This window comes from Lepidochelys kempii, chromosome 7, assembly GCF_965140285.1.
Source record: "Lepidochelys kempii isolate rLepKem1 chromosome 7, rLepKem1.hap1, whole genome shotgun sequence".
Taxonomy (NCBI): Eukaryota; Metazoa; Chordata; order Testudines; family Cheloniidae; genus Lepidochelys; species Lepidochelys kempii.
The window spans coordinates 29,368,921-29,441,009 of NC_136386.1; the positions used below are offsets into that span (position 1 = coordinate 29,368,921).

At 42.3% G+C, this 72,089-nt stretch overlaps 1 protein-coding gene across 1 annotated transcript; it reads right to left on the reverse strand.

Annotated features, from left to right (window-relative positions):
• Positions 1 to 14,202: 14,202 nt before the first annotated feature.
• On the reverse strand, positions 14,203 to 48,887 carry NINJ1 (ninjurin 1). Its single transcript, XM_073351577.2, has 4 exons — positions 48,427 to 48,887; positions 29,393 to 29,627; positions 22,789 to 22,954; positions 14,203 to 16,382 (listed from the first exon to the last, which is right to left on the reverse strand). Exons 1-3 carry the CDS (start codon positions 48,511 to 48,513, stop codon positions 22,800 to 22,802), a joined length of 477 nt encoding a protein of 158 aa, XP_073207678.1. The 5' UTR covers positions 48,514 to 48,887; the 3' UTR covers positions 14,203 to 16,382; positions 22,789 to 22,799.
• Positions 48,888 to 72,089: the final 23,202 nt, after the last annotated feature.

Below are 72,089 nucleotides of genomic sequence, written 5' to 3' on the forward strand. Positions count from 1 at the left end.
CGTGTTTCTGACTAGATCTCTGGAAATACCCAGCGGTCCTGAACTGCACCTTCGGGCTATTCCAGCACTGTGACCCTGGGAAGAGACCTGTAATTGTGCCCATTTGTGTGTCAGTGTCATGAGATGGATAAATGAACATTACTAGACTGAAATCGTTAAATCATTTCTGTTATGAAAATAATCCAGAGCTGAAAGTCAGCTCTCCTCACTGCTTAGACAAACAGAGGATACAGAAGAGGAAAAAAGTTTGTGTTATTTTATGTTGTCTCCAGGAGTGACTGAAGGTGGGGTTCTGTCATTTCTGGACATGGGGGGAGGAACTGGTTAATAATTGGCTGTGTATTTTTCTATAATAATATTTTATTTTCTGCCTTCCATTATTTACTTCAGTATATTTTGTGAATGAATACGTAGGTTGCACTTTATCTATACCCACACAGTCCTGGCCCTTTGAAATTCTAGGATATGGCCCTCCTGCATGACTGAAACCTATGGCTAGTCAGAAAAGGAGCAGCAATCCTACATGTGCCCATTTGATAAAGAGACTCAAATACCAAGGTTTATATTCAGCTTTATTCAGAAACAGCTTCCACAGAGCCCCCATTGGGAGTTGGGCCTGCGTCAGATGAGTCAGAACCTAAACATGGAGCCCAGAGGTTGGTGCAGTTTGTAGCGTGTTGGGAAATCTCCTCCTCCTTTGAAAGAGCAGGTTTTAAACTGTAACACTGGTTGTTAAAAACTCTTCCCTTCTGCTGCACATGCCACACTGCTCAGGCCATTTGCACACCACTGGATGACACACCAGTAAACGTCCAGTAAAGAACCAATCCTGTAGTGGAACAGAGCCTGGACCAGGCCAGCCTCCCTACTTTGGGGGGAGGATCACTTATGAAGATGGCCCCTGATAATATTTGCATCAGCCCCAGGCCTAATTCTAACACTGGTGCAGTGATCCATTTGATTCCATGTTATCAACAATGGCAAGTGCTCCATGAAATAGGCTAGCAAATGCCACATTCTCTCTCTTTCATATACATAAGGCTCAGATCATCCTCCCACTGAAGAGAAAATCCACAGAAAAGAAAATGGACCTGGAAAATCCATGGGGTTTATTTTGCTCCATCTTATTCATACCCTTCCCTTAGCTTCACAGGGATGATGGCCTTGCACAAGAGTCAGGTGAAAGGGTCCTGGGAAATGTACGGTCAAAAAACCATGTAAAGCCATGCCTCACTGGCTCTCCACTTACAGCTGCAGGCTCTGTTCTCCCATCTGCAAGAGCTGAATGTCCTGATGGTGCTATTAACACCTATCTGATCAGCATAGCAATTTGCTGCTGAGTTTAACAAACTTTGCCTGAAGTGCTGCCACACTGAGCGGCAGGTAAGCCAAGTGGGAAGTAGTCCTAAATGGGGAGAGACAGAAGGAGATTCCAGTGTGTGATGGAAGAGGGGACAGCTGTGTGGCTGGAGCCTGTGATGGAAGGAAAGCACAGGCTCCCCTACCTGTTACTCCTCAGCTGTTGCACCTGGAGGTGGTGAGCTGCTACCTTGCAACCAAGGGTCATATTGTCTATGGACAACAAGAGGGTCAAAACCCTGATACAGGGGGAGATGGCTGAGGTTACACAGACTCTGGAGAAAGGGGTGTGGCCCAAGCTGGGAAATGGACCTAATGGGGCGGTCCCACAGTGTTGAGAGGCAAATATTGATGTTGTGCTTTTGTTTGGACGTTCATTTACCCTGAGGAGTGGGAACTTCTAGTTTGCCCGAAGAGCAAAACTACCCAAGACCAGTGGGAAACTGAGGCACACATCTCCTAACAGTGAGACGGAGAGTACTGACCAGGGGGAGAAACTAAGGCATAGCTGTACCTGCCATTGAGAGGTAAGCAGACCCCCTCACGAGGACAAAGACAATGCAATGCTGGGAGGGAGCAGTGGACATGGGAGGTAGCACACTTTTCAGTTTTGTTAACTGTAATCCAAAATAACCATCATGCCAGCTCTGCACTGTCTCTCCCTATGGGGGCAGTGAAGCAGCCTGGGGCTCCCAGCCTAACAATCACCAAGCTGATACCAGAGCCACTTCCTAGTTACATAGTCTGCCCTCTGTGTAGTCTTTGAAATGACACCCAAGCAGAACTGAGAAACAGTGTTTGGTAGAAAGGGCTGAGGTATCTGGATGTGTGTGGGGAAACTCCCCCTCTGCTCCTACATTGACATTTCTCTCCACCACCTACCCTCTCTGTGGAATAGCACTATACTGTATACCTAGAAAATAAAGCATTAAGGCAGGTCTCTTAGCAATGCTAATAAGAAAGCTTCATAATCCTAGGGAGACAAAGTTTGTCATCTATTGTCCTTAAACTGCAAAGGCCCTGGTCAGTATCTGAGTGCCCTGGAGTAATTCCTGATTACCTGCTCCTTTTCTGTGATTAAAGCTACCTGTGTAACAAGAGCAATTAACTGGCTATCAGGGAGTTATCATGCCACACATTTATTTAAATAGGAATAAAACAATTTTCTCTTGCTGTAGCAAACCAAGAGCTCTAGGTAACAGAGGCCACTCAGCAGAGGGGTGTCAGTTAGAACAGTTTATGAAGTCTTGTCAGATATAAAATTTCACTCCGAAGTGTTGCATTATGTAAGAAACTACCCTTTAAGGCTGGTACTTTGAAAGGTGTCTAGACAGAGATTTTCAAAAGAAATAAATCCCCTAAAGGTGATAACAAGATCTGGTCAACCTCTTTGAAATTTAAAAACTTGATTAAATTTTGTCAAAACTTAGAAATTGCCTTCTTCGCCCCCCACCCAAAAAAAAACAAACAAACACAACCTGAAAAAAATAATATTTTCTCTTCCTATGTTTTGATGCGCTCTCATGCTAATTAGGGGAAGGAGCAAAATGCTGTTAAACCCAAGCATTCTTTATTGCAAATGTATAATGTTTAGCTTCTACATGTTAATTTTGAATTAATAAAACCTTGAAATGTATGACTAGTGCTTCCAGAACTTAATTATGTTTAATATGATGATAGTGTAAAAGTGTTCACAGTGTAAAGTAAATATTTCTGAAACTGTTATACAGAGGATGGAAACTCAGTGCTGGTAGGGGGTGGATATACTTTTGGATATTCCAGAGCTGGCATGTCCAAGTTCAAGATAAGAAATGTCTATGCTATGGATTTATGCGCCTTCTGCAGAGGTCATTGCATTTTACAAATCTCCACTTACTAAGCTTTACAAAAATCCTGTAAGGTAGGTTTTGTCTCCATTATTCAGATAAAGAAACTGAGGGACAAAGCTTTCCCATCTGACTTCAAGTCCCTCGGAGTCAGATTTAAAGGTATTTAGGCACTAAAAGATGCGGATAGTCGTGTAGTGCTTTTGGAAATCCCAGTAGGTGCCTCAGTACCTTCAAAAATCTGGCTCCAAGTAACTTGCTCAAAGTCACACGGGAAGTCTGTGGTGGAGCTAGGAATAGAGCCTAGGCCGCCCACGACACAATCATCGTCCTCTCCTTTCCAGAAACGATACTTTCTCCCCAAAGTGAAATGACACTTCACTTTAATAATAGAGGCAAGTCACTGCATCATTTTTTCCAAGAAATGTAGTCTCATTTCATTACTTGTTAAAGGAAGATGGAGCAGGGGCCACTGGGCTTTCCTTCCCCTTCTACCCCCCCCCCCCCCCACACACACACACACCACCCCCTGGCTTAGTTTTGCCATAGGTACTGCAGTTTAATAGAGATGAACAATGTGACCTAATGCATCCCTGGACAACATAGCGCAATGGGCTTTTAAATGATACATTTGTGGGTCAGGGTTTGGTGCAGCCTTTGGACTAGCAAAAGACACCGGTTGCACCCATAAAAATAGGTCCTTGTACCTGCAAAAATGTTACTTTGTGCCCGTGTATTGGATGATTGCATGTCACCTCGTGTCCTATGCTAAATATTGCAAGTGCATGTACAAATGGCTCTTCCTCTACTGAACAAAGGGTTGTGAGACAGGTCTGGGGGCTCCAGTAATCCACTCTGATCTATGAGTAAATCCATGCAGTGAATAGCAGAACTGGGCAACTAGTGGATTTTTTTCAGGTTGAACAAAGTGTTTTATTTGATCTGACGCAAATATTTTATTTAGTTTTGGGGCATTTTAATAAAAGCAAAAGAGAATTAGATTAACACAACGGGGAGGGGGAGGTGATCTCCTTACAACTTTTTCCCCCATGATTAGAGCACTCACCTGGGAAGTGGTAGACTAGGGTTTAATTCACCTCTCTGCCTGATGTGAACCAACTTGTCTCTCCCACATTGTAGCAGAGTGCCCTCGCCACTGAGATGGGATACTGTGGCATAGGTCTTTCTCAGTCTGTCCTGTTTAAGGCTGTCCCACTGTGTATAACTAATTAGTCATTGGAGCAAGGATTTGCACTTAGGTTTTCTCAAATCCTAAGTCAGTTCCTTAACCACCAGACTATAGAGTCATTCTCACACTTTGCCTGGCCCAATGACTCTTCATAGCCATTAATAATGGGCTAAAAGCTATTAGACAACCAACCGCTATGTCTCCACCTGTTTTGTGACTCCAGTTGGAAACTTGGAATGTTTTGGCAATGTGCCTGGATATTATTGAAACACTTTGATTTTTCAGTTTGGTTGAAATTTTTTGACAAATTTGCAAATAGTGAACAAAACTGCATTTTGAGCAAATAAACTATTAGCCAAAATAAATTTGCTCAACAGTAATAAATAGCAGAATAACAGTTTGTATAATCTCCAGATAAGAATAAATTTTAAAGATAATTTACCAAATAAATATTCTTATAAATACCTTCAAAGGAAGATTGTGATGATGAAGAAATCCAAAGGAATTAAAAGGTTTATAAGGGATGATGATTTAGGTAGCTAATAAGCAATAATTGTAATGGAAGAAACTCTTGGTCCAAGTAGCAACTGTAGACTTATGAAGGAAAAGATGGGAAAGTGAGATTAGGGAGGCAATGTCTAGAAGATGGGAGGGAACAAGCCAAAAATAACCCCACCAATTGATGCAATATTTAGGGTAATTATTATGTTCATTAAGGGGCCAAATCCTGGCTTCTCACTAACTTCTGGTTTACTGAAGGAAGCTCCCAGCATGGTCGATAGGAGCCTGTCTGAGTGAGAACAGAATAGACCTCAGTAATTGTCCCCAAGTCAGTGACTATCCAAAGTAGTTATTTAGCTTTGGTTTATTATCAGACATGTACAATTCACAGTTTGGAGTTCAGTTTTGTTGGTTTTTGTTATACAGCCAGTGACACATTACATTACCAGAAACAGAGACTTTTAGCCTTTAATTATGAATTTTTCTACATGAAATGTTACATTACAATGTATTCTTCCCTATGCAGTCACCTAGTTGTAGACAAAACCTAAGGCCAAATTCTGCCCTCAGATTTGGATGCTCAGTTCCTCCAAGGGCAGAATTTAGCTCTTAATATATTGACATTGTATTGCTAGTTACCCAATGATGCACGATTTTCCCGTGGAAGAAAGAAGATCAGATAATAGCTCCATGGCTGAAAGTAATAACAAATGCAATCCCAGCTCAGAAAGCTGTTTGTTATTCCAGAGACAGGATTGTGGAAATTCTAGTTTGTATGGGAAACATTAAAATATATATTTAAATCCCTGGAGATGTAATGAGCACAGTCATGGCCTGAAACTAGAGAAGTGCTTGACGTCAGTGAGAATTGTGTTTGTTCAGCATCTCTTGGGATGAGGTCCAAAATGAAGAATGTTAGTGACTAAATTGATTATAACTGAGTGTCTAGTCACATACAAATCCACACACACATTTTGCTGGACTCCCTGACAACATTTCAGTGCCCAGAACCCTACCCGGCTTTTCCTCTGATACCAGTGCAATGCAAAGTATTGCATTTTTAAGGCAGAGGGCGGGTAGATGACTTGAAGCTGTTTAATAGGGAAAAACCACCAGTGGAGAAAGTCCAACTAATATGTGTGTCCCCAAAAGTGATCTAAACTACAGTTGCTTCTATTATAAATTCATTTGCATACAATTACCATGTGGTAGTATCTCAGATACTAGTTTTTTCCTGCTCTAACTATTAAGGAAATGTGGTGGCTCAGATATCTCTCTGTGGTAACTGTTCACAGATATTGGTTTAATGGTGATAACTATGTGGTTCCTATAGAGTAGAAAGAACATTCAAAGAGTTACTATATGACCTGTTAAACAAATTCCCTGCCCGTTGATTGGCAAATACTGTAACAAAGTAGTGTAAGAGTACTCCTAATTAATCATATTGCTTTCTTTAATCATCCCTTGTAGGTAGAACAGGGAGTTCATGGCTTTGGTTACGGAACATGGAGCCTTCCATCTCTGTGTCACGCCTTTGAATACAGCTGTGTTTTTCCTTGCTGCCTCACAAAATCTGACAAGGACTAAATGGGCACAGAAATACTGGATTATTCTCTCAGCCCGAGTGGTGGTCCTTGCCAATCAGGGTTGAGGCATATTGGTGGGGCAGTACAGGGAAGACAGTACTGTCACTGGCCATGAAATATCTGTTATGTGAATAAATAGGATTGTAGGCCTATCAAAAACCCTTCTATAATAGGAGTAAACATATATAGAAAGTAGTCTTCAGACTTATCAAACACAACTATTTTTACAGATTTACTAAAGCAGCCTATAGAATGAACAGGAATATTCCTTATTACTGTAGCATAATTATATTAGAGGACTTGAAAGTACTACAGAAAAAAGAAAAGGAGGACTTGTGGCACCTTAGAGACTAACAAATTTATTAGAGCATAAGCTTTCGTGAGCTACAGCTCACTTCATCGGATGCATACAGTGGAAAATATAGTGGGGAGATTTTATATACACAGAGAACATGAAACAATGGGTGTTACCATACACACTGTAACAAGAGTGACCAGGAAAGGTGAAAAGAAAAGGAGTACTTGTGGCACCTTAGAGACTAACCAATTTATTTGAGCATGAGCTTTCGTGAGCTACAGCTCACTTCATCGGCTCACGAAAGCTTATGCTCAAATAAATTGGTTGGTCTCTAAGGTGCCACAAGTCCTCCTTTTCTTTTTGCGAATACAGACTAACATGGCTGCTACTGTGAAACCAGGAAAGGTGAGCTATTACAAGCAGGAGAGCGGGGGGCTGGGGTGGGAGGGAGCCTTTTGTAGTGATAATCAAGGTGGGCCATTTCCAGGAGCTGACAAGAACAGTAGGGGGGGAAATAAACAAGGGGAAATAGTTTTACTTTGTGCAATGACCCATCCACTCCCAGTCTTTATTCAAGCCTAAATTAATTGTATCCAGTTTGCAAATTAATTCCAATTCAGCAGTCTCTCCTTGGAGTCTGTTTTTGAAGTTTTTTTGTTGAAGAATTGCCACTTTTAGGTCTGTAATCGAGTGACCAAAGATATTGAAGTGTTCTCCAACTGGTTTTTGAATGTTATAATTCTTGACGTCTGATTTGTGTCCATTTATTCTTTTACGTAGAGACTGTCCAGTTTGGCCAATGTACGTGGCAGAGGGCATATATCACATTGGTAGATGCGCAGGTGAACGAGCCTCTGATCGTGTGGTTGATGTGATTAGGCCCTATGATGGTGTCCCCTGAATAGATATGTGGACACAGTTAGCAATGGGCTTTGTTGCAAGGATAGGTTCCTGGGTTAGTGTTTTTTGTTGTGTGGCGTGTGGTTGCTGGTGAGTATTTGCTTCAGGTTGGGGGCTGTCATGTGCCAGCAATGCCCCTCTGCCATGTACGTTGGCCAAACTGGACAGTCTCTACGTAAAAGAATAAATGGACACAAATCAGACAGCCCACCTTGATTATCACTACAAAAGGTCTCTTCCCCCCCCACCCCGGCTCTCCTGCTGGTAATAGCTCACCTTTCCTGATTACTCTCGTTACAGTGTGTATGGTAACACCCATTGTTTCATGTTCTCTGTGTATATAAAATCTCCCCACTATATTTTCCACTGTATACATCCGATGAAGTGAGCTGTAGCTCACAAAAGCTTATGCTCTAATAAATGTTAGTCTCTAAGGTGCCACAAGTACTCCTTTTCTTTTTGCAAATACAGACTAACACGGTTGCTACTCTACTACAGAAAATGAATATATGAATTAAATTCTATAGACCCTTTTCTACAAGGGGAATGCCAAGGTGAAGAATAAACTACTTGAAATTTGGATCTCCAGGCTAGGATGCGGTGGGTGGGAGAGCGCACAGAGGCAGCTAGGAGTCATTCCCTACCATAGGATGCACTCCAGAAGCAGCTAATGCCAAACTGTGAAGCAACCTTTTTGCTGCCCAGCTTCCTACAGTCTTAGCAGAGCAATGAGGGTCCCTAACTGATGCATCCCACTCTCAGCCACAGGAAGCAAAAGACTAGGCTGGAAAAGAAACCCGATTCCTTTGATTGGTAATACAGAGCATGATCACTAGGCCAGGGAAATCTCTCCTCTAATTCCCATCTCACTTTTATGGGTTTTTAATATTCGGTCTAGACCTTTGTTTTTTCCTGATACTCAGATGACCTGTTGTGAAAGCGGCATTTCCACAGTGCAAGTTCTGCTTGCATGACTGTTCTTCATCTTTAACTTCCTCACTGTCACAGCATCTGTCCTTTTTTAAAAAAAACAAACAAAAAACCCAAACCCCTCCCCTCCCCATCTGACACTAGTGCAACAGGAGTTTTTCATATGTGCAGTATAGTCCATACAGCTTCTTGGGCAGGAAAAAAAGGCATGAAATCCTTCTTGCCTGTGTTGTCACTAAGGGTTTGTCTACACTTCAGTCAAAGCCCAGAGTCATAGAATCATAGAATCATAGAATATCAGGGTTGGAAGGGACCCCAGAAGGTCATCTAGTCCAACCCCCTGCTCAAAGCAGGACCAATTCCCAGTTAAATCATCCCAGCCAGGGCTTTGTCAAGCCTGACCTTAAAAACCTCCAAGGAAGGAGATTCTACCACCTCCCTAGGTAACGCATTCCAGTGTTTCACCACCCTCTTAGTGAAAAAGTTTTTCCTAATATCCAATCTAAACCTCCCCCACTGCAACTTGAGACCATTACTCCTCGTTCTGTCATCTGCTACCATTGAGAACAGTCTAGAGCCATCCTCTTTGGAACCCCCTTTCAGGTAGTTGAAAGCAGCTATCAAATCCCCCCTCATTCTTCTCTTCTGCAGGCTAAACAATCCCAGCTCCCTCAGCCTCTCCTCATAACTCATGTGTTCCAGTCCCCTAATCATTTTTGTTGCCCTTCGCTGGACTCTCTCCAATTTATCCACATCCTTCTTGAAGTGTGGGGCCCAAAACTGGACACAGTACTCCAGATGAGGCCTCACCAATGTCGAATAGAGGGGAACGATCACATCCCTCGATCTGCTCGCTATGCCCCTACTTATACATCCCAAAATGCCATTGGCCTTCTTGGCAACAAGGGCACACTGCTGACTCATATCCAGCTTCTCGTCCACTGTCACCCCTAGGTCCTTTTCCGCAGAACTGCTGCCTAGCCATTCGGTCCCTAGTCTGTAGCTGTGCATTGGGTTCTTCCGTCCTAAGTGCAGGACCCTGCACTTATCCTTACTGAACCTCATCAGATTCCTTTTGGCCCAATCTTCCAATTGGTCTAGGTCCTTCTGTATCCTATCCCTCCCCTCCAGCGTATCTACCACTCCTCCCAGTTTAGTCAATAGAACTCAAGTTAGCAGACCCTGAGTTTGTTAACCTGGAGCTTGTGTCGACGCTCATTTGTAACTCCAGGTTAGGAGTTGTTGAACGCTGGATTCCAACTTGGAGCTCCAGCGTCTATGCTGCATTATGCAGGCCTGAGTCCAACCACCCTATTCTAGACTTCCTAGCACCCTCCCAAAATATGGCAGCTCTAGTCCTTTGTTCATGGTGCAGTGTGGGAAAACTGGACTGTCCACCAAACTTGACCATCTGAGGACAAAGATAGTCAGCCTGTGCGATTGTGGGTACTTTTGGTGGACTGCCAGAGCACTAGTTCAGTGGGGCTGCATCTGCACTCCAAAGGACTAGAGCTTGACTCCTGGGTCCTGGCTTGACCCAGCCTTGGACCTTCCATTCCCATGGGGTCCAAGCGCTGGGTTAGCGTGACTTGTGTGCAGATGGAAATTAGGTTGGGGGGTAGGCTTGAGCCTGAGTTCAAACCCTGGGCTTACAATGCAGTGCAGACATACCCTGAGTAGCTGTCTCCCTACTGCATGCACATGAGAAATCTGGAGCAAAACTGTAGCATTTCAGAAACTTCACAGGAGGAACTGCGGAGTCATAAACCAACAAATGGATTCTTCACCAGCGTATAACATTTGTATTGGAGCCAGGTGTAATATAGGTAATCCAGTCAATATCAGTCACTGAATTATGGTATTAGCTGTTCACTAGTAATTGCTCCCACTGGCCTGCAGTAAACCAGCCTATTCTGTCAGGCTTGTCACTATAATGTATCAGAATTACTTGCTTGATATGCCTTTATTTTACTGAGAGACTTGTTTTAAAATGGTGCAGTACTTCTATAATAAGATTCCAGGACTGTTACTCTGAAGCCTAGACTGTCTGTGGAGTCAGTGTGAAGTGATGAAAGCAGCTTGAAGCATGGCTGTGAGCTCTTTTGGTTCAGAATATCACCAGGTTCGATCATCACTAGGATTTGCTGTTTATCTCACTTTTAAGTTCTCTACCATATTACATGCCTTCCTGTTGTATCTATGCCTTGCCAAGAGGCCTACACCATTGTGATATCAGAGGTAACTCAACCAATCACCTCCCTTACCCTACAGGTAATTTACATGCAACAATTTAATTGGTAGTATCATGGAGACTGCACAGATGGTGGATTACTGGGCCCAATTGCCACATCCATGTGGCAGCAGGGGCTTTCAGCTACTAATATAATGTTACTGGGCTAGACGTAACTTGTGACAACAGCAGCCATGGATGAAATGGGGGCCAGACTTTCCACACAGTTTCCTGGTAAAGTGAGTCAGATAATCTGCCTGGAATCTGCAATTCCACCTGACAATGATTTCCCAAATAATCTCAATTATTATTCAGATTACAGTACTGTATATTACCAACTGTATGAAATCACTTAGTTTTCTGGATTTGACATGCCTGAAGTGCCCTCCCATGACAGACCACAGCACAACACATGTGCCTCTACACTGGGCTCTTGATTAAATAACACCCAGCCTTGGGGCCAGTTTATTACAAAACATAAATGCAAATAGTCTGTAACAGAAGTCCCAAAACATAGTCCATATCTCCCCCAGTCCCCAGGAATCTAGTTCTTAAGACTGCTCTTCCCAGCACGAACGCCCCCAGCCTCTCTGCTGGGAGTGCATCCATACCATTCTCCAGTGTCTTCCACCACACGTAGGCTCCTATTAGCCCTCTTCTCTCCCTCTGCCAGGACAGCTACCCCAGCCTTCCAGCTGGATTGCAACACCACACTTCCCAGTAGGAACCCCAACACACACTACTGGGAGATCATCCTTGCCCAGGGACCATCCCTCTCTCCCCCAGCTCCTCTCGCTGTTCCCCTAGATCCAGCTCTCCACTGTGGAGACATCGGTGGGTATTCTGCTCTGCTGCTCCCTTGCCTTCAGTCTTGTCTGGCCCCTTGACTCTAGCTTGGGGAAGTCAGCCAGCAAACCCCTCTTGCTGCGCTCCCTGCCTTCAACCTTCCCCCAGGAAACACCTTCCACAGTCCTGTGGTAGCTCTTGCCTGCCCTGACTCCCACTCATCCAGCTCTGATTCACCAAGCCTGTCTCCTTTCTGATTTGTCCATGATCCCTTAGCCCCAGGTGCTGCTTGACCCTATTATCTGGCCAAACTCGGAGCACCTGTTCTGGCAGAGTGGCTCTGGGCCTCCCTCATTTACAGGATCCAGTCACCCTGTGACACAGCCATCACAAGGCAAAGAGACCAAGAAAAGGATGTCCAATGGAGAACTTTTCCTAGGCACAGAACAGTGGCCATGTGTGAAAGAACTGAGTTCCAAAGCAAATCTACACACACACCTATCAAAACAACCGAGTACAGGTCTGGCATACACTAAGCTGTGCAGCTCTTAGCAGCGTGCAGGGGTAGAGTTTTAGGGGGGTTTTATTATTATTATTCTCTTTCTGAGTAAAGGTTGAAATAAACCAGAGATACATTTACCACTTCAGTCCACTTTATAGCAACATTCTGCTGGAGAACAATTTCCATCTGTTTACGAGTTTTTGGGCATACACCCTAGAATAACTTTGCAGACCAGTACATTTGGTCATTGTAACTTGCTGAAGTGAATTAAAATGAAACCAAGAGAGCTGCAACATTAAACAGCCCTAGAGCTGGAGGTACTGATAAACATAACCTAAACAGGTTTCAGAGGAACAGCCGTGTTAGTCTGTATTCGCAAAAAGAAAAGGAGTACTTGTGGCACCTTAGAGACTAACCAATTTATTTGAGCATGAGCTTTCGTGATGAAGTGAGCTGTAGCTCACGAAAGCTCATGCTCAAATAAATTGGTTAGTCTCTAAGGTGCCACAAGTACTCCTTTTCTTATAACCTAAACAGCATGTGTAACTCTTGCCCTACTTCCAATTTGCTGAATACAGAGCAAGATGAACTGATATGAGCCAAGACGGCCAGTAAAAGCTCATCTTGCTTCATTATTGATTATTTGTTTTTAACTGAAACTTTTGCCTAGAAACAAGCAGTTTTTGACCATGGGGACAGCTTAATAGACCAAGAAGCTGTAGAAAATGACGCATTTATCTGATACCGCTAAGAGAAGTTCATCTAGGATTTTAAATAGGTGCCCAATAAGAATTTTTTTAATGTGACTAAATTATTTACAGGTGAAACCAACTTGGAGAAGCTTTTGCCTGATGATAAATACATGATCTTTAAAGGCCTCAGTGTCTTAAAAACATAGATTGCATGACTGAAGACGTTTTGCAATTCTCATTTAATTGCAGTAAAAACATGGCAATAAAACATCCGGCCCTTTCATCTGGCAAAAGTTATTCAAATCTAAGGAACACGGTGAGGGTGTTTGGTATCTTTTGAAAATCAGGCTTTTTACTCAGGGTCTGAATTTTTTTTTCTTCTTCTTTTCATGTGCTCATAACCCATAGTTGAGGCCAACTTTTCAGAGTTCAGTAGCAGCAGCAGCTCCCATTGTGACACTTGGTGTCCAGATTTTCAAGATTTCAAGCATGCTGAGTAAATGGGAGCTGAACGCTCTAGAAAATCTGTCTGCTGTGGTAGGTCCTCAGCTGTCTTGAAAATCTGGCTCTTAATTTCTGGATACACATGCCTAGCTCTCAATAGCCAAGAGAGAACGTTTTTTAGCTAGGGTACATTTTCCCCAGAATCCATTGGGAACAGACTGTATCCAGCCATAATTTCACCACTTGGTGTTTTGGATCCAGTAGATTCTCTCCCCCCGATATAACATAAGCAGCTGGAGGATGGGATATCTTTCTGGTGGAAAATACTATGAGAACAGCTGTTCCTATGATGTTTTCAAGGAAAAACCATGGAAACAGCTGGTTCCCTTGCATGACAGTGAGAATGAAGCTCAAGTAGCAAAAAGAAACTAAAAAGGAATGGAAAGCCAATATACAAAAATTGGAGACTGAGAAAAGGAAAGAGAGACAGACGGAATGGAGGAGACAAATGAAGCAAACACAGAAATCTAGAAAACGCTTTGAGAATTTAGAATAAATAAAGGGAAGGGAAACTGATTTCATCAAGTCATATAGAAGCCCCAAGGATTGCTCTAGAGATAAGTGTTCTGTGTTGGTGAGTAAAAAACCCAGGTCCCCAGAGGCTGCTTAATGCAGCAGATGAGTCTGCAGGTAGTAAGCAATTGAGTCTCTTGTACTTCTCAACCACAACTGTTAGCCAGTGAAAGGTATTTAAGTGTGAAATGAGCCCTGTTTGGCTTTCTGTGTCTGTAAGGATGGGGAGGAAGGAGGAAGGAATTAGAAATAGACTGAGCCAAATTCCAACCGGGTGAAAGCAGCAGAAACTCCAGTGAGGTCAATGGAGTCATTTACATCAGGTGTGCACTGTGGGGTAATAAAATGTCTGAAGGTGGAGAGTAAATGAGAACCAGAAACAAAAGTAAGAAAAATGATTTATTTATCAATAAAAAGAGGAAAGTTGTACTTAGAAAAATTCATGCTATTCTGCAATCAGAAATACTTAGGATCCCAACCTGAGTTAAAGGGTCAGAATCATTTGTCTTCCCACTGCAATGGCTATTTAGTTAGGGTTACACCATGAGGATGTACTATATTGCATAGTACTATATTTTGCTACCTTTACACATGCGGTACACTCAAAGTGTGTATATCAAAGCCGCTTGCTGATATTTATTTATGGTAACGACATGTTCAGAAGGGTTTCACCTGCAGTTTTACTGTTGTTGGATTTTTTTGTTTTTTGCTTTTTTTTAAATGGAAGAAAATCTTTATTTTAAGCAGTCAAGCAATGATGTTTTACCAGTCAACACACTGCAATACAACATTGAGAATATTCTATAATACAGGTACATTCTGATATTCCTTCATTAATTTTAATAGAAGACAAATTAAATGTTGGGGAAACTTGTGCTAAGTGCCTCATCTCACAGCTGCTCCAAGCTACATTTAAATATATACAACATGTCATTAGAAGCAGTATTTGCCAGAAATCTTGCAGAAAAATTTTTGACCAGAAACAAATCAGGAAAAGATTAATATTCTTCTATGTTGCTTGTATGTATATATTTTGCTACTAGCAATATAGAAAAACAGTAACTTTGTTGCTTTGTCTCTGGTTAAAGGATAATTCTTATGTAACCTACAGTACACAAGATGAATCTCTAAACCCAGTTATTCATAACTAGAAGAGAGGATTATCAATTTAAAACTGTAAATGAGCGCTGCTGTTAACTCTCCTACAAGCTTACCCTTTGGGCTACAAATGTATAAAATAAAGTGATAACACAAGAAATATATTAGTATAAATTTATATGTACAAGAAAGTTAAAATGCAAGAACACTAAAATCCTTCTACTTGCAAGTAAGATCAATTAGAAGTAAAAGGTTTAAAATACTTTCAGTGGCAAAACTCGCAATATACACCATTGCCAGCAACAGTATGCCCTCCGAAAAACTTTTGCTTCCTGTGCCAGCAGGGAACATGAGCCCTTGAGGATCTTTTTCTTGCTATCTCTTTAAATTTATTACTTAAAAAAAATGTTAATCAGTCACAAACTCACAAAATCAAATAAGTGCAGAGATCCGGCTTTTTCTCAGAGGGAAATTTGCCCCTCTGTATCGTAATTTGATGGATTAGGTGTGACTTAATACCTTACAGGCCTTGCCCTGCCCTCTGTGCAGGGATAAATGTCACCCTCTGTCCTTAAGTTACTCAGTGGTGCCTAACTATGGCAGCATTTTTACAAGCCTTTTCAAGGGGTGCTAGAGCTGCGGATAATAATCATCCTGTATGGATTGGAGGAGAGCAGCGACTGAGAGTGAGAAACTATGCAAAGGGACTACTTGTGGGACCCTGTGCCAAGGGGAGGGAACGTTTATGCAGGCCCTTGTGATCCAACCGACAGAGAAACTGGGCCAATAAGTACTTGAGAGAAAAATTGGGCAAAGGAAAGCTTGTTAACTTTTGTTCCTACTGGATTCCTGTCACCTTGGAAGAGGTGGAGTTTTTGGTTTAGCTGAAGAGACGAACAGCTCCCTAGGAAGAGTGGGAAAATTAGGGCTGGCCATCTTCAGACAACATAAAGGCATTCCACTACAGCAATATGGAATATAAATACCTAGCTACAACTGAGAGAGGTTAGGACAGTATGACTGTGCCAGAATGTAAGACCCTTGGTTTCCATAGTGGAAATGACAGCAATTTTTGTTGTGTAACTTCTCATCCATCAAGAAAACAGGAGGCACAAAAAGTGAGGAGTCCAAGACGCCTTTGGAGCTCATGCCATCGCTTTATGTTCCCTGTTGAATGCATTCACATTGCATATTTCTCTGAAGAACTCCTCCAGTTTCTATAGAAAGTGAGATGCCAGACTCTTCGAAGGTAGAGTCAGTGAACTAGCAGTTAAAACACTCAACCTTTCCACTAGAAACTGAACAAATTACATATTTAATAGGATGAAAATCCCAGGCACAGAAAACAAGTCATTTGAAGGAAACAGAAAAATGCTGGCTTGAAGAACTTCAGCTTCTCCTTTCTGTGTCCAAGTTTAACTGGCTCACGTGCAGAAGTACTTAGAGGAGGGGTCAATGGTTCAGATCTCTGAAATAAAATGAAAAGCAAAAAATTAAGGTCAATTATGTAAGAATTACAGTGACTCACAAGTTCCCTCGACAATGGAATAAAAATCTTCTGCCATGTTGGCTTATAGTACGGCAAAGCTGGAAAGTGCCCACTTCCACCCAGCATGGTCCTTCACAGGTAACATGCCAACATAGTCCTTCATGAGCAGACCAGTGCCTGTTACAGATTCTGGGAGATGTCCAATGAGGGCCTCACTTCTAGCTGCCACTCTGTGTTTGGCTACCAGGGGCTGTATTTTTGCCAAAATCCCAGTGAGAAAAGAGAGAGTTATTTTCAAAGATCTATAAAGACTGTACATGAGTGAATGGGCCGATTTTTTTTTTTATTTTTAGTAAAGGCTGCATGTGCCAGTGGGCAAATAATTAACAGATTCTGATGGCAGAAGGGACCACCATGATCATCCAGTCTGATACAACAGGCCATAGAATTTCCCAAAAATAATTCCTAGAGCAGACCTCTTAGAAAATCATCCAATCTTGATTTTAAAATGATCAGTGATAGACTGATCGCACAACCTTTGCTAAACTGTTCCAATGGTCAATTACTCTCACCCTTAAAAAAAACTTGCACCTTATTTCCAGTCTGAATTTGTCTAGATTCAACTTCCAGCCACTGGATCATGTTAGATTTTTCTCAACTAGATTGAAGAGATTATTATTAAATATCAGTTCCCCATGTAGACACTTACAGACTATATTCAAGTCACCCCTTAATCTTCTCTTTGCTAAATTAAAATCTGAACAGATCCAAAGTACCTTTTTCAGAAACCCCAAACCTATACCAAGTAAGGATTAAAAAGGTAAAGGACCCAGGCACAACTCTGAGTTCGCCATTCAAGTTGAGAAGTATGTGTGTGCCCGCACATACAGTTTATAGGTCGAACCACAGCGACAGAGTCTTGTGCAGGTGATAGGACATACTTCTCTACCTGACCTCTTACCACCAAGGTAAATTAGTTGCGGTTTTGCCCTCATCGCAAACTGGGAAATTGAAATCTCTATTACAATTTCAGTCAGACAGCCTCTGTGGTAGATACATAACCCTGTGTGCGTACAAATGTTGTGGATGACTAATGAAACATATACCTATGTACGCTCTGCTTATAAAGAGAGGCACCCACTGGGCAGAATGCAAGGTTTTAAAGGTTCCCATTGGGATCACAGAGAAAAGGAACATTCAGACTCTGACTTTTCAGAAAGATGGTTACTGTGAGCTAGACACTCCCAAACATAATGTAAAGGGGGGAAAAAAACCCCAAACCTTTGGGCCATGTGTTTTTTCTAGCATGTTCACTGCCCAGGGCAATGAAACAAAGAAACTCCTACATAAATGCTCCATAGAATCCTCTATGCCCAATGGAGACAGCTAAATAACATGATATTTCACAAAACCACAGCAACTGAAAAACAACGGTCTCCACAAAATGCCTATAGCTCCGCCACGTATGGGGCGGAGGAGTGGTGGGGGAGAGAAGCAAAGTCAATGGGCAGGTGGTAGAAATCTGCAGGAGGAAGCACTTGTGCATGTTTTAGAGGGATGATGTACAACGGACACAGAAACCAGCATGGCATGTTAATTCTGCCCAAAGCACGATTGGCTTGTGAAGCCCGGAAACAGATGACTTGTGGATCGCATGTAACAGCTGCAAGTCCCATTAAGATGTTCACTGCTGAGTCCTGTAGCTGTGGAGGATCTCACTGTTGGAGAGAGAACGTGAAACCAATTCTCCCAAGTGCCAATGATAAGTCTAAAATCCGTTCAGGAACTAGTGCAGGAGATATGCACTGCCTACCGAGTGAGTGGCTCTTTACAGAGGACACTTGTGCTCCAGAATTGGTTACTAGCTAGCATCTGCATAGACTTTAAGGTGTTGGTTATAATCTATGAAGCACTAAACGGTTTGGTTTGGGACCAGCCTATTTGTGAGACTGCCTCCCTCCTTGTGCCGTGAGAGGGTCACACCAGCGGTGAGTCAACTCTGCTATACCGTTGTATTACTATCAGTAGGTTGTTATTACAGGTAGAGCTGGTAGCAATACCTGTAGTTAGGGCTGGCTAATATTTCCTCTTATAAGCCTCTGTTTTCTGTATCCACTTAAACTAAAGTGTTCTATGCCAGGTATTTGTCCCATGCTGTGGCTTTTTTTTAAACTTTGGCATCAACTGCATAGCCATTCCTGAGAACAGGTTTAGAAACAAATAGTTTTGAATTTTAAGTGTTTCCAACTATCTTTGTCTCTTAGTGCCTCCATCCTGAAGGAGGGATTTGATGTTTGGCAAAGGAATAGTCCTGGGGCACGAAGTGCCTTTTGTTGTCCCGTGAAAACTTACCTAGATTTGATGAAGTTACAAGCCCCTGAAAATTGCTATCTGCACACTCTGTATAGCTGATTAGAAGCTAGTTGGTAAAATCTCTGAACATTCCTTGTGCACAGAGTATGCTCTGGCTACACATAGCTCCCTAACAAAAGCAATTACCCTGAGCATGCTTCAAGACTCTACTAAGCATCTCATGTATGCTGTAAAGGGAAAGGTGTGCTGGACTGGGAGGAGGAATCCACTCTTTCTGGTCTCAACTCTCTGCTGACTGGTGTTAATGATTTTATGCACTTCATGGCCCTAACTTCTTAGCAAAAGCCCTCATACCCTCTACCTTAAAAGGTGTGCAACTATTATTTTGCCCCTCCCTTCACATTCTCCCATTTTACAGATGGGGTAACAAAGTTCACTTCTGGGAGAGCTGGGACTAGAACACAGGTCCTGAGTACGACAGATTCATCTGCGTAGCCATGCTGCCTTTCAGAACAAATGAGCCAGATTTCTGTGGGTGGCTGTTTGTAACCCTTGGATGACAACCCCCTCCAGAGTCAGGAATACAGCCTCAGACTTCTGATTCCTAATGTTCTGTTGCTGTCTAGCAAAGAGCTATTATGTCCTGTGCCAAAGTAGTCTGCCCTCTTAACGGTAATGGTACCTAAGGATCAGTCTACCCCCACCAACTCATGTGGCACTTTGAGATTTTGAAAGGCCTGATTATATACTGTGACGGGGCAAGGCCAGATGGCTATAGAAAAGTAGTGGGAGATAGATATATTAGCTCCAGGCTAAACAAATCCTTGGTACCAGGATAAGTGAAATGGCAGCTGCTCCAGGTCAATTAAGACACCTCCAGGTCAATTAAGAACTTTCCAGAAGGCAGGGAGAATGCTAGGTTGATTGGGACACCTGAAGCCAATCAGGGGCTGGCTGAAACTGGTTAAAAACCTCCCAGTTAGTCAGGTGGGGGCGCATGTCAGGAGCTGTGGGAGGAAGTTGCACTGTTGGAGAGACTGAGTAGTATACACCATAACAGGCACAAGGAAGGAGGCCTGAGGTAAGGGTGAAGTGGAGCTTGAGGAAGTGAGGGCTGCTGTGTGGGGGAAGTAGCTCAGGGAATTGTACATGTCATGTTTCTAAAAGGTCAGCTACCATAGCTGATACTATTAGGGTCCCTGGGCTAGAGCCCAGAGTAGAGGGTGGGCCTGGGCTCCCCACCGGCCACCTTTGCCCCCTGATTAATCACTGAGACTGGGAGATAACAGAGACTGTACAAGGAAGGATAACTTCTCCTCACCTCCCTCACTGGCTTATGATGAAAATGGCTCAGTAGACTATGACCCTTGTCTCTAGAGAGAGAAGGGTTATGTGGAGGGTCACAGTGAGCCTCTGAGGCTAGCAAAATCTGCCAGGAAATGCGGGACCCATGGAGGCAAGGACAGAGTATTGTCACAATATATACACACGAGGCTGTAGGAGTTATTGATGGTCCCAGGACCACTCCCTTTCTAAGAGGTGTTTGGGAGGAAATCCCATCATTGTGTCTTTAAAGGCCAGGAGCAGGAGGCTTCTAGAGAGGGTGGGGCAAGGCTCCCCTCTCACCCAACTATCTGGGGATGAGCTGGGAGAAGGAGACCAGCATAAATCCTGCCTCCTCCCTCACAGCAGGGCAGACACTAGCAAGAGAAGGCTGGCCCGCTGAATCCTCTGACCCTGAGGATGCAGGTGTGGGGAGGGAAGAGAGAAGGGCCAGCTGAGGCAGAAGCTATCCCAGGTCCTACTGAGGGCTAAATTACAGTTCAGCTTCAAGGAGGAGACCTGGGAACTCCTGGCTTAAGGAGAGAGAGAATAACTGAATGAATTACCCAGCTCCAGGAGGAGCGCTCGGGCTCCTCGTTAGGGAACAACCTACTGGACGGGAACAGAGCCCAGTGGTGGCTTTCAGTTAAAGGTTCTTCTGGTCTTTGGGGCTTATTTGTTTGGGATGTTTGTTTGGACTTGTTACCCCTGAAAAAGGATTGAACTCAGGTTCACCCACCTGCGTGGCTGAGCCACGTAAACACCTGTGAGGAGGAAACTAAGGCAGGGAGTGCCTGCAGTGCTACAGGGTAGTCATGCCCCATGACATGTCCCCTTCTAGTGGCAAGTCCAAAAAAAGAAGTTACTCCTTTAGATCCACAGCACAGATCTCTCTCACTTTAGCTAAAGGTCTTCAGTTCCAATTCTGCTGGTGACCCTAGCAGATGTTAGATATGATTCTAAATGATGGAATTTGGGTTTTTCTCAATTTTCCTTTTTAAAACCCCAGGAATCCACGTACAAACACCCTACCTTTAAAAGGAAGTTGAGGTTGCAGAGTGGAGCTCTTAAAAGCGAGGGAAATATGAGAATTAAAGTTAATTAAGGAACCTTAATTTGGCCCCCTTGTGTGTATGCATTATGGTAGGATAAATACAGAATTACCTAATACTAGTTCAGCAGTTCCCTTGCCTCACCATTGAACAGTATGGGGTATGAATGAGGAAAAGGGTTGTAAGAAGTGAAAGAAAGTTTAGATATGAGGGCTGGGACCTAGTAGTCTCCTCTTGGCTTCCATTGCTGGCTCTTGCACAGGCTTCTTGTGTGACGTTAGGCAAGGCTCGAGGGCTGAACTAAGGTTGCACAGGCTTTTGCAATTCCAGAATTCCCTAACCTCTGAGTGCTTGACTTTGCAACCATAGTGTTCATAGTTTTGTTTTGGTTTTTTTTTTTTTTTGTATGTAATGCTAGAGAATGCTACTCTGTAGAAGGGATGAGGCTGACTGAGATGGTTGTTCTGACTTCGTAATTTTGAATAGCTGGCAGGGCACTTGGAGAAAATATATGGATGCCTTTTTAATGTTACATTTTTGAAATAAAATTAATGTAACTGTCTTTGCTGCTGTTTCTGGAGCTTGCCCATCTGATGGGGGATGTGTATGAGGCTGTGCAGTGTCATGTGGGATTAGTGTGGGGATCTGGCATACTATGGGATTACTACTGGCAGTTCCATGCAATGGTTTCGTCCACAGGCCTTCTTGAAAAGGGATTTGGGATTAAGAGGACATGCCCCCCTGTGCAGAGGGCCAAAGCAAGGCACATGGTATACAATTTAAATCCTCTGTTGAGGGTGTAAGTGTGATGGTAGTCGTACCCTGCTCTTGGGCTTGCCTTCTGCGCTGTGATGAATTTCAGCCAGAATGCAGCCTCTCAATGCTGCTGAGATCTACATTTTGATCTTTCACAAGCTCTTCTATGCTTACATAGAAGGGTAAATCAGAGCCTCTTATTTTCAAGTACCTTCCACATTGAGGAGTAGCCTTACACTGCTCGGGTGGGGGAAATAACACAGTTCTACCACATTTATCAAAGCAACCTATAGTGCAGAATTTCCTGGGTTGGGCTTCCTACAAACAGGAAGAAGTGCATCCTGGGAAAACCACAGGGCACAGTAAATGAAGTCTAACATCTCTACTGCTGCCTAACATTGTATTGGGTTAACAATAAACCATACCAGTAACTTGGATAAAGTCTTTTATGTGTTAATAACTGACTGGCATAGCAATATACTGCAAATGCAAACCTGCCTAGTAAAAAAGCTTTTGTGGTAGAAGGGTAAAAGTACAGTTTTCAGTCCCTTGATTTGGCTTTGTGAGCACTGAGAAGAAGGAGTGGCTTTTTCTGAGGCATGCTCTCTACGACTTCAAGAGGGGCCCCTCGTATGTTCCCTCTGTGGAGTACAAAACTGTCTTCTATATGCCTAAGTCTTTTTTTGCGCTTTGCAGTCAAAATCCAGTATCCAATTCATTGATAATCCCTAGTATTTATAATCTCATTCAAGAACAGTGTGAAGAATACACTTGTTCTCCCTCTACAGAGATAATACAGATAAACTTTAAAGGGGGAAATGGCCAGGTTAAAAAAAACCATGATTTTCAGGCTCTGATGAGGAGTGTGGGAGGCTGTATGAGTGGGTACTGTCGGTTGGGTGGAAGGCAATAGAAAAAAATTTGAAAGGATCATAACTCACCTTCTTGTCACTTACTGTCTTGAGGCTGTCTCAGCCACTGGTTTCTGCACTCCAAAGGCAGTGATAAAAATATTCACAACTACTATAATGAACACCAGTCCAGTTGCAAGGTTATTGAGGACATCCAGCTTGGCATGCTTTGTAGGGTTATTAAGGTCATATTTTACTTGAAAGGAAAAGAGAAAAGTGGTATTTTTACTATCAAAACACATTAACATACATGGTAAAAAGCTTTTTATTATTTATCTTATATAAAGATTTCTCTTTACCCCTCACTAGATGCCAGACCCATCCGCCCTGCAAAAAGGGAAGTTAGCATTGCAGCCAATGTTGCAAAATCTGAGGACTAATTTCATTTGTGATGAATATGTAATATCCTCTTATACTGTAAGAGCCATATTCTGCTCTTAGATACATTTGTGCAGCTCCCACTGACTTGCTATGTGTAGCTAGATGCAGAATGTATCCTACAGAAATGATATCCCCAACACTTGTAGCTCTTAATATTCCCTACAGTACATTGAATTTCTTTCTTTCCAAAAGGAAAACTGTCATAATGCAAAATTTAAATATTTTTTATTACTTTACCTCTTGAAAACATGTCTTTACTCATTTATCAGATGATCTACCAATGAGAACCAGTAAAGTCTAGCCTCTTATGCCAGAATAGGCTGTATATCCTTTCTAGATAGCCCAATCATCTCTCTCCCATCTGTTCCAATAGGAGATCTCTGTACCTGCCCCCATATCTACCCACTGATGGCTATTCCTACGGCTTCTGGTTCTTATTTTTAGAAAGCAGGAGCATTATTTCATCTATGATACATTAACAGAGAGTGAAATTTCAAAGCATCACAGCTTGCAGTCACTCTTATTTTGAGCATCAGCTGTGTCAACATTGTTTTCTTTTCTTTGCTTGCACTTTTCCTTGCTTTAACTGCTGAGGGGAGGACAAATAAGAGAAGATAAAATTAGATTGGTGTAGGCCTCATTTCCAGATCTTGTAAACTGTATATATGAGTAATATTAAATATGAATATGCTTGTGTAGGATTGTGTGAAATTTGGCAGGACTGTTCAGCATTATGGCAAGCCAAAAATCTCCTCTGACCACTTTTTCTCTAAACAGGGGCTCTGTAATTTATAGCCTGATTCAAATATCATTGAAGTTGGTAGGCAGACTGTCATTGATTTCAGTGGGCTTTGGATCAGGCCCTTAAAGAGAACTAATGAGAGGACATCTTCCTCTAACTTTGGTTGGTAGTAAGATACATAAATTATATAAACAAAAGAAATCTGAATAAAATGTTAAGTACCATGCAGGCTCTGGCAGCAACAGTGTCATAAACAGTGTTACCAAAGCCCCTTGATGTGCAGTTTGCGAACTCTGTTATACAAATCAGGGTGGGGGGTTTTTAGCATATGGGTAGGGCCCTATCAAATTCACGGCCATGAAAAACACGTCACGGACCGTGAAAGCTGGTCTTTTGTGTGCTTTTACCCTATACTATATATATTTCACAGGGGAGACCAGCATTTCTCAAAATTGGGGGTCCTGACCTAAAAGGGAGTTGCAGGGGGGTCACGGTATTGCCACTCCTTACTTCTGCGCTGCCTTCAGAGCTGGGCAGCGGAGAGCGGCAGCGCCTGTAGGCCAGGTGCCCAGCTCTGAAGACAGCGCCCAGCCAGAAGCAGCGCTGAAGTCAGGGTAGCAGTTCTGCAGCCTCCCCCTACAATAACCTTGCGACCCACTCCCACAAATCCTATTCGGGGTCAGGACCCCTACGATTACAACATGATGAAATTTCAGATTTAAATAGCTGTAATCATGAATTTTATTATTTTTAAAAATCCTATGGCCATGAAATTGACCAAAATGGACCATGAATTTGGTAGGGCCCTACATGTGGGCACTGTCAACACTGAAGAACTACTGACCCCATTTGTACTTAAACTAACTCAGTTACAAACGGTTCAGTGAATCCCGGCTAGTCATGCTGAATTAGTTTATGACCCATTGCAGGTTTGCCCTGCGTCCATGCTAGTGGTGCCCTAAACTCTCTCGATTCCAAAGGCTCCTGGGGATCTGTCCCATAGTTCTCGGCTCTGTTCCCAGAAGCAGCATGCTGGGAGAGACTTCCCAAGCCAGCCAGAACACTGTAGGGCAGTAGTGGGGGGACTGTGTGACCATTTCAGCTACTCTGCACCTACACTGACACTAAAACTTTTTGGGAGTTAACCCCATAGGCAACCCTGAAAAAACAGGTTATGTAGCGTGGCTGGTAGCATGCTTGTCATTTGTGTGTGTGGAGGTGTGTCTTCTAACATCTCCTGGATCATTGTAATGCATGGCAGTTCCAGACAAATGAACTACAACTCCTTTCTTGTAGTATTTAAGAAAAGGGTTTATTAAGGCTGGCTGCTGGTGGAGGGGGAAAAAAGACAATGTATATGTACCTAGAGGATCTCATGTGTTAGACATCAGGTTACAGAGAAATGTCATTTTGATGATTCATCAAAATTGGGGGCAAGGAAGTAGGTAAAATACAGCTCCATCTAGTAAAGCAGAACTCTTGAGATTTCAGATGGAATTATAGTAATCCTATTTCATTATTATAGTACGAAACATGCAGCTAACCTCAACCGTTCTTTAGTACAGTTATTCCTACTCCTTTTGTCATAGTAATCCAATCCCACTATCATTTCAGGCAGCCTAAACTATTTCAAAATACTCTCTTTTTCCCCATTCTAAAAAGTTGTTAACGCTGCCATGGCACCTTCAAGGAAAAGTGTGCAGAAAACCAGTCTCTCCAAAGGACAGGCCATGTGTAATCTTCCATCAGTTTAGAACCAGAAGGAAATAGCAAACTTATTTCTCAAATAGCAGACCCATTCTGCACTTGGTCTGTGTTTGTGACAGGGAATACTGGCCCTTTATGGCAGGCTCATGGCCCTGTTGCTGGTTCAACCCAGAACATGGGAATTCTTCAGAGTTCTTGTTCCCACTTCTGATGGGAGTTGGAGGCTCACAGCAAGGAATGATGGGAAGGAGTGCCAGGATATATTTTGCCTCCCAGTGAGACCACTCTGGGCCTCATCTGAGCAATTGGAGGAAGCTGCCTAGAAAGCTGGATAGCTAGAGAAGAGAACCCTGGGAGCAAGAGCAGCCTTGAGCAAGGACACATTTGGGGAGGGTGGTTGGGTGTTGGACTGAGCGCTTGCCGCCCCCTCTTTCGAAGCTGGAGTTTCTAGGAGAGGGTGGAAGAAAGAGGGAGAAGAGTTGCTGATCTTCTCTAGAGAAGGGTGAAAACTGGCATACTCTGGGACTGATCTATAACAAAGGGAAAGAGACTGAATAATGGCTTCAACTTCCATTACCCTGAAAGGGGGGGATGGGGAAGTTTTTGTTTGGCCAGAGAGCTAACCTGTCTGTCCAACAACCATACACTGAGGCAGCAGACATATCTGCACTGTGAAAGGCAAGCTGCCTTTACAGTGTCTCATGCCTTCATTTCATTTATACCAAGGAGGGGTCCAACTTGACTGCTTTGATCTCCACTGTGGTTAGTGCAGGGGTGCCGGAACAATTTGCATAGTGGGGTGCTGAGAGCCATTGAACTAAACTGTAAACCCTGTCTAGAATGGAAACCACTTCAAGCTAGGGGGTGCGGCCGCACCCCCAGCATCCCTAGTTCCAGCACCTATGTGGCAGTGTGTCACTGGGGAAGAGCCTCTCAAATAGGAACACCCTAAGCAATTCAGAGCTCTATAAGTCATGCCAACACTTAACACATCTAGAAATTCACAGGCAGCAAGTGCTAATCTTAAAGCACCAGCTAAATGTGCTGGCTGAACACCACTCTGTTTACTAAGTGGGCTGCTACACAGCTGCCTTATCTCTAGCTTCTGAACAGTTTGGGTGTAGCCCCCAAATAGAACACATTACAGGTTGACAAAAGGTATGGGTTAGAGAAGAAAGGTCCACATCTGAAAGAAGATTGCAGCCTGCTAGCCAGATGTAAATGTTAAAAAGCAGTGTCTGCCACTGCTGAGAGATGGATTATTCAGCAGCAATGGGGCTCAAACCAGTCTCTCAGCAACAATCAAAGAGAAATCAGGGGTGGGGTGGAGGGGTTCTTTAAGTGCCCTGTGTGAACTCTGGCTTCTGCTTTCCAGACTTCTCCTTTTTACGTATGGAAAAACACAAATATCTTACGGGCTTAATTTCAAAAGAAGAGCCTTTCAAATCTACCTGAGAAATGTTTATATATATATATATATATATATACAGCTGTCAGTAGCAAGGGGCTGATCCAATGCCTTCTGAAGTCAGTAGGACTCCCACTTATTTCAATGGGCTGTGGCACAGGCTGTTATTGAGGGGCTGTTGGTGGAAAACCTAAGCCTGTCCTCTGGCAACTTGCATAAGCATCTCAGGTCAACTCTTTAAACTTGAGCTGCAGATATTTTCGGTGTCGGTTTCCTTTTGACTAGGTGATTCTTATGAATGTTACAGCCCCAGATACAGGCCTTTTCTAAAAACTTTGCAAAGTGATGCTGGAATCTCACTACACATCTCACTCCTGTGATGGCAAAGTATATGCAAAGACTACCAAAGATTCTGATAGTGACAATGCAAATGATTCTACTTTCAAAAATGTTTTGGAAGAATGCTGCATAATTCCTTGGTGCTCTCCACTCTCATCCCAGAGACGCATGTTAGCAAATTCTAGGTTATAGTCCGTTAGCATCATTTATTTGGAATTTTCCACCAAAATGGATACTGGACCACTAATGCAACCATGGGATTGGAGTATAGGAAATGGATTCCCCTGCACCCACCCTCCATGCACATCCCTTCTATTGAGGTCAGTGTTTTGCATAAGGAGCACAGGATCAAGCCCTTTGCCCACACAACACAGTTGCTCTGTTAATTTAGAAGGAGTCTAACTTTAAACTCAGAACTTGGATAACTAGTTCTTGGGTCTTGGATTTTCATCTGCAGTATAAATACAGACATTCCTAGTGCTGGTACAGTAAATGTCGGTATTTTGAAAAAAATCAATAAAAATGCTGCATTAATTTCCAGCTGCATGAAACGGCAATGGGGTCTGTAAATTCGAGGATAATAGAAAATGCAAAAAGCAGAACTTGGATTCTACATAGATCAGTCCCTTTGATTTAATCCAAATTATTTAATATAATGGCAACATTCCCATTGAAGCCCAATGCAGCTAGGATTTCACCCTCTATCTTTAAATAAGTCCTAATAATAAATATATCATCTTAAATATTTTTCAGAAAAAGTATAAATGCTTTCTCTACTGATGTTTTCTTTAGTCTTACCAGTAATCAGACACATGTAACACTGGTAATAATGAATATTAATAGTGACAATAAGTTCAAAATCAAAGTGATCTTGATACTTGTGCTAGAATCTCCTCACCATTCCAGAAGATGGTCCCCAGGCATAGACATATCAGCTTTTACTCTGATGTTATATGTCCTGTTGGCCCAAAAGTCAAGATGAAGTGATGGTGGCTTGATCATGGGTTAGACATGTCTTTGGTGTGAAGAAATTCTATCTTAGCTGTTTGTTAGCTATACCATTCCTCAAATAGAATCCAGGATCTTGCCTTTGAACAATTCTCTAATAGCTTATGGCTGTCAATCCATTTCTTTCAAGGGATTATATACCAATAAGAGATGCTATAAAGAGTGAATTTCTTCTTCTTAGCTTTAAGTCCAGTTAATACTTCTAAAAATCACTAGTGTCAAAACCTGTAACGACTTTGGCATCCTTGACTATATCTTTCCATTGTTCTTTGTACGATACGTGTGGTAACCAGAATGTCAGTATTCTAAAATACTCCTTAATGCCATTTATGGTACATGCAAAGTAATATGAGTTCCCCTATTTACCCCATAAGGCTGGGAGTTTTCAAATAAGTTCATTTTATTCTTACCAAGCCTTATGCTGATGTCTAGTACTCAGGACCAAATTCTTCTTTCACTCACACTGGTTTAAAGTCGTTAAAGCCATGTACAGCATCAGTGTAAAAGAAATTTGGGGTAGGGGTGTAACTAGTGATAAACTAAAGAAAACATCTAGGGTACCACTATTAGTCTGTCACATTGGTAATGTGGGGGTGGAGGACTGTAGTGTCACTTCTAATAAAGATGTTGGGGAGGAGGTGTAATCTACTCTTTTACTGCTGTTGCTACAGAATAACTTTTTGGTCATTCCTTAAGACTCTGTTGCTTCTAATTGCATGAGGCTATGGTGCATAAAGAGCCTGCCCTATATAGATTTTTGTTGTTGTTTAAAGTGCACTGTATTTAACTATGTTCCTTGGTCCTCCAGTCTCACTGAAATGATAGTCTATTTTCCTGCAGTCAGCAATTAAAAATGAGGAAGCTTATCGGCAATCCACTTTCCCCAGTGAAAAGGAAGCCAACATACCAAAAACATTTCCTGTATTCTGTAGCTGAATTTTAACCTGTTCTGAGACAAAGCCATTCAAATAGCTTTCTTTCCAAAAGGAAAATGTAAAAACAGGGTTAATCCTATAGGAAAAATAAATAGTAATGTTCTTAATACGTACCAAGGAATATCAGGAGCACGCCCACGCCAATTTGAAGTATGAGGGATATGCTGATGAGAACAATAAGTGGGATGTAGAATGAGAAGGAAGGTCCTTGCTCCATTACTGCTTTCAACTGGGATGCATTGGCCATCAGAAGAGCAATGTCCAACATGCTCTCTGCAGCACTCTTCTTATTGGCATAGTGGTTCATATTAATGGGTCCATTTCCCTGCAGCCAGCGTTGTGGTCTAGGCTGAAAGTTAAAAAAATTCCAGTTATGAATACATCAAGTTTAACAGGATAGCGAGCTAAAGAAGGGACTCTGGACCAGGGACTGATTTCCCTAATAGTTCTGCTCACCCCTGTACTGCTCTCATCTGTTTCTGTGTGCTCACACCTACCAAGATCCTCTCATCAAGGAGCAAGAGATTATGCCTGGACTTAAGGCAGATATATACAATGTACTAACTGTTAGAAGCATGTGCATCAGAATTTCCATGTCACAAGAGACAGAAAGTTTGGGGAATCTGCATTATCTAAAGGCTGAGAAGTGTAGAAATTGGATTGCTTTTAAACATTTTTAAAACCAGGGCTATACATTAAACCAGCAGCTCTCAACCAGAGGTACGTGTACCCCTGGGGGTACACACGGGTCTTCCAGGGGGTACATCAACACCTCTAGATATTTACCTAGTTTTACAATAGGCTACATAAAAAGCACTAGCGAAGTCCGTACAAACTAAAATTTCATACAGACAATTACTTGTTTATACTGTTCTATATACTATACACTGAAATGTAAGTACAATATTTAAATTCCAATTGATTTATTTTATAACTGTATGGTAAAAATGAGACCATGAGCAATTTTTCAGTAATAGTGTGCTATGACACTTTTTTTTCTATTTTTAGGTCTGATTTTGAAAGCAAGTAGTTTTTAAGTGAGGTGAAACCTGGGGATATGCAAGACAAATCAGACACCTGAAAGGGGTACAGTAGTCTGGAACGGTTGGGAGCCACTGCTTTAAACACCCACTATACTGGATGAAACTCCTCCCTATGTGGGACAAGACCTATGCACCACCAGAGTCATTCAATAATCCTATCTGAGGATTTGTTGGATTAAACTGCTGCATAAGCCTTTGTGCCATCCAGATACACTGGTGGATATTCCCATGCTGTGCCCACCCCAATACGTATGTGGATATTCCATTTCTGATCTCATGTGATGGGAGATGATTAAGATACTTCCCCTCCCCCCCCCCCCCCGCTACAAAGGCAACGGACTTTTTGTTTTGAAAGGTCAGGGGATTTCTAACACCAAATGCCAAAAAAGCAGTAATCTATTGGGGAAAGCAGTAGACATAGCAGGTCTGTTCTCTCTTGCTTTTTTTCCTTCCTCATCCTTTAGGATATCAGTAAAACTCTGTCATTGGCAACAGATTTCTAAAGGAATTAGGCACCTGGTGAGATTTTCAAAACTGCCTAAAAGCAGCTTATGTTGTGGCTGTGTTGGTCCCAGGGTATTAGAGAGACAAGGAGGATGAGTTAATATATTTTATTTGGACCAGCTTCTGTTGGTGAGAGCGACAAGCTCTTGAGCTTACATAGAGCTCTTCTTCAGAAGCTCGAGAGCGTGTCTCTCTCACCAACAGAAGTTGGTCCAATAAAAGATATTAACTCACCCACCTTGTCTCTCTCAAAGCAGGTTAGGCACCTACCTCCCTTTGACCTCTTTAAAAAATCTGGCCCTTGGTACACACTTAAAACTATGAACCAAATTATGCCTTCTGTTACACCCATGTAGCACAAAAATATACCCAGGCACCTCTACCCACCTCCATGAAGTTGCACAGGCATAAGAGGGAGCAGAATATAGACCTTCGATGTCTGATTTAATAACTCTTCTTCCTTACTGAATGTTTAATTATGCAAACAACTTCCTTTTCTCTTGGGTGACTGACTGTATATGAGCTTCCATCTTGTCCATATCTTTGGTTTCTAACTACTTCAATATAATTTCTTTTGAAAGATTATAAAAAGTGTCATGGCTGGGGTTTTTTGGTTTTGGGTTTTTTAACTCCCATTTGTTAGGGATATTTTGACTATATAAATGTTTTCTTTGGAAAGGCTAAGCACTGTGGGGAAAAGTCTCTATTTAAAGGTTATTTCAAATGCAGAAGACACTCTCTAATTAAACTGGTCAGTGGCTGTGATCAAAGCATCCAAACTTCCAGTTTTAAAGCCAGTTCTGCCACTGTCCATCCTGTGCTTGTCGTCTTTGAAGCTAGAAAAATTTCAGTGCATTAAATGTTTTATGCTATATCACGTAACTGCCCAGTTCCTTGCAAGAGAACAAACTGCAAAATTTGACCTCATTTCTCTGGACACCATTTAAATAATGTACTGAGAGAAAAATGTCATGAGACAGCAGTGATGGGAATGAAGCCATGTAATCATAGCCTCACACAGAGGATTACTGAGAATGGTGAAAAGAGGAAGTATTAATTTTTCAGATCAAAACTTCAGTCAGTCAGAAATATCTATTTCTTTAGCTTTGTTTAGCTCCCATGGTATTAAATTTTTTTAAAAAAAACCCAACCCTATTTGCCCCAGTTTCCTGGGGGGGAAGACATGGACACATGCTACTGAATCACTTATATAAACATTACAGTTCCTCGAATGATACCGTCTCCCTAACAGAAGTGAAAACCCTTGTGGCTGTGTTCCCATTACCTTCAAGGAAAAGCAGCACAAAATAAATGTTGGAACTATTGAGCAAAAAGACTTAAACTAATATCACCTATTATTAATTGTACAATATAGGCCATATTCTGCCTGTGGCTGCAAACATGTAATGCCAATAACATCAAAAAGTTGCACAAGCGTAACAGCAGAATTTGGCCTGTGTGATTCTATTGAAAATAACTTTTTTTTAAAAAAATTTTTATGGACTATAAAACTGATCCCATTTGTGGGGTTTTGCAATAAGTTCATAACTGAGGAAGCATAACTATCTGTTCAGGTATCTGCTGGCTAATTGTTTGCTTCTTCCTTCCAAAGAAACTGACTTAGAGTGCAATATTTGACCTATGGTAAATAGTAGATTGGTTTGACCCAGGCTCCAATTCTAAATGAAGAAAGCAGACTGCGAACTGGTGCAAAGATATTTTGCGCCCTAGGCGAAACTTCCACCTTGCGCCCCCTCTCTCCTTCCCCCAGAGCATCGCTTATTATAAACTTTCAAAAATGAATACTGCATAACGTGGCATTGTTCATTAGAATTAATACACATTCGGCTTGAAAATTTATTCTTTCTTCTTTTTGCTTGTCTGCCTTCCACTTACGAAATTGTGCCCCAGACAATTTTTCTCTATCTGCCATGAGGCTGCAACAACTGAAAACGAAAAAAAATTAAATTTTATTCCTATCAGTTCTTTTTCTTGTTCACTATTAAAAGTAAAGGATAGAGAATACATGTCACTTCCTGAGTCACTATTTGAATTTCATCAATTGTGTGACGTAAACATTTATTAAGAGATCAAGATGACTCTTCCTTAAAATTAAGCAATATTGATTGTAATAAGAAATACACCCTTTTTAGTCACGTATACTTCATTCATTCTTTCATATCAAAATCTACTACGTTTTATTCTACCTTTAGACTATCCAATTATTGTTAATAAAATTTATAAAATTAGAATGGCGGATACTCCATCATACAACAACTGACAATCAATATGACAAATTTCAACAAACTACACACATTTGCACATGATAAACATATACACTCAGATACTGAACATACACACACAATTGACACAAAGTATTAGCAAAATGATGCAGCAGCAATTGCAAGAGTCTTAGATCTGAAACAACTCAACAAAAATAGTTAGCCTCAGTCGACAACCTCCGAAAACTAGTGAAAGTAGCATTATAAACAGGCTGTCAGAATGGGTGACGGCTGCACACGACAAGAAAAATGATGTCCTTGCCACTTTGTACCATAGTGAAGCAGTACACTCATGCCCACAATGCAGAGTTGGTGTAGGCTATAGCTGTAATGTACAAGAGAACGACAAGTTAAAATGCAAGTTCAACAACAGTTCTCTTTTCTTTATTCATTTGTTTTCTGGCAATAGTGTAAAAAAAAATGGGGGGGGCACCGCTTTTTGGCTCCCCCAAATCTTGGCGCCCTAGGCAGCTGCCTAGTGGTTACACCGGCCCTGTTCCCTATCCATGTTGCAATAAAATCTTTAGGGCCCAGTCTTGGAGCTCTCTCTGTTTTCCCTTTGGCTTCAATGGGAGTGGGAACATGGCCTTAAATAATTTACTTTAATACACAACTCTTCATTAACTACATGTAAATGGACTGGGGCTCATTCCGCTTTAATTTCCACCTGTGGATACAATAGGGTGCTCACGCATCAGAGTGAAACTTGGCCCAGTCCTTATACCAGGAAAAGCACTCCCACATTTTTAAACATCCTGGGAGGATGGGGGACATGGAGGGTTAATATCCTGATTCATTAAATCGTCTATTATAGTGGCCGCTGGGTTCCAGCCCCACGTAAGGGTTATGGTCAATAGACAGCCTTAGTCACTGACCTCCTGTTCTGAGCTATTGCAGAGCACCTCTGTTGAGCACTGTGCTTTGGGCTTTTGTGGCTCATAGAGCAAACAAGTACAGTAATTTGGGTTTGAGTTGCTTTTCAACAATAACTACTTTAAATAGCGGGGAAAGTAAGGCATGGAGAGAATACCTACACTTGATATTCTAGTGTCCACTCCACTGAATTCATGTCCCATTTAAGTTTACTATTGACATTTTATATGGTGACTCTAACACTCTCGGAAATTCAGATGCAGCTGTTCTAACAAGTTAACAAATTCACCACTGAAAAATGTCAGTCCTCTACTGTATGCAAGTATTTCCAAACACCCTTTAGCTGAGGAAATGGTGGTATTTATCACTTTTTATTTGGGGAGAGGGAAAATGTAACCAGAAAAGTTCCAGTAACTTCCACTCCCTCATTAGGGAGAGATACTTCCCATCTGGCAAGGGAAGAGGAAAGAAACAGTGCATGGATTAGTGTGTCAGAATTGAAGATTGACATGCTGGAAGATCAGTTTAAGGCAACTGCTGAAAATACTGATTTAGTCAGTACTACTGCAGAGGCTTTGCTGTCTATGGCAGTTAGAATTGGGGGGGGGAAAAGCATGTTAGATAGCAATATCTATGTTTAAATACTATGTAGGAGGAAAGCAGGAAATGATTTCATACTGTGATTAAGAAACAGCATGTAGCTGGCAGGTACCAGTAAATTAGGTCTCTGTGCTGCAGCTTCTTGGCTTTAGAAGATTTAAGCCTGAATCATAGAATATCAGGGTTCGAAGAGACCTCAGGAGATCATCTAGTCCAACCCCCTGCTCATAGCAGGACCAATCCCCAATTCTTGCCCCAGGTCCCTAAATGGCCCCCTCGCGGATTGAACTCACAACCCTGGGTTTAGCAGGCCAATACTCAAACCACTGAGCTATCCCTCTCCCGAAAGCAAAGTGAGACACAGAAGCAAGGTCTATGCTAAAGCTTGAACTGGGCTTACAATAACTGTCCAAAATGCTTTTTGCTATGCGGCTATAAAATGCCATCCAGTGCTCGCTGCAACGATGCTGTAACAGTGCCACGTATTTAACCAGTGCTTTCCATTTTATAAGCACTGTTCAGAAACCACAGGGTATCTACCTTTTCCCCTCCACAAGGGCAATATTTGCCCCCTGCAGAAGAGCTGGGATTGCTCACTTCTGCAGTGGCTCCTGGCACCCTGTGACTCTGTCCAGTTCTAATGCAGCTTTATGCTATGTCTACACTGCGAAGTGAAGGTGTGACTATAGCGTGGATAGACATGCCTATGCTAGCTTTAATCTAGCTAGCCTGGACGACAATAGCAGTGTAGATGTGATGGCCCAGATTTACCTACAGGCTAGGAACCAGAGTGTACGCAGACTTCCTGCAGGGTTTGTACTCTGGATGCCAGCCTTTGCTGCCCCATTTCTACTGTTACCAATGCTAGCTAGATTAAAGCTAGCATGGCTTTGCCTATCTGTGCTACAATTACCCCTTCGCTTGCAGTCTGAAATACTGCTAATGCTGGCGGCACTTCCTCAGCCAGTGCCTGGCCCTTTTTAAGGAGCTTCCCACACAGAGGGGAGACTACAAATAAATGGGCACAGATTCCAACGATAGTAACCTTTTCCAGTGAGTGCAAGATAGATTAAGTGTTTCCACTACAGAGAGACCCTCCCCCAGTCAGTGAAAGGCTGGATCTTCAGAGGGCCCTCTGGTATTTGGGGCAGGAGTGATGGTGCGACTGTATTTCCCCCTTTCTACAAATGTATACAGGAAGGGTAAGATCCAGCTACAAAAGGTTCTTTCCATGCACATGTCTAGGATCTGTCTCCCTTACTGTTTTTTCCAACATGCTTATTTTACCCAAACTGTGTAAAGATCCATAAGGAGCAGTGAGAGGACACCTGCTGCCAGACAGCTTATGGAGTAGTGGGGAGACAATTCTATGAAATATATTCCCCATCCTTTTTTCCTGGAGCTCTCTGCATAAATGTGGCTGGGATAAAGCTGTTTCTCTGCCTCAGTCAGTGCCGTACCTTAATAGCCTTGCACACACCAGAGAATTGCATCCCTGCAATATGCAGCTAACCTTACTTGGATAGGTCTAGATGACGTGCAATAAAAAATGTAAGCAACTCTCAGCACTACACCACAGCTAGCACTGTTGCCATCGCTCGTGGGGCTACACCAGTGGATGAATAACTTTGGGCGATCTGCCTAATGTAGATGTGGTCTTGGTTTACATGAGCACTGCCATGAGCAGGGGTGAAAGTAAGTCGAGTGACTTACCAGGACGCTGGGGCCAGCTCTGGCCCCCAGAAGGGGTGGAGCCTAGGGCAGAAGGGGCGGGGCTGAGGGGGTCAGAGCCAGCCCCAGCCCACCCTGTAAGGTAACTGCCCTCTTCCCTCCCCTCCCCTCTCCCACCGGGGTAACAGTAGCAGCCTGGGGCTCTGGGGGCTATTTAAAGGGCCTGCGGCTCCCCTGCTTCTACCACCCCAGTACTTTAAATAGCCTCCGGAGCCCTGGAGTAGCGGCGGCGGGGCTCCAACGGCTATTTACAGGGCAGGGGTGGTAGAAGCAGAAAAATCCCTGGCCCTTTAAATAGCCACCGGAGCCCCGCAGCTGCTACCTCAGGGCTCCAACAACAGGGCTCTGGAGGCAATTTAAAGGGCCTGGGGCGCCAGCCACTGCTGGGAGCCCCAGACCCTTTAAATTGCCCCCTGGGGAAGCCAGGCTGCCTCAATACAGCACACCGGCTCTTGCCGGTACGCCATACCAGGGCGTAACGGCTTACTTTCACCTCTGGCCGTGATCCAGTGCTGGATGTGATGATGGTGAGTCTTGTTTCAAGGAACTAAAACATCAATACTACTGGCATGTTTCTGCACCACTGCAAATATTCTGCATCTTTAGTCACAGTGTGGTGTGATGCAATCCCATGCCATGCTCCTACCACCAGAATTATCTAGTACAGACAAGTTACTGACTATATTTGGGGGGGGGGGGAACCTCACAAGTGTCTGAGAATGGTTTCAAAGAAGCCCTCATGTGAACAAGATCTTAGTGTATTCACTTCCATGTTAACAACCAGCATGCACGCACGTCTGCCACAGCAGAGCTGGTATCTGAGCTCTGCGTGGGGTGACCAGATAGCAAGTGGGACAGGGGGTGTGGGGTAATAGGCGCTGTCAAGGTTCCTTCCCCACTCTGAACTCTAGGGTAAAGATGTGAGGACCTGCATGAAAGACCCCCTAAGCTTATTCTTACCAGCTTAGGTTAAACGCTGCCACCACCAAAGTGTTACACAAAGAACAGGGGAAGTGCCCACTTGGAAACTTCTCCTCCCTCCCCCGCATCCCCCCAAATATCCCCCCAAGCACTACACACCCTTTCCTGCGGAAGGCTTGATAAAAATCCTCACCAATTTGCATAGGTGAACACAGACCCAAACCCTTAGATCTTAAGAACAATGAAAAAGCAATCAGGTTCTTAAGAGAATTTTAATTAAAGAAAAAGTAAAAGAATCACCTGTAAAATCAGGATGGCAAATACTTTATAGGGTAATCAGATTCAAAACATAGAGAATCCCTCTAGGCAAAACCTTAAGTTACAAAAAGACTCAAAAACAGGAATATACATTCCATTCAGCACAACTTTATTTTATCAGCCATTTAAACAAAACAGAATCTAACGCATATCTAGCTAGATTGCTTACTAACTCTTTACAGGAGTTCTGACCTGTTCTAGTCCCGGAAAAGCCTCACACAGACAGAGAGAACCCGTTGTCCCCGTCCCCGCCCCCTCCAGCTTTTAAAGTATCTTGTCTCCTCATTGGTCATTTTGGTCAGGTGCCAGCGAGGTTATCCTAGCTTCTTAACCCTTTACAGGTGAAAGGGTTTTTCCTCTGGCCAGGAGGGATTTAAAGGTGTTTACCCTTCCCTTTATATTTATGACAGGCGCCCACATGAGACACAGTCCCAAATACTGGAACTGTCCCTAAAAAATCAGAACATCTGGGCACAAACCATGTTTGTCTGTGCAGTGTGTTCTTTAGCTTGTTCTGAAAAGGAGAGCTGTGAAAAGCTTTCCCATCTCCAATCTCTGTGGCTCTTCTGAGAGCAGTGAGAACCATTTGCTGAACAGCTTCGTTTTTCATTGACAGAGCTTGCTCACCCACCCAGCATCTTGCAGCCCCTTTTGTGGGACCACTGTCTTCACCAGCAGTGTTTACTCTCGTCTGTGGGGAGCCAACTAATTAAGACACTACATCAGAATAGTTGCATTGTTTTCCTTCTCTTAAATCTTTGCCAAAAGATTAAAAGGGTAACAAGTAACCCAATGCTTATTTCCCCACAGTACGGTTAATTTTAGTAATATTTTACTGGCAACTGTGTGGGTAAAAGAATATTTTGCAACTACTTGTTTTTACTGACCATTCTGACCCTGTGCCTTCCAGTTCATGGGGATTTCCTTTGTAAAAAGAGCCTTATTCCTTACACCCGATGACTCAACAACAAAAATACTCTGGCTTTTAGTTGCAACTCAGGGACAGTATCCACTTCAGGTAAAGTTTGAAAACAAATATCAAGGCAGTTTGCTAAACATACAGGTCTTAGAGTAGCAGCCGTGTTAGTCTGTATCCGCAAAAAGAAAAGGAGTACTTGTGGCACCTTAGAGACTAACCAATTTATTTGAGCATAAGCTTTCGTGAGCTACAGCATCGGATGAAGTGAGCTGTAGCTCACGAAAGCTTATGCTCAAATAAATTGGTTAGTCTCTAAGGTGCCACGAGTACTCCTTTTCTTTAGTCCGGTCTTGTGTGTATTATAGTAAGGCTCTAGCTTTTATTGCTCTTTGACTCAGTGGTGAAAGTTACCTGATTGAAAAGCCTGAAGACCAAACTTCCCTGTTCATTCACTAACCTACGCTGTCTACTTAAGCTTCCACGCACTAGCACACTAACATGCCTAAAGTCTGACAAAGAGGAATGGCTGATAGGGGGATGGGGGGAAGAGGAATTTAGTCTTGCTATTCAAACTTTGGCCTTTGCTGAGAGTCCCCAAAAGGGTACCAATTACACTGTCAGGAGAGGTAAAAGTGTCAGTACCAATTCGCATGCTGGTTTTTTATGTGGATACCTCTCCACACTGGAAATTAGTCTGCAAACACCAGCACCACTGAACACTCATTTCTTTCATTCGCTCCATAACGATGTTAAAGTTCACTTCTGTGACTTTCTTGTGCCCTTGCATGTATGAAAGAAAATGCACGTGACTTCACGCGCTGGAGATTTTAATGTATGCCCTTTTGCTTCTGGCTTACATGCAGCTATTGTTCTGGTTAGCCTCTTACATTTCTCCCATCATACACATGCTTTCTAAGAGGATAGAATTAAATACTGGTTTCAGAGTTGTTTGCTTTAGAACATGCTCTAAATCAACAGAGACCTGAAAGTTAAAAGTTATGAGCCAGATCTTGCAAATGCTTGTGCATATTGAGAGCTATAGGACTGTTAACATGAATGAAAACAACAAGGAGTCTGGTGGCACCTTAAAGACTAACGGATTTATTTTTTACCAATGAAAGCTTATGCCCAAATAAATCTGTTAGTCTTTAAAGTGCCACCAGATTCCTCGTTGTTTTTGTGGATACAGACTAACACGGCTACCCCTCTGATACTTGACAACATGAATGAAGTTACTCATATACATGAATCGGGGTTTGCAAGATCAAGCTCTATGACTGTTAATCTATCCTTAACTGACCACACTGGAAAACCAACAGTTCAGAGCTGTTAAACTAAACTTCAATTTCCAGCTCTCTGCATATACTGCAATCTTTGATTTGTGTGCACACAATACAAATTTGGGGCATCCAATCTGAGACGCTTTGACCCTGATTCAGAATCGTTGAGCACCCACAGCTCCTGTGGGTTTCAACTGGGGCTGTGAGTGCTCTGTGCTTCTGAATATCAGGCCCCATGTCTCAAGTTGGGCTTCCAGAAACTGAAGTATCCAAAAGCACTGGCCAATTCAGAAAACTTCACCCATTGCGTGTGTATAATAGACAATACTTTCTGTCTGCAAAGCACAAAATCCCCATAGAAGAAAAGTGAGGAAGGGGGACAACTTCCCGATTTTTTTTTTTTTAAGCATAAACCTAATCTATTAGTTTCCCAGTGTCTAAGTCGAAATGTTATTCCTGTAACTACACCATTAAGCTGATTACATAATTGTTTGTCAATCGCAGCTTCCCCGGCTCTCTCTCATTCACAAATCAGAAATATGATGGGTAACTATGTGGTCACTCACAACCAGAAATATCTTGTTTTAGGCATTCTCTCCTGAAAAGACTCCAGAACCCTTGCTGCTTTTCAGTATTATGCCTAGGAAAATCTTTGGAATGGTGGCAGCTATGCAACAGATGGTTGAGACCTTCTTGTTTTTCTATCTCCTCAAAGATAAAACCGCCAAAGGACCATGCCCACAACACCACACTCAACCACTAGTTAACTACTGACTCAGATAGAAGAATATCACATACAGAACTTAGGGTATGTCTACACTGGCATGTTTCTGCACCACAAATTATACCACTTTTATTAAAACGCTGTTGTGTGTCCACACTGTGCTCCTTGTGACGCTTGAGAGCATCCACATTAGCAGGTCTTGCCATGGCAAAGACAGCAGTGCATTGTGGTAGCTATCCCACTGTGCAACTGGCCGCAGGGTTCTTTGGGAAGGGTTTGCAATGCCTCATGGGGCAGTCACAGCATCACATGATGCAGGTTTCCCAATTCCATTGTTCCATGGGCATCCTACTACATTGCCAGCTGCTTTTCAACTGAAGTGGTAGGGGGGAGAGTTTGACAAGGAGTGTGTGTGTGTGTGTGTATGAAGGGGTGGAGAGAGTGTGTTTTGGGAGACAGAGAGTGTGTCCGCATGTTGTCTTGTAAGTTCAGACAGCGGCAGGAAGCAACCAGTCCTGAGGCAGGGGGAGGGGGAAACCCCAACATCAGCCCTGCTTTGAAAGGGGAGGGGCGCATGTCTCCAGGGCAGCTGAGTTCAAAACAATGAGCAGAGCGGTCACTTGAGGCATTATGGGACAGCTCCGGAGGCCAATTACGCCACAGAAAGCAATCAAGTGTCTACACTGGCAATAGAGCGCTGGAGCCTCTGTGCAAATAGCCTTACGACTCTCATTGAGGTGGTTTTTTTGCAGCACTGCAACGGAGGAGTTTCTGTGCACAAAGTGGCTTGGCAGTGTGTACACGTCTGCAGTTTGAGTTCAAAAACCTACTTTACTGTGCAGAAACTTGCCAGTGTAGACAAGCCCTCATCAACACCACTTCCTAAAGTAGTACCTCCATTTTCTCTAGAGGTCTGGCGTTCAAGTGCTAATGCAGCTCAACGATGCTTAGATTGTGAGAGCTGGTGAGATCACATCTGAGATGTTTTTCACAGGTCTAAAATCAAGAGTATTATTATAGCAACATTATTAAAAAAGAAAAGGAAAAAGTAGGATTAATAATGTATTCAGATAAAGACAATACAGAATTCCTTAGAAAGCAATCAAGACGACAATGCATATCAAGTAGTAAAGGGTTTTAAAAGGAAAACAAATCCAACTTATTTAATCAAGACAAAACCATTCATGCTAGATTTCTTTTTCCCTGCATCATGTTTTCCTTTCATTTCTGTATTAAGGCTTTGATTCGGGAAAGTGTGTATGCATGAAGTTAAGTCCATCCCTATTCAGGACTGCACTAAGGGCAGCACATAAAAACATGCTTAAATAGGCCCAGATTCAGGAAAGCCTCCCAATCTGCCATCATTCCCAGATTAGACAAGAATGCAGTCCCTGCATGTTAATGTATTGCGTTAATGCTTACGTAGAACTTGCTCCAAAGAATGAGTGTATAACTATATACTATTGTCTCTTACAAAAGATATTGGACCAAATTCAAAACCACTGTAAGCGGAAGCAACTCCACTGAAGCCCATGCCAGGGCTGAGTTTAGCTTTCAGACTTAAATTCAAAGGGAAGGGAGGGACTGATCCTGCTCTATTTTAAATCAGTGGGAGTCTTGTCAATAAATTCACTGAGAGCAAGATTAGGCCCTGAAGCAGTATAATTACCACCCTATGTGGTGAAACAGCAAAGGTTTCTCCTTTAATACAAACTAATATTTTCTCTGCATGACACAAACTCTATAGAAGAAAATGAATATTCAGAGCCAATATGATTATTTAATGATGCTTTATAATCGCACATGAGAGTTCTAACTACAAAGCTCATGAAATCTGGGAATACCATTCTGGAAGACAAGATAACTAATGTGGCAGGTTTTCACAGAGCCCTGCTGTGGCTTGCAGACATTCTGATAGCTTCAAAATAAGTTTTAAAAGTACTACTACAACTGAGAACTAAACTTGATCCAGATGATAAATGCAGGGTACTAGAGGTCTGACTCCTGTAATCATATGGCACATCACATGTTCTCCAATGGGTTTTGCTTTGTGTGGAGCATTATCAGATTCTGCCCAGATTCAAATCTTCATTCTTCTGGTCCTTTTCTTTTATAGTCCTCTGTGTAACTGTTTCCTTGCCAATAAGCATCACTGACTTGTGCATCTTTGTTCCATGAGGATTTTAATATTGTAAAACTAATGAGTTTTGGGGTATGCAGGATTGGGCCCTAAATGAGTAGCTTAAGTCTGGGCATTGAGCAGATAAGGGTAGACTCTCTCCCCAGAGGTTTTAGGTTTTTAAATATTCCCTTGGCGGCTCATCCTGCTTTTGAATCTGTACTTCTTTACGGTCTGTTCCCTACGTTTAGAACAGCTTCATCTTTCGTGTATGCCAAGTCGTCTTTCTTTTCTCAAATCCTGTTTGGAATATTTTTATTACCCAAACTGACCGGCTATGGAAAAAGTAAACCAACAAAAATGCTGAAAAAGCCAACTCTAAAAATCAGTTTTTAATAATTTAAGACAATGAGAACTTGTTTTTAAAATGATTTTTAGAGCATCTGTAGACTGCTGGCTTTCACCTTCCATCTCTCCACTCCACAGCTATTGGTCTTACAGCATTTGTCAGAATTACATTGTAAGCTGACTGTGCTGTGTTGTGTTGTGTGTTTGTAAAGCTCTGTTGACATGTTGCATTTGCTATAAATAATTACTACTAGCCATTAGATGAGACAGAGTTTCCATTTGAAATATGTAATGCTTCAGGACACATTTGATTCTAGTGAAGAACAGAATAATTATTTCAGGTTCCCACATGTATTGAAGTTTGTTCATTATAGTTTTAGACTGCCAGGACACCTCAATATTCTTTATTAACATTTGCTTATGGATGCTAATAGTGAAAATACCTGCTTTGCATATCTTTCTAGCCAGAAAAAAAACTATAAATGTATGAATGGCTACAATGTGACATTAATATCCCTTGCTTTGCTATGCAACTTTTAGGTTTATTTTTCCTCTCTTTGGTAGCTTATTCATCTGACAGAATATACTGTGTGTATTGATACAGTGAGATAGCACACCAGCTATAAGAAAACTTTTGAGACAGCTTCCATATTTTTCTATTTCTTGTCCTCATTAGCTATTGCCAGCAGCACTTGCATTAAAAACTCTTGAAAAAATCTCTCAGGCAGGATCATTGACTTTAATTGGAATAATGAAGAATAGGCTCTGTCAAGGTTCCTCCCCCACTCTGAACTCTAGGGTACAGATGTGGGGACCTGCATGAAAAACCTCCTAAGCTTATCTTTACCAGCTTAGGTCAAAACTTCCCCAAGGTACAAAATATTACACCCGTTATCCTTGGACTGGCCGCTACCACCACCAAACTAATACTGGTTACTGGGGAAGAGCTGTTTGGACGCGTCCTTCCCCCCCAAAATACTTCCCAAAACCTTGCACCCCACTTCCTGGACAAGGTTTGGTAAAAAGCCTCACCAATTTGCCTAGGTGACTACAGACCCTTGGATCTTAAGAACAATGAACAATCCTCCCAACACTTGCACTCCCCCTTTCCTGGGAAATGTTGGATAAAAAGCCTCACCAATTTGCATAGGTGACCACAGACCCAAACCCTTGGATCTGAAAATAATGAAAAAGCATTCAGTGTTTTACAAGAAGACTTTTAATAAAAAATAGAAGTAAATAGAAATAAAGAAATCCCCCCTGTAAAATCAGGATGGTAGATATCTTACAGGGTAATTAGATTCAAAAACATAGAGAACCCCTCTAGGCAAAACCTTAAGTTACAAAAAAGATACACAGACAGAAATAGTTATTCTATTCAGCACAATTCTTTTCTCAGCCATTTAAAGAAATCATAATCTAACACATACCTAGCTAGATTACTTACTAAAAGTTCTAAGACTCCATTCCTGTTCTGTCCCTGGCCAAGACGACTACAGGCAGACACAGACCCTTTGTTTCTCTCCCTCCTCCCAGCTTTTGAAAGTATCTTGTCTCCTCATTGGTCATTTTGGTCAGGTGCCAGCGAGGTTACCTTTAGCTTCTTAACCCTTTACAGGTGAGAGGAGCTTTCCCCTGGCCAGGAGGGATTTCAAAGGGGTTTACCCTTCCCTTTATATTTATGACAGGCTCTACTAAAAGTGAGAAAGGAACTACTCATTGTGAGCAAAGGCGTGACAATCTAGCCTAACCACAGAAGATAGGAATTTCTGGCTCTTAATATATCTCTCTCATATAGATAGATCCCTTGGGGTCCTGGCCTAGTCAATAAGGGCCAGATTTTCAATAGCACTTAGCATCGAAAATGGAGGCTTGATTTTTCAGAAGAGCTTAGCTCCCAGTTATCCACCATGCTGAGCTCTTCTTAAAATCTAATCATAGATATCACAGTGGGATCTGTTGGGTGCTGAGTGCTTCCCCCTTCTTTAGGTATCCAAGGGTATGTTGACACAGCAAAGAAAAATACATGGTTGGCCTGTGCCAGCTGATTCGGGCTTGGGCTGTTTTATTGCTGTGTAGACTTCCAGGCTCAGGCTGTAGCCTGAGCTCTGGGACCCTCCACCCCACAGGGTCTTAGAGCCTGGGCTCCAGCCTGAGTCTGGAACTCTACACAACAATGAAACAGCCCCGCAAGTCGGAGTTCACTGGCACAGGCAAGCTGCGAGTTCTTCTTTGCTGTGTAGACATACCCTTAAAGGGATCTGAGCTTTTTTGGAAAATCTGACCCTTAGCCTCTGCCTCATTCCTCCTCCCCGCCCCTGCCAAAACAAAAGTGACACTTTCCTATTTCAGGTGTAATGGGAGGATTAAAGTTTGTAAATACCTCTACAACATTACTTTATAGAATTATTTGGTTTTAAATATTCTTGGCAATTAATTTTACAGCTGCTTATTCTTCATGTGATATCTTAATTGACTGATTGTGTGTCAGTTTCTTTGGGAAAGGTTTGCCACAAATGGAACAGTAACTACAGATGGCAGAATATAAAGCAAGAGCAGAAAACCCACTAAAGTATATAGAAAAATTCCAAGAACAGAAACTGAAAGGGAAAAACATCCCCACTTTGAGTTAATATGACCTAGTCAAAGCTATTCCTTTCTGTTAAAATGAGATGAATGAGGAATTGGCAGTTCTAAAGAGAATTTTTCAGTTCATCATTCTGACTCAAGTACATCAAGCCTGACTTGGGATCAGACATGAGTAATGCCAAAATCAACCAATTTTTTTTTATTGCGGTACTTTTCCAGTATTTGACAATCTGCTTTAGAACTTATGCCAGTAAGGAAGGCTATATGACATCACACACAGGACTCATCAAGGTGGGAACAGGAATCTTACACAGATGTGCCTGTGCCTTGACTGCATGGGAAAGTTTTACCAATTATACAGCTACAGTTATACTGATATGTTGTTCTATATGGACACTCTTATTCAGGCATAGGAGTGGCTTTTTCCAGATTAGCTTAACCCCCTTCACAAACAACTTAAGCTAAACCATAAAAAAGGTTCTCTTATACCAGGATAAGTGTCCACACTAGATCAGTTTAAATTTGCACCTTCCGTTACACCAAGAAAAAACTTTTGCATAGAGACAAGCCTTTTTCAAGTAGAGGATTCAAGACTTTACAGACAGATGTTGTGATTTAGGAATTTGTCAACTATTCATCCAATTAGTGGTGGAAGGTGGTTGTTGGGTTTTTTTTGGTTCAGTTCTTTGGACTGATTCATGAAAAATTCACAAACAATCCTAAGTAATTCACTTCAGGCACCCCCCCCCCCCAAACACACACACATCTTTTCCTGAACCTCTTTTGGTCTCTTCTCTATCCTCCTCACTGTTCAGGTGCATAAAGAGGACCTCTCTGCTTCTCCTTGAGTTGCTAGAGCTGCTCTGTAGGGAGGGAAAAATGCACTCAATCCTGTTGCTTCTCACAGCAGCTCTACCTAAGAAGAGGTGGAGAGTGAGCACAGGCTTGAGTGGAGGGCTGTATGATGAGCGGGACTGGATACCTGGAGCTAGGAGCTGAACAGCCTCAAGGCTGAGGACAAACAAAAACAGACAGTTAATCAACTTTCCTATGCTCCTTTGTGCTGCTCTCAGTGGATAAAGAATGTCTCAGCATTTTAAAACATAGATTTTGAATAGACAAAGTGGGAGATTTCAGGCCAAAAGAGATTTCTCCATCAAGCTGAGTGAGCAGTCTATTCAAAAATAGCTTACACAAATGTGACTGTAAGAAAATTAGAAAATAGGGGTTGTTGTTTTAAAAGCTGTGCACTCAAGCAGGAAAGACAGAAAAACTCTGCTAGAGAAATGTTCTGCCAATCTTGGAAGGAATAGATTAAAAGTTTTTTTTCTGGTCAACTATAGTATATTTGAGATTCAAGGCATTCAAAATAGTCTCAGAATCAGATTTCCAAAGGGGATATGAACAACTGACATTTGTAGTAAGCACTATCCGCTAAATATTTGAGCCGTGGCTTCAGTTTAAATCAGCTGTCCTTACTCAAATTCCACTAGCCACTGGAGTTCCTATCTCCCTTAAATACTGTAGAATTACTCCTTGGTCACATACTGCTATGAGTCAGCCATATATTCATTAGCAAAGTCATCCTTCCTATGTATATGCACGGTAGTGAGTGATTCTGTGGCAAATAGTCTCTGGTTAGAATTGATAGCAAGCTATAGCACACACATTTCCTAAAAACTCCCCTTGAACTTAATAGAACTACATTGTTTATTATTTGTAATATTGTAATACCTAAAGGCCACCTTCTGGTTTGGAGCCCCATTGGCCTAAGTACTGTATAAATATGTAGAAAGATATGGTCCCAGCCCCGAAAAGCTTATGTTCTAATTTAATGACAATGTCCAGGGATGAACAAGTGTGCTGAAACAGCAGTTGGCAAGGGAAGGTAGCAGCTCCAGCAGTGGTGGACAACCTGCGGCCCGTCAGGAGAATTTGATTGTGGGCCACAAACCATTTTGCTGACGTTGACCGTCCGCAGGCACGGCCCCCACAGCTCCCAGTGGCCGCGGTTTGCCGTTCCCGGTCAACGGGAGCTGCAGGGAGTGGCGGGCCAGCATATAGAGAGAGGAAGAACGATTCTCTACTACCTTTCCAAAGGCAAACTTGGAAGTCTGAATAGGAACACGCTGTATTATATTCTAACAGAAAGCACTTCGTTAATCATAGTTTTATTTCATATATATGAAGGGAAAGAACAGGTGTAATCCTGCTTCTAGGTAAATGAATAGCAAAGAAGGAACTTAAAAAGTTTTGCATGCTGTTTGCAGTCTGTTTTAGTGTGATAAAGCTTATGCTCTAATAAATTGGTTAGTCTCTAAGGTGCCACAAATACTCCTTTTCTTAATGCAAATTATATTATCCATTCCCTGAGGGACTGACTGAAGTACATGGAAATGGGGGGGAGGCGTTTGCACCTCAAATCTTAGATGCTCTTCCTAAATTTAACCCAGGACACAATACGCCCATCGAATGGGGTTCAGGATTAAAACCTAAGGCATATTTTTTCAGGGCAGAGATTGCTCCCGCTCTCCTCCGTTCGCACTTGGCAGGTGATGGGTTTCCTCCCTTCAGCCCGGAGCACACACGGGCAGCGGTGGCAGGGGCTCGCTCAGCCCCGTCTCGTTGCGGGGTGAAGGGCCTGGCTCCCACTCCCCTCTCTGGGGCCAGCGCTTTGACCTCTGGCTTGTCAGCCCCTGACCCATCTTCCACCTCAGGGCCCAGCGGGAGGCAGCCCCGCGCCTGTCCGACCAGAGCCCCCGCGCCTTGGCCGGGCCGGACAGCGCCTGCGCCGCTACGGCCCGGGTCCCTCTCAGCCGCCAGGCCTCAGCCCAGGCCGGGAGCTGGTCCAGCCCCGCCTCGCAGGATGCGCCACTCGGCCCCGCGCTGCTCCTTACCCTGTCGGGAGGCGCTCGCTCGCCGCCGCCGCCGCCGCCGGTTTGCCCGTTCAGCTCGAGGGTCTCGGAGGCCGAGGCCGCGGCCATGGTGCTCGGCCGCCCGCGGGGAGGAGGCGCTCCGGCCGCAGCTCGCTTGCCCGCAGGGGCCGCTTATCCGCCGGCCCAGCCGCGCCCGGTATCTGCCTTCCCAGCGCGCCGCGCACCCGCATGCGGCGGCCAGCCCGGAGAGTCCCGCCTCGGAGCCCGCTCCGCAGTGGCTGCTTCCCTTTCCGCCCGGGATTCCCCTTCGTCTCGGCCCGGCACGCCCGGGCAAGCCTCGCCTGTCTGCGGGGGCAGAGCTGCCAGGGCCTGGGTGAGTGGCCGGAGGATGGTCTGAAACGTTGGCGGCTCCGCGGGGCACGGAGCCAGACCAGAAGAAGAACCAGGCGTCCGGGTTAACTCTAGAGGCAGCAGATTGGAAACCAACAACCGGAAATATTTCTTCACCCAGCACACCTTGCTGGGGATGCTGTGAGGGCTAAAAGTATCACGGGCTTCAAAAAAAAAAAAAAAAAAAAAAAAAGCATTAGAGAACATTCACGGAGGATAGGTCCAGCAGTGGCTAATGGCCATGCTCAGGGATGCAGCCCCATGCTGCAGGTGTCTCTAAACCTCTTACTGAGGGAACCTGGGAGTGGATGATGGGGAATGGATCACTCCGTAAATTGCCCTATTCCGGTATTCCCTCTAAAGCATCTGGCGCCGGCCGCTGTTGAGAGACTTGAATATTCAAAAATCCTGAGATTGGTTTTTAAAATGAGATGGTTTTTCTTTAAAGATATTTTTAGTTCTTGCTTTCTGGTTTACAAACCTTTAGGACACACTTAGGACAGGTTTTCAAGCTTTTCTCTGGAAATGGGAGGGCTAAAATTTAATTAAAAAATGAAAGTTGACGTTCTCATAAAATAACATGACTCCAGGAGCTGATGCATCAAGAAAAACACCAAATTTTTTTATGGTAAGACTCTCAATAAAATAACAAGAGTTGGTCACACTGCAAGTTAGAAGTAGATGGTAATGGAACCCACAAATCTTGATTCCCAGCTCACTGCACTAACCACGGGACCACACTCTCCAAACATCTATTAGATAAGTGGCCACAGTAATATACAAAACCTTATCAGTCTTTTAGTACAAGGACCATGCACTTCCGTGCAGTTCACTCTATGATGATTTTTAAATGAAAATCTTGCATAGTGCTTGCATTCAAAACACTTTACAAAATAGGGCAAAGACGTGCAGACTTGAGGAACTGCACACAAGTGAATAGTTTCAGTGGGACTATCCACAGGCATAAATATGTGCAAAGTTGGGTCTTATGTCAGGACCTGAATTGCTTGTGATACCTATTACTGGCATGCAAGGGGATGGCAGCCAGCACGTAACATACTATAGAACAATCAGGGATGAGACATTTTCACCAAGGAGATGAAGGCAAACCCCCTACTCTGACAAAAACCACCAAGAAATCTTTAATGTCCATGAAGAGCAGATAAGAGCTCTGTTTTAAGATGTTTAATCCCTTCCATAGTAAGTAAATTCAATTATCTTCCTTACTAGGAGGCTTTGTTGATCCTGCTGGTTAATGCAGGGCTTTGGCAGGTAAGCCATTCCTTCCAGGTTGGGCTGTGTAGAAATAGCTGTTATAATTCAATGGGTCAAACACAGCCAAATATGACTAACCTAATATACATCAAGAAATGGGGCTATACAGGAACTTGTACTTTTTGGATGGATGAAGGCACTTGACCTTAGACTTTGTGTATCTCAACCGTAGAATAGTTATTTAGGTTGTAAATGTCATTTTTATTCACGGCCTACAAAGACCTTCAGATAAATGTGAGAAAAAAATGCATTTTAGAAAAAAATTTAATGAACCAATAACACTGAGGAGATTAAAAAGTCACCAATTTGAAATTTATTCTATTAAAAAAAAATCTGTATCCTCCTTCCAATGTTTGTGGGTTTGCAATCTCCTTGTCCTATTTTTCTAGAAATATTTTTCTTCTCTGTTACTGTGTGAATGACTCACATAAAAAGGAATGACAGACTGTACAGTGTACAGATTTTATGGTAAAGGACACCAGCACAGATCCCTAAAATAGGTAGAAACTGTGAAACTGACTATACACAAAGTGCTGTCAACTGCAAAAAGTAAACAATGTGAAAAGAAATAGAGGAAAATAATTTCAATCACTTTTTTTCCTGGTGCTTTTTAAATTTATTACTGTTACCATTAACATCTATGATTACTGAAGATTGAAGGAGTATAGATTAAAAAATTACGTGGACTCTTCCTTTAACACACACACATAATCCCTTCTCAAATAGCAGCATAGCTACAACTGAAATTGCTTTCCAACAGTGAAAAGGCTTTGCACAGTTACAAGTTGTTCAATAGCTCTATTCTTATGCTGTTTAGAGCTGAGTAATTGTATCTAAATATAGAATAATTCCTTAGTATATAATCCTATAAATTTCCATTATTTAAAATGTTGGCTCTGGCTGGGGCTCATTCATCTCCTAGTTTAAATTAGAGCAACTGAGATAATCCACAGCATAGAGACACTCCAACTTTCACCTTTTAGGCTTTGCTCCTTATATAGAGAGTAGCAAGAGGTATGGGATAGAACTGCTATACTACCAAGGGATTCCTTTATCATACCTAACCATCTCCAGCCACTTTATGGCTTCTTTGCACCAACAGACAATCACTAAGGGGCTGGCGGAATGGAGAATTTGGCTCTTTGCCAGATGATGTTGTAAAGGCCAAGACTATAACAGGGTTAAAAAAAGAACTAGAAAAGTTCATGGAAGAAAGGTCCATCAATGGCTATTAGCCAGGATGGTCAGTGATGGCATCACTGCCTTCTGTTTGCCAGAAGCTGGGAATGGGCGACAGGGCACAGCTATCTTGATGATTACCTGTTCTGTTCATTTCCTTCTGGGGCATTGGCCACTGTTGGAAGACAGGATACTGGGCTAGATGGACCTTTGGTCTGACCCAGTATGGCTGTCCTTGTGTTCTTAAAGTGCTAGCTATATAGTAGTAGTAATTACGAAACTAAACTCACTCCTCTGTATCAGATTATTGTAGCCAACCCCAAACAGTACGTGATTTTATCCAGCAAATGTGCTGCAAGGTTTGGGTGTCAGTTTAAGAGTGGGAATTCTGATGTTCTCTTTGAATTTCGTGGCTTTTTGTGATTTGACAGAGCTTTTACGCTTCCTGTAACATGGTTTATTATGTACAAATCAGTATGCATTTCAGTATAGGATTACACTGAGTCACTGCTGCTAATCATTTTCTATTGGACTTTACAGTATTTTATACAAAACTGATTAATCAAGCAACTATCAGCAAGTCACTGTAAACTTTTAGGCTTGCTACATTGCAGATAAAAGTGTGTCAACTGTCAAACATGTCTGAATGCAAACAAGCACAGGTTAGGCGTCCATATTTACTGATAAAGGTTACTGAAGAAAAAACTTTACAGATGAGTCCAATCCAATTTGTTATTAACTTCCTGTCTATAAAAAGTCTAATGCACATCAGCAAAAAGAAAAAAATATTATACAGCTTCTCATGATAAAAAGCAGCAGCCATTTGTTTTAGTGGAATATCTTGGACCACTTAAAGAAAATTCCCATAATCTACAAATCTATATTGATTCATTGTGAACTTTAAAAAAAAAACACAGCTGGATGGGAAGTCTGAATTTAGAGAAGACAAAATTAAATCTTTACAGCATTATGGACTCTCAGAAAAGCGAGAACACCATAGAATAATATTTGGAATAATATTTTGAAAACAAAGGTCTACCTACAACTCTCCTTGTTATGAAGAGGAAATATGCAACAGGAGGAGGAGAGAGTAAAAGAGCTTAAAAAAAGCCCACACACATACTGCTGCTGCTTTGGACCACCATATCCAAGGTGACAAAAGGACATGACTGAAGCATTTACCAGGACAGTGGGAAGGAACTGTGCAGGAGGTATTGTGGCGGTTTGTAAGGGGTGGGCCTGGCCATTCTGCCTATAGTGTTACAATGGTCAATAGGGGCCACTGCAGCAAGGTGATTTATTGGGATAGTTTGCATCAGGACAGAGGGAGGCACATTGCTTCCCATCTTGGACCCTGTATTGGACTGTGCGCTAGCGGCCACTGCTGATAGAGGCCAACCTAGCTGAGCACACAGTCAACCTCTCCGTCAATTGCTTTATCAGTCATCACAATAATGCCTGATTAAAACCTCAATTTTCATGGCCTGTAATGGCAAGAGCAGCCTTAAGGAGTAACACTGGTGAGTAGAACTGGTCAAAATTCTCTGAATTAAAATTTTTCTGTGATATTTTTCTCAAAATTTCTGTTTTTGATTACCTATGTTCCCCCCTCCCTCCTCCTACACACTCTTTTTGATAGATTTGTTGAAAACATCAGGGGGTCAGCAAGTATTAATGAGGTCCAGCATTCTGGCTGTAAGTCTAAAGGGTCTGGGGAGGTGAACTTTAGCTCTCTGTGTGTGAGGTACAGCAGTTCTAGATGGTTCCGGCATTATGCTGCCTATGATGTTTGCATGGAGCTGCCATACAAACAGATTTGTGGGATATAGCCTGTTTTTGTTGTCTTATGGGGAAAGAGTACGTATTAAGAAGCACTTTGGTCTGGTGTTTGACATAAAAGGACTGGGAGCCAGGATTCAAATGCAGTTTGAAACACTCAGTGCAGCGTGTGACCTGGGGCAAAGCACATTCTCTTCTCATGCTTCAGTCAGTCCAACTGTTACAGTCTGTAAAAGCAGAACTTTGACTTTTTACTCAAAAAGGAGCATCTGAGTTGAGAGTTATTCTGAGTAAATTAAAAAAAAAAGGGATTTCTAGTTGACTGCTGAATTTTTAACAAGAAAGAAAAGACCCAGTGCTCCCTGTAACATAATATTTACAAGCCTTTAGTCATGACTGCTCATGATGGAAGGAGAGGTTAACAAGCCGTGACATCGAATCATAGAAATACAGATCTCAAAGGAACCTGAAGAGGTCATCTAGTTCAACCCCTCGCACTGAAACAAAACCCAAGTACTGTATACCTAGACATGATCAGTAGGAAAACTTGTAATGAACTGGTCACTTAATACTGTACTGGAAGTCATTTCGTTTTGTTTAGGACCTGAAAGTACAGTCATTACAAAGTAATGAGAACCCTGTGTGGTGTCTGGATTTCCTTACATGAGATCACCAGTCTCAGGAGAGAGCCTGTGAGTGAGCGAGTGCTATGAAGAAGGATGGTGAATGTTGTTAGGACCACCACTCAGATCAGCAAGTGAAATCTCAGTTGATTCCTTCAAGAGGCGCTGACCCCATTGCCCTGCATCCTGGCCTCTGAGTGAAATTCACTTTCAGATTGCACTGGTCTCCCAAGTCAGCAGTGGATCATAATTAACCAGTTCTCCCAAGATGCTTATTTGGCAAGCATAAAACAGCACTGGTTTCTTAGTTATGGAAAATGAATGATCTGACTGAGGAATGATCATCATTTTTTTGCTAAAATCTCAAGTTTTAGATTTCTTTGTATCTAGCAATTCATTTTCTTTAACACAGTGCAGCTTATGTGGATGCAGAGAGTGTCTGAAGAGATTCCCAAAATAAAAAGTATGTGGTAAAAGCTGACATTTGTGGTCAATACAAGAGTTTGGTGCTTCCTAGCCAGAGCACAAATTTAAAACAACAGAATGTGGTACACTATAATCTCTGTGTGGGAAAGGAGGGCGTCACTCATTCCTGCCAAAGAATAAAATAGGGAAAGTTTTATTTAAGAAAAGACCCAAATGGGAAGGGAGGGATTGAAATATGAATGTTTGATAGAGTTGTTGTACCTGGGAATAGAGGCTGCAATTCCAAAACCAACACTTGGTGTCAGTAATAGCTGCAATCTTGTTTATAATCTCTTCTCCCCACAGCACATCCTTCTTTATTGTATTTGCTCCTACATTTATTATTTAAAAGATGCCTTTGGCTGGCAGCTACATTCTGAACAAAAAATTTTCAGCACCTCAGTGGTAAGGTGTGTGCGCAGTTTGTTCACTTGTTTCTTTTTAGGTCTACATCTTAACACTGTACCTCCTTTTAAAAAGTTCAAACCATGTTGTTCCACACTCTGTGCCTTCCTTTTTGGGTTTCCTGCTACTCCTCCCGGCCATGCATTGTACCTTCCAACAAGAGTATTTTCACCTTAAAAGAGAAACTCAGAATTGCTTTGCCTGTTGCTCCAAATACCTCTTTTTTTTTCTCTTGATTGAAAATAGTATTTTAAAAAACATCTAGCTATTCTCTGTAGAGCAGCTGTTGTCTTTGTAGTTCATAATTCCTGGTGGGTGGGGAAGATGCATTCTAGGGGCATCTTTGAACCTGGGATTGATATAGTTGTATGTATAATACAGATACACAACCTCACAAATAGCTGCATAACTTGCCTTTTTGCCAAAATGCTCCATTAAAATCTATCCAATAGTCATTTTTCCTGCCACCTTCCATTGTAGCTTGCCTGTCTGATCTTCATTCTTCTGATCTTTTACGGCTGTGTGAATTCCTCACAAGGCATGTTTCAGTGGGATTCTATGTTGCTGCCCTTAACAGCACAGAACAGGAGGCAGAAGAGGAAAATACTCGTGATTAAGGACAAATAGCTGGTCTCACTTTACCTTCTATTAGAAGTAAGCAGTGGGGCTAGGAAGAACTGAAGCTTTCCCCCCCCCAAAAAACAGTGCAGGAGGTAGCAGCTGATATCTGGGCCTCCTAAATCCAACCAAAGAACTTTGGCACAGGGCAGCCACCACTTCCTAATCTTCCCCCTGCTCGCTCAAAATGGGGGCTTCTGCCCCACGTGCTGCTGCATGCCTCGTCCCCAGCTGAGCACTCGGTTTAAATAGCCTCCCTCCTCTGGAAGTGGTATTTTTTTGCTACAAGGGAATGGTGCATTTACAGAATTATTTAAATACAAATTCAAGTAATCCAATGATTTTGTAACGGACACTGCCAACTAATTTGGGGCAGCTCACTGTGTGTTTGAGGTCATGATGTGTAATTTAGACTGAAGTGCCACGTGCCCCAAGCCTTGAACATATCTTTATTCCAAAGACTTTGTGGTATTTATAGACTGAGATTTCTTCACCTTCCACTGAAATGCAGCTGACTCTGGGGTAGAATATGGCAGATAAATTTGAGATTTGACATGATCATGGATGAAGGAGGTATAGCTATTCAGCAGGAACAATGTGTGAAAGGCTTGGATAGACTATCTGCCCAAAGCCTACCTGAAAGACAGATACCAACTGGAGAAACTCATCGGTGTGACACTTAGATTCCAAAGTAATAGTCCCACCTCAACCCCAAATACCAGAGATGAGTAAATGCAGAGGAGTAATATGGGTACAATTCAGAAAAGCTTTAGATAAGATGAAAATAATTGAAACCAAAAGGATTTGAGATTTGGAAAGAAATTGTATCAGTCCTCCTAATATAAGCAGCACCCTCAAAGATTCAGATCATAAAACAATGCCTAGGAAAATCTAGACTGCTTGTAGAGTCCAAAAATTAGTTGCATACTTTATATAGTAAGTGGCAGAAAGTCAGTCAGCTGTGTTGCAAAGAGGCAAGATACTAGACCTGCCACCACTTGTGTATCTTTTATAATGCAACATGTCTCATTTTCTGATTTGGCGTATACCTGTGAACAAGAAACTACTGTTCCACTGGAGTTACAGTTCAAATAATAACAAAATAAATTAGACAAAGTTTGTATGTTTTTCTGTCCATGATTTGTCTGAGTATGTCATGATTTTCCTCAGATTAGCTGACATGTTTGCAATATAGTTGAAACTTTTGCAGAATAGATTAGTTCACAGGCCATTCATTGAGTATTCAAAATACTTGGTTATTTTGACTGCTCACATAGATCACCTTTGCTGTGATCCTGAAAACACTTACTTTATACACATAACTTTACTACTGTGAGCAGCCCCATTGATTTGACTGAGACTACTTGTGGTAGTAAAATTAAGCATGTATGAGTGTTTGCAGATTGGGGCTCTGCTATGTTTTTGACACTTGAATGAAGAACTCTTAGAATAAGGTTTCTAGAGCAATTACTGGAGTTTACAAATCTGAAAGTTTTCTATAAATATTCTCCAATATTAGTTCAAAAGAATTTCAGATGAGTATTTTTCCCACTCAGCTATAATTCACCACAGGACGCCCTCTTTAAAAGAAAAAAAAATCCCAAACTAATGGCATTATAAGATTTGGTTTTATCCTTAAAGATCTTAACTTTGTGCCATTAAAAACTGTAAAGTGGTGGTTTCAGAGTAGCAGCCATATTAGTCTGTATTCGCAAAAAGAAAAGGAGGACTTGTGGCACCTTAGAGACTAACCAATTTATTTGAGCATAAGCTTTCGTGAGCTACAGCACACTTCATGGGATGCATTCAGTGGAATGATGAAGTGAGCTGTAGCCCAAGAAAGCTTATGCTCAAATTTGTTAGTCTCTGAGGTGCCACAAGTACTCCTTTTCTTTTTGTAAAGTAGTGATTATTCTGTGGCAACAAGCTTCCCTTCTATTATTACACTGGCTGCTAAGAGACAAGCTTTGTTGATGGATTAAAGACCCCATCCTATCCTGGAGGTCATGGTCAATGGGAGTTTTGTCAGTGATTTCAGCAGCAGCCTAGACTAGCGATTATGGAGATTTACGAAGATGTAGTCTTTACAGGACTTCATCTATACTGCTGCAGAGAAAGGGTTACATTTCTGTGTGAATTAAGGTTAGAAATCCTATGTCCCAATCAGTTAAAATTAATTTCCTACTTCTTGTTTAGAACCAAACCAATTAACAAACAATTATTGCTGTGTAACACATTGGTGAAGGGTGTGTCACATGCCACTCTCTCAGGTCCACTAGATCAGTGGTTCTCGAAGCCAGTCCGCCGCTTGTTCAGGGAAAGACCCTGGCGGACAGGGCCGGTTTATTTACCTGCCGCGTCCGCAAGTTCGGCCAATCACGGCTCCTACTGGATGCGGTTTGCCACTCCAGGCCAATGGGGGTTGCGGGAAGCGGCGCGGGCCGAGGGATATGCTGGCCGCCCTTCACTGCATATGACAGTTACCAGTTACTGGAGTTATTCCTTTACTTCAAGTTGTTAAACCTGTGCTGCTGTATTGAAGGTCCTGGGCTCAAACTCTACTGAGGATACATGTGGAGGGTTGTTAAGCCTTAATGCTCTGAGGGTCAGACCAGTGTTCTAAATGATCTGTGTGCCTTTAAATACAAACAAACACACTCAGAAGGTGGGGAGGAGGGTTAATTTGTCCCATCTTTGCAGTCAGTATATTCTAAAAAGAATTGAAATATTTTGTATGTTCAGAGACTAATATAAAAGTAGTTATAGGCTTGATGCAGAAAACACTTGGTGAAATTTGATAGCCTGTGTTATTCAAGAGGTGTGACTAGAGTCACTAGATAATCACAGGTTTCAGAGTAACAGCCGTGTTAGTCTGTATTCGCAAAAAGAAAAGGAGTACTTGTGGCACCTTAGAGACTAACCAATTTATTAGAGCATAAGCTTTCGTGAGCTACAGCTCACTTCCTCTTATGGCTTTATTATCTATGAAAAATTATGTAGGTTAATAATCAGTCATTTTTATTTAAGAAAAAATGTTGTTCTCTCACTCAAAGCAGAAAAATTCCCAGTAAAGTATTTAAAGGAAATAGGGGAGAAAGCTCTTGGCTTCCCCCTCTCAGCTTTCTTTCATCATACCCACCAAGACTAGCCTTTCAGGCAGCCTTGGGCATCTGCCAGACTTGTCTATCATACATGCTGAAACGAAACAAATAGTGTTGCATATTTTTAGACCTAGATCTGGATGAATTCTCCAGCACTGACACATGGATGTCTGGAGCTCCTGACAGTCAGCTGACCCAGCAATTGCAGCTTACGAATATTTTATTTGATTTATTTAACAAGGCACTGTAATGCAGTTAGTTCTCCCAGTGAGTAGCTGGCATTACCCTAGGAAGTTGTCCTTACATAAACTACTCTTCCAGACTGTAGTGCTTGCATGATAGTCCCTTTCCCCTGGGCTTGCTGCCCTTTTAAGCAGTAACACATTTCTCTATAGTGCATCCTGTTCACAGTACGCATCAAAACAGCCATACATCCAAAGCAACTCTCTTGACTGCACTGTGTTCTGTTTTGCACCAAGCGTTGTTGTAGTCATGTTGTTCCCAGGATATAAGAGAGAGAAGGTGAGTGAGGTGATATCTTTTATTGGACCGGATTTTGTTGGAGAGAGACAAGCTTTCGAGCTTAGAAGAAGTCTGTGTAAGATCGACAGCTTGTCTCTCTCAGCAACAGAAGTTGGTCCAATAAAAGATATTACCTCACCCACCTAGTCTTTCTTTTTTACAGGCAGGTATGCATGTTGGGGGAAAAAAACACTTGATATTGCTAAGAAGTTTTCTGTGTATATATACAGGCATCTAACAGAGCAGTGTTTCAGAAACAAGATTTCAGATGTTCGCTGGAGGGACCCTGCATCAGCTGCGGTTACTTCACCCCCTCCTCCCATTAAAGGAGAGGGGAGGGATCAAGTTAGTTAGTCTTAAAACAGAGAACTCTTTCAGAATCCTGCCAACAGTCACTCCACACCAGTAAAAGAGAGTCTAAAACAAAACCCCACCCTGAGCAATGCTGGAAACCAGACAAAGGAATCTGTACAACGGGGCTAAATTTCACCCAGTGATGGTGCTGTTTAGTTATAAACAATAGACAAAGACACAAACAACCAGCCTTTTAGTCCAAACTACAGTTCTGCTTTATAGAGATTATTCATATTCCAGAGAGCCTGCCACTCCACCACCTTCTGTTAGCTGATTCCAGGCAGCCACGTTGTCAGATGGTTCCACTTTATTCCTGGTACAGATTTCATACGGATGTCTGGCTGTGTACAGCAGGGCTTTCTGTTAACCTTGTCCTAGCAAAGTCCTGTGTGTGGCCTATTCACCTCATCACATCCTCTGCTTTCTGTAAGATAATAGCACTCACCATTTTCTAGGTGTTACCACACCTTGTCATCTGAGATACCACAATCTTAACCCTATGCTTAAAATAGGAAATAATTGTGCTTGTGGTTTGAGAATCCTCTGGCAATCAGTAACTTTTTTATGACAATGATTGGATTAGAAGAGTAGATCACTGACTGCTGCGGTTAAGGAAGCATAACACTTTCCATACTTTCCTTATTTTTTAGACACTCATAACATTCACATTTTCAGATTGATGTTTTCTAAGCATGGTCTCTGTTTCTGAAAATTCATTTTTTTATAAGTTTCTACAAAATCATATCAGCTGCGTCTCTCTCTCTCTGAGTACCATGACTATATATAATAATGTACAACTTAGTGTGTATATATACACTTTCTTCATTAGAGAAGAATGTTGCCTTTTCTTGTGGAAAAACTCTACAGCTGAACCCTGTGAGGGTAGAAAGTTGAAGTTCAACATAAATATTGCCCTTACTAAGTGTTCGAGTGAAATTTAATATTGACTTCATGGACTTATGATCATATGAAATGTTAATGCACAAGCACAGTACATCTCACATCTAAGATCATAAAGTGACCAGCTAAGGAAAGCTGTGTTTGTGCACACATGTGACTATCTTAACTGCATTGCGGAGAATATTCTAAAGGCATGCATGGATAGAGAGGGCTGCCATGCCCTTTGTAAAGTGTGCAGGAAACCGATTCATTTTAGGAGTGCTCTAGCACCATTCTGCAAAGGATGTGGGACTGGGAATTTTGGTTGTGTCTAAAGAATTCCCCATTATGGAATAGCCACACTTCATTGCCATTTTATGCTAGCCAGCAAAGCATTCTCCTGAGAATTGGAGCTCCTCAACCTGTTTTACCTTTGGTTAAATTAATAACTAACTAGGAAAGACAAGGTAGGTGAGGTCATATCTTTTATGGGACCAACTTCTGTTGGTGAAAGAGACAAGCTTGTAAACTACACAGAGCTCTTCTTCGGGTTTTCTTCAGCTATGTGTGGCTCCCAAACTTGCCTTATTCACCAACAGAAAGTTGGTCCCATAAAAGATATTACCTCACTGTGATGGGTTGTACTCCCCACACCAGCCCTGAAGGAGTTGAATTAGACTAGATGGACCCAATCAGCTAATTAAGCTGGAAAGGGGGGAGATGTAGGCTGAGTGTAGGGAGCTAATTAGAAGGAAGCTTACCTGCGAAGGAACAGGTAGGGTTTCTATGAAGCCAGGAGGCTGGCAACACATGGGGGGGAGAGGGTAGTAGGGAGGAAGTCTGGAGTGTGTCTCTCTGGGGTAAGGGAGAAGTAAGGGGAGATAGGAGCTCATGAGGAAGGGTTTATCCAGTAGATCTTAGAGAGAGGGGTTTGACTAGGGAGTCTGATGGGGGAGGAACTTAAAGAAGCATGGTAGGAAGTAGTCCAGGACAGAGAGTAGTAAGCTTGGTTTAGTCTCAAACCTTAACCGCTTGCTATAGGTCTCTGGACTGGAACTCAGTGTAGAGGGCATGCCTGCTCTCACCTAATATCCCCTGCAGAGTGGTATTGCTTGGGGGCAGTGAATGGGAAGACAGCCTGAGTCACTGTGAGAGTGACATAGGGCAGTGGGCGTGAGGACTCCCTGACACTGGTTGTGCAGGGAGACTTTGAAAGATTCCCCTTGAAGGGAAAAATCACAGCTGCCCTGGTCGGCAGGCTTGAGTCACAAAGCAGCCATACTGCAACTCTGTGAGTGGGAGGAAAGCTGCAACAGTGGAAGAGAAGGAAGAGGGTGCTGAACCAGGCAGATCTAATCCCGAAAGGGGTGCCACCGAGCTGTGAGTAGAGAGTACCTCATGATGCTTGCCCACAATACTGCAAACAACTAACTAGGAGACTATTAAACTCGTCATACAAAAAACTGCTATGATAAAACTGTGGGTCCATGGTTAGGCTGTCAGAAATTAGAAAATACTGCCCTTATTGTTGAAAGCCCAATCTTAACCCTGCTCCTTTTCGCATATGAACTGTGATTGTCTTCAGTGTGTTGATCACATTCTGTTTCTCAAGTAATACAATGTAATATAGGTTTCAGAGTAGCAGCCGTGTTAGTCTGTATTCGCAAAAAGAAAAGGAGTACTTGTGGCACCTTAGAGACTAACCAATTTATTTGAGCATGAGCTTTCGTGAGCTACAGCTCACTTCATCAGATGCATACCGTGGAAACTGCAGAAGACATTATATACACAGAGACCATGAAACAATAGAGAGTGGGGTGGGAGGAGGTATTGTTTCATGGTCTCTGTGTATATAATGTCTTCTGCAGTTTCCACGGTATGCATCTGATGAAGTGAGCTGTAGCTCACGAAAGCTCATGCTCAAATAAATTGGATAGTCTCTAAGGTGCCACAAGTACTCCTTTTCTTTTTACAATGTAAGATAGTTTTCCTGTGTTATATACATGTGCAGCATCTTGTCCTGTGTAATTCTCTGTACCCCAAAAAGTCCATGACTGCATAGGTGCTGGAACTAAGGGTGCTGGGGGTGCTGCTGCACCCCCTGGCCTGATGTGGTTTCCCTCATATCCAGGGATTACAATTTGGTTCAGTGGCTCTCAGCACCTCCAATATGCAAATTTTTCCAGCACCCCACATACAGGCTACGACAGGAGAAGTAGGCTGGCTTTAGTTAATAGCTGTGGTCAGTGGAAGTGCCTGAGCTGAACTCCCATCATGATAAAAGATGGGGGTGGCTAGCAGGGTGTTCTCTTGGTTAGTTTCTAAGGTGTCACAAGTACTCCTTTTCTTTCTGTGAGGGGAGTGGCATAATAAGCTAGGCCCTGATTATCCTCTCACTTATATAGCTGTGAATCAGGAGTACCTCCCCTTAAATCTCTGATATAAGTAGGAGAAAAATCAGGCCCTAAAAATCCAACCCATTGACAACGTACCAGTTCAAGGAATAGATCAGTTGAATGACAAGATTTCTGTGTACAAAGCGAAACTGAAACATAACCAAACAATGGACTCTATTAATTTAGTAAAAAATAAATAGACCTGTTCAAAGGATTCTTTTATACAATGAGATGATGTTTTAGGAGTAGAGCCCAGCTCAGGAGGAACCCAGGGGATAGGAATGAATGCTCCACAGAAGATGAGAGCCATGCCATGGCTACTGTTGCAGTCCTCAGGCCCTAAAGCATCCCCTCCACTGAAGGAGAGAGGAAGGTAAGAACTGAAGGACCAGATATAAGGATTCAGTAGGTTGCCTCAGCCTGCCTCCTGGCCGTCCACGCCCCCAAGTCCTTGTGCACTTAGTTTATTTTGAAAGCTGTTATCAGTATTATCTCATTGCATATCATGGAGCTATGGCACTAACTCTAGATAGCTATGGCCCTGATCTTGCAAGAAGGCTCAATGGTACACACAAAGCAGGCATGGAGCCTATGTTTGTATTATTTGTTTTTTCTTTATAACTTTTGGATGGATGGAAGTACAGGTACTTATCCTCAGAACGTTATGAACTAATGGCTACAGATGCCAAGTAATCTACCTATGGTCACAAGATGGGTCCAAGACACGCTCGCAGGCCATGAATGGATTCGTATAGCATAACATAAAAGAGCATACTATTGTAACTAATATACGCAACAGAGAAGACTATAGTTCTTTTCTGTGGCAACTGGTGAAGGTCCTCCCATTGTTTAGGAGACAGAGTGAAGATGAGTGGAGGAGCCTTAACTGAGTATTTCCAAAAAGAAAAGGAGTACTTGTGGCACCTTAGAGACTAACCAATTTATTTGAGCATAAGCTTTCGTGAGCTACAGCATGAAAGCTTCTGCTCAAATAAATTGGTTAGTCTCTAAGGTGCCACAAGTACTCCTTTTCTTTTTGCGAATACAGACTAACATGGCTGCTACTCTGAAACCTGAGTATTTCCAGACCTTCAGACATCTAGAATCTTTTTTTAAGCATTTGGTTTTTGTAATTATAACATTCTAATATTTAAAATTAATAGATACAGCTGGGAGTTGATACCTCTGTCTATATAAAGTCTTTTTGACTGAGATTTTTATTGGCAATATGCTGTAAATGGACTCTGGAAACTCACAAGAATTCTTAGAATGCAAGTAGCATTTTTGGTTTGAGGAATCCACATGAAATGGTACCCCCAGTTTATCCATCCAACAAGTATGCTCTGGGCCTTGCTGTTATGCATCCATCCCTAAGCTAAAGGGTCCACTTCTAGTGGGGAGAGGGTAACTCAGTCTCTGGCCTCTCCAAACATAAATTCAGAGGTTTCCAAAACGGCTATTTATAATCATCTAGTCTACCCTCCTGCGTTACACAAGTCCACAGAATTTCACCCAGTGATTCCTGCATCAATCCCAGTAACTTGTGGTTGAACTAGAGCACATAGTTTATTCATGCTCCTCAGCATCTCTGCTATGAGAACCCAGTTTGAAGTCTAAGCTTTACCGATGTTGTTGGCAAGTTGTAAGATGCAAGATTGTCCTGGTGTTTCACAAGGCATTCGTGGCAGTCTGTCAGTAAAGTTTTCTTTCTGGAATAAGAAACAAATGTCCTTCCCCTCTTCTTTAATATATTGTGTAAGCTATACATTATAGAGAGCTTCTGTTGTCCTAGTAAGATAGCCTAAAAGAAGACAGCACCCTCTAGCTTTTTCTACCTTCTATTGACTGAATAAACTGAAAAGATTTGATACAGTATATTGGGAACATTTCCAATAATGCTTTTCCTTTAGCATTATGTTACTGTATTTTCACTTACATACACTTTTCACGTACATACACTTTGAAGTATTGCCAGATGTTGGGTTTGGGTTTTTTGTATTTGTTTGGTGTCTGTTATATTATCATTAAATATTGATGGCTGCACTAACTAAACTTTCTTCCCTAACTAAGCGTATAAGCCAAGAATTGAATTGACTCAGCCACTGAAAGGTCACAAAACTAACAACAAGGCTTGAAAAAAACCCTAATATCACATACAGAAATAACACTTTCCCCAAGAGTTGGTTGCAATAAACTTTTGCTGGCTTTCCCTAAGTTTAGTGAAACAAAAGTGGGTCACATAAGAGAAGTGCAACATCCCATCGAAAGTTATTGCTATAGTAATGTAATTCTTTGCATTTATTGGTTAAAATTTTCAGACATGTCGAAGGAGCCTAGGTCGCTTAGGCACTCTTGAAAATTTTTCCCAGTGTGCCTGTTACAGAGGACCTCTAAAGTGCATTATAAATATTGCTGCATCAATCCTCATATCCCTCCCCGTAAGGTAGAAAAGTATAAATCCTGTCTTGTCCTCTGTGCCTCAGTGCCATTTGTAGGTGATGTTCACAAAGTCAGAAAAGAAGTCTGTGGCTGAGCTGGGAAAAGAATCCGGGTTTCCTGAGCCTCGGTCCCATGGTAACGTCATGGACCAAGAAGATTCCCAAGAATCCTGTTTGTGTTAATTCACTACTGCACAGATGCAGGTAGGATTTAAACCAGGGGATCTCAAAGTGCGGGTTGTGCCCCTCAGGGCGTTGCAAGGTTATTACGTGGGGGGGGAGGTGCCTCTAGCCTCCAGCCCCAAACCCCACTGCGCCTCCAGCATTTATAATAGCGTTAAATATAAAAAAGTGTTTTTAATCTTTAAAGGGGGTCACACTCAGAGGCTTGCTGTGTGAAAGGGGTCACCAATACAAAATTTTGAGAACAACTGATTTAAACATGGTTAGCCCTTTAGGACCATATGCAAATGACTTCTGCAGTGCAGCTGGCTGCAAGGAGTCTGAGCTGTCAAGCCCTAAATCCCCCAAAGCGGTTCTCAAACTGTGCATCGGGACCCCAAAGTGGATTGCAACCATGGGGTCGCCAAGGCCAGTGTTAGACTTGCTGAGACCCGGAGCTGAAGCCAAAGACCGAGGGCTTCAGCCCCGGGCAGTGGGTTGAGGCTCTGTCGCTCCTCCTCCCCCTACACCCAGGGCCATGTAGTAATTTTTGTTATCAGAAGGGGGTCACGGTGCAATGAAGTTTGAGAACCACTGCGAGTAGGTCACTGTGATGGAGAGTGGACTCCTAACTCTCCAATGAAGGCTAGAATGAGGAGGAAGACATTAGTTCCCTTACTTCCAAGAGGAGTGCCTCCAATTCTTTTTCTGTTACTCCCCGTATGGTCACCTGAGGGTACTCTGGATTTTATCTTTCAGGGTTGCATTCACTTTCTGCAGTGATTGAAATGCAAAGGAGAGTTAATTGATAGTGCTGGGAGGCAGGAAGCATCCTAGTCCTGGGAATGCAGCAATTCTGCTTTGGAAACTTCTGCACTGCTGCAGTTCTAGGGTCTCAATCCTTATTTTAGAACAGGAAATCTAATAAGGCATAAAAATAATGAATGCTGATGCCAAAGGTCTTTGGGCATTCTCAATGTCATTTTAAAGGACTTCTTGCAGAGACTCAGGGTGCTGAACAGAAACTTGCATTTCTAGAAAGGTGGGATGATCAGGTTTTAACTTTTAGGAGAAGGAAACTCATAATCTCAACCCAAATTGGAAATGCTGCTTCACTGTTTCACATGAAATTTGTAGCCTATGAAGAGGATGTGTATTCTAAAGGTTAGAGAAGGAAGCCTGCAATCTGGACTTTTTAATCCTAGGTTCTATACCCCAGTTTAACACAGACTTGGGTAATGTTATTCCATAAGGCTTAATGAGAAATTAACTGACATCTAGGTCTCAGTTTCCCCATCCGTAAGATGAGTAGTAACAATAGCTTCCTTTCCATAAGTGTTGTGATGCTTAATTCATTAATATTTACGTAACCTGTTTTGAGACTCTCCTTTGGAAAGTGTCCCAGACTTTCAGAGTGTTGGTAATAAACATTAATCACTTCATTGCTACTGAATGACATTCCAGGTCTGCCCAGCAAGCACTTCTGCAATGTAGCTGGTTGTATACATGGAGAGGAGAAATGTTCTGTTCACTTGATTATATAGTTTCATATAAAGCGCTGCTAGGATACATGCATAATGTGTGAAGTTAAATTGCTCTAAAGTGTTTGTTTGTTACTGAGCCAGTCATCTATTTAAAGAGATAAGGTGCGGGAAGTAATATGTTATTGAACCAACTTCTGTAATAAAATATATTAATAAAATAATATTAAATATATTAATATTAAAGATATGACCTCACCCACCTTGTATTTCTAATATCCTGGAACCAACACGGCTACAACCACACCACATACATCTACTTAAAGATGCATTATTCTAAGGACTAGTCTGAGCACAAAAGCAATCCAATACTCAAAACCCAATCTGCTCCTCTGAAACCTAAAATATTCTAATTACTATGTGGAAAGTAGAGAGAAAACTCACTTAAATTTTCAGAATGTCTGAGTCTTGATTAGAAATGTACAAGCACTAAGATGAATCCTGCCAAAATACTTTAAATAAATCAGAATTTAAATTGCAGTTGAATTCCTCTCAGAGATGGTTGCACCTATGTAGATCCAATTGCAGGATCAAGGCGTATATGAGGCAAAACATAAGCTGAGCATTAATACTTCTGTTGAGCAAAGCACATAAACACATGCTCAATATAAAATATGTCCCTTACTGAATAGAGAGGGACTTAAATGTTAAGTTGAACTGAGACCCAAAAGAGGCTATATAACTATTAAGATAGATCATTTAAAATATATTAGAACCAAAGAGTCACATGTATCTGTTCATGAACTCACTGGTAGGGGGCATAGGAGGAAAATCACAAGGTTGCAAGAAAGCTAAATCAGCTATTTGCCTCCATCGTCACTGTAGAAAATGAGACAATTCCTTTTCAGAAGCTGCTTTTCATTGACCGAGCAGTGACCTTAGTGTAAGTCTAAAGATGAAGTTAGGACGTTAACCACTCAAACACAAGTTAACAGCCTGTGATCAAATGGTTCTTTATTCAGGTCACCAAAGGAATAAAATGTGAAATAGGGAAGAGACTAACATTAGTATTACATGTGCGGAATTATTGGAAACTTGGGTGATTTTTCTGTATCCACATTGAAAATATTGCATTTCATTAAACAAAATATAATCCAATCAGTATATGAAGCCAATATAACGTTAAAAACCCTAACAAATCATCAACTAAAAAATGAAAAGGAAAGGGCAGTTTTTTCTGCAGTGGTAAGAGCTGCCTTAGATATGATACTGTCCAGAAGCATTTGTATCTCACCATGTTGTGCTAAATCTCCCCAGAACTGGATCTGCATTGTTTTACAAGGTGTCCATCTGCAGACTGTCTTTCCTGAAAGGACCCAATTGACTGAAAGTGTAACTAAGGAGAAAGTAACACAAGACTTGAATAAGTAGAACCGAATAGAGCCAAAGCAGCATGCCATAACTAAGGGTACATCGTGCTGCTTTCACCTATTACAACGAATTGAAAGGATTTGAAAACATCCAAGAAAGCTGACTGGTGGATGTAGCTACGTTACATTTTTTTTTTCAAAGGCTTTTAACAAGGTGGTTCTTAAAATTGTTAAATTACCTAAATAATCAGAGCAAGAGGCAAAAATCCTATTGTGGATTAAGAACTGATTAAGTGGTAGGAAACAAAGAATCGTTCAAAAAGGCTGCTCCCCTAAACTGTGTTAATAGTTGGGTACTTCAGCCATCGGGGTTGGGACCAGTATCGTTCAAGCAGGGTTTGCCAGCCCAAGCAGGATGTTTCCTCTTGTACATCTGCTTGAGTGCTGTTGCTGCTGCAGAGCAGGGCCCAGTTCCACAACAAAGTACTGTTCTGCTTTGTAGAGGGAAAATAAGGAACAAGAGATGCAGCATCCTGTACAAAGCTTTCCTTACTGCAGAACCTTTTGTGCCGTCACTTCAGTTGGATTATAGATAACAAGCCCAATATGCTGCTTTTATGCGGGGGCCATCTGATACACTCTGACACAACTTCTCCTGTTGAAGAGCCTTCAGCTGCACTGGAAACAAGACACCACTCTCAATCTTTCCTGAATAAGTGAGAAGCCTGAAATCAAGAGTACATTGAAAGCTGCCTTCAGCCATAACTCAAGAGACAAAAATTGGCTGCTTAATGAAAGTGGCCTTCCATTAGAAAGGTGGATCATAACTGTAGTCAATAAGTTTGGGGATATTTTGGGGTAATCTCATAAGGCATTGAGGTTTCTTTTCATGGGGGCTATCTTGCATTGTTTTTATACTTATTGCAGTGTCAGCAGCTTAATTCAAAAAAGCAAAGAAGGATGAAAGTACTTCTATTCTTCAAGCACCCATGTAGATGAAGACCACTTCTTTCCCTCCCAAATCCAGGGATCTATAGACAGCTCTTACTCAAATGATCAATGGCTCCATGTCTAGATGGCAGTCGGTATCAAGTGGAGTGCCCCAAGGGTCGGTCCCGGGGCCAGTTTTGTTCAATATCTTCATAAATGATCTGGGGGATGGTGTGGATTGCAAATTTGCGGATGATACTAAACTAGGAGGAGTGGTAGATACAGTGGCAGGTAGGGATAGGATACAGAGGGACCTAGACAAATTGGAGGGTTGGGCCAAAAGAAATCTGATGAGGTTCAACAAGGATAAGTGCAGGGTTCTGCACTTAGGACGGAAGAATCCAATGCACCGCTACAGACTAGGGACCGAATGGCTAGGCAGCAGTTCTGCGGAAAAGGACCTAGGGATGACAGTGGACAAGAAGCTGAATATGAGTCAACAGTGTGCCCTTTTTGCCAAGAAGGCCAATGGCATTTTGGGATGTATAAGTAGGGGCATAGCGAGCAGATCGAGGGATGTGATCGTTCCCCTCTATTCGACATTGGTGAGGCCTCATCTGGAGTACTGTGTCCAGTTTTGGGCCCCACACTACAAGAAGGATGTGGAAAAATTGGAGAGAGTCCAGCGAAGGGCAACAAAAATGATTAGGGGTCTGGAACACATGACTTATGAGGAGAGGCTGAGGGAACTGGGATTGTTGAGTCTGTGGAAGAGAAGAATGAGGGGGGATTTAATAGCTGCTTTCAACTACCTGAGAGGTGGTTCCAAAGAGGATGGTTCTAGACTATTCTCAGTGGTAGAAGATGACAGGACAAGGAGTAATGGTCTCAAGTTGCAGTGGGGGAAGTTTAGGTTGGATATTAGGAAAAACTTTTTCACTAGGAGGGTGGTGAAACACTGGAATGCGTTACCTAGGGAGGTGGTAGAATCTCCTTCCTTAGAAGTTTTTAAGGTCAGGCTTGACAAAGCCCTGGCTGGGATGATTTAATTGGGGATTTGTCCTGCTTTGAGCAGGGGGTTGGACTAGATGACCTCCTGAGGTCCCTTCCAACCCTGATATTCTATGATTCTATGAAATAAACTCTTGGGTATAACTACATGATACAGAAAACATCAGCACCAAGAGTGAAAAAGAAAGGTCTGAGTAATTATGAATTCCTACCTTTGACATCATCTGTTCTCTGCTTCATCATAACCTCATGGTGCTAGTAAATCACAGGTATAAGAAACAACCAGGCAAACCATACAACCATGCTTACTTCTGGCCTCCTTTATCGTCATGATCTATGTAGTAAGAAATACAGAGGAAAATGGACATAGACAGTCCAACAGCCCACAACATTCATATCCTATCTATATTTACTTCTGTGCAGCAAGTAGCTGCACATGCTTGGGGCTATGTGTGGCTCTCAACTGCACTGGAAATCAATTGGAGGAAGGCCCTAACTATCTTTGTGAATCTGGGCCATAGTGCCTAGCACCATGGGGTCCCATTCCTGGTTGGGATCTGTGGGTGCTACTGAATAGCTAATAAAAAAAAATACTTCTACCCAGATGTTGCTGCTGCTTCTCCCTCTTGGCAGTCTTAGGACCCCGCCAAAAGAAAAACATTATATGAGCCACATGTCCCATGCTGTGTTACATTTTTTTCGTTGATTAGAAAGGGAAGAGAGCTCAGTTTTGTATTGCAGGGCTCCCATTTGTCACAGGATGATAACACTTATGTATTGTCTCTTTCTAGCTACTGACATCTCTCTCCCCACATCTCATTCTTTCATCTGTTCTGCCTTCCTGTGATCTTCCCCTTTCTGTCCTCAGTGTACTAACTACTCCCAAATCCTTTACCGCATATTGAACAACTGATTTAGCTGTGCAGGGTGAACTTTCCCTTTCGTAGGCTACATGCAAATGTTTCCATCATGTGTGCATGCATGCTCATGCTGTCCTGACTGTGAAGGACAGACTCCTTTATCCCTTACAAAGTACTTGTCATCTTAAGGTTAATGACCCCTGGACTAACATGAAAAGGCAACTTTGCATGCTCGTGACTTGTACTGACAGTTCTATAGCTCTCTGTCAAGCCTTGGTTGCATTTGGCCATTTGTATTCTGGAATATTTATTTCATGATTTTATGGCAAGCAACATATCACCTGTTCTTTCATAGCTGCATCAATGAGTATTTGTGTAAATAGGCCTATGAAAAAGGATTCATTGTACTGAAATAGAGAATAAGGGCTCTCTCTGGGAAAAGAAATGGCAAACGTTGCAGCCAGCAGGTATATCATATTTACTCTGCAGTGTCTAATATAAACTAACTTTAATATTCCAATGACAAATAGAAATACAGCTGATATTCATCACTGGGAAATAGTCATAAAACACAGCCCAAAGCAGTATTGTAACTCTGAACCCAAAAGCGTTTGTGGCTTTTTATTCTGTATAATAATGTGTAAGATATATTGACATAATTTTCTACACTGGCATTGGTGCAAATGAAATTTTAAATATCCTGGCCTGAAATGGGGAAGACAAAGGAGAAGAGCTGCATCCTTTATTTGTATAGAAAAATCAGGAGAGAAGTACTGGGGGGGAAATGAACAAGCTGTCTTTCCAATTCTGAGCCAATGATGCTAACCTATCGAGGGGCAAACAGAGGAGGTAGACATACACCTCAGGCTTCCAGCTAAATAATGATCATGGTGCAGTCTGTGCTGATAGAAACTAAAACTGCAGAAGAGTCATGGAAATGTGTGGTCGTAAGTGGCATCCCAGTGTCCCATGGTCTCAGCTCCATGAAGCGATGGCAAGAAGCTGGTAAAGAAGCCACACCTTTGCAGGAAGACTTAAACTGGCAATTCACAGTGAATGCCTGCAGCATCAGTGGCATTACCTGTTCCCAGCCCCCAGAGCTTTTTATCACACGCGCACATGCATTCTCGAGAGGCAGTTAAGTTCCAGTGGTGCCTGTCTCTCTCCCCAGGCTGAAGAGGAGTGAAGAGTCCACCTCCTCCCTCTTCATCCTTTCCTTCATCCCTCCTGCCCCACCCCCACTATAGCAGTGAAGTTGGTTCCTGATGCCCCGCCCCCCCCCCCTCTGGGTTTTGGCAAAAGGGAGTAAAGTAGGACTGGGGTTTCAGATTCAGCTGAACCAAAATCTCAAGAGCTGCTATCAAGAGATTTTGAGTTTGGGGTCAGTGCAAACTATATCCAGAAAACAAGACTCTTGTAGGTCTGGATTTGACGTGAACAAAAGCT

Bases quoted from the DNA above. Each gene is read 5' to 3' on its own strand.
- NINJ1 (XM_073351577.2), bottom strand. From the start codon at position 48,513: ATGGCCGCGGCCTCGGCCTCCGAGACCCTCGAGCTGAACGGGCAAACC. The intron at 29,628-48,426 runs GTAAGGAGCAGC...TTTAACTTTCAG, and splicing joins AGCGAGCGCCTCCCGACAGG to CCTAGACCACAACGCTGGCT. The intron at 22,955-29,392 runs GTACGTATTAAG...TTTCCTTTCAAG, and splicing joins CGTGCTCCTGATATTCCTTG to TAAAATATGACCTTAATAAC.